Here is a 53,950-nt window from a genome sequence, read left to right on the forward strand (position 1 = left end):
TCTGGCGCGCTGAGCGCCCATCCTGACACAACACAGAGATTCTTAGTGGGGGAGTAACAGGGGGAGAACACTTTTGGATTTTCTGATATTTCTGAAATGAGCAAAACCTTTGCAAAAAAGTGAAAGACACATTCACAGGCCTTAGATCATGGGGGTCTGCTCTTGTGTCTGCCAGCAGCAGCAAATCATTGGTTTAGCTGGATCAACGCAATCCCAGAGTTTAGACAGGCAAACCCACTATATGCCCCAGTGCAACTTAATCTGGTTCAAAGCAGAAATAAACAGCATCAGTGGAAATCACAGCTTACAACTGCTTTGCCTGTCCACACTGCGGGTTTGCAGCAGCACAGCTATCCTGGTGGTTAAACCCCAGTGTAGATAAGGTCTTACCAACTGTAGACGCTCTAACCAGAGGTCTGGAAGACAGGGAGGGGGTATGATAGGTGTACAGTGTCATCTAACCTTGTTAGACAGCATGGTGATAAAAAGCCAAAGCAGTACTGTAGCTATACTAGAGCGCCACCTGGTGTACTACCCCTGGAACTGCATGATTACTAGAGTATATGTAGGGCTGAGAGACTGTCCCAGCTTCTCAGCAATAAGAACCAGGAATACATAACAGGCAGGCCCGGTGCAACCATTTAGGCAACTGCCTAGGATTTGGGAGGCGCCATTTTCTTCGGCAACGACCACGACGGCCGGATCTTCGGCCGCTCCGATCGCCGCCGGCATTTAGGCAGAGGGAGCTGGGGCAATGGAGCTCGGGGAGGGGCGCCTGCAGCAAGGGGGAGGGGGGGCGGCACACAGAGGAACTCCCCGCCCCAGCTCACCCCTGCCCCGCCTCCTCCCCGAGCATGCCCTGGCTGCTTCACTGTTCCCACCTCCCAGGCTTGCGGCGCCCAAGCTGATTGGCACCTGGCGCAAGGTGGAAGTTTCGCCTAGGGCGAGAAGCATCCTTCCACCGGCCCTGATAACAGGGACTTACCAGCTGGAAGAGCAGAAGATACAGCAAACAGCATTTAATTACAAAATGGCCCCTCTAAGATTGCAGCTGTCTGGCTCCGCTCAGTTTAAAAGAACAGCCCCAGAAAGCCATGCTGGGGGGCAAGGGAGAAACGTCCCTTCAAGAAGGGAACCCTGGGCTGGTGAAAGTTATGTGGGACCAGGGTGTCACTTAGAAAGAAGCTCCTGGAGATAGGGCCCAGTATTGCTATCACCGTTGTATTCCAGGGGCCAGGTGTATACAAGAGTGAGGAAACAAAGGATGCTGTGTCAAAAGTCTTGGTGACAGTCCTTTCAAAACAACCAGGCTAGCCCTGTAGCTTTGTAGTGAATATCCAAAGCCACCATGCAAAAAAACAAATCTTATCCTTGGGCCCAGTGTCTGACTTTCCAGATGATCGGGGCTGGGAGCGTTGTGAAAACAGTTCTCACCCGCCCCAGTAGCTCCAGGGCTACCGACTGTACCCAGCACTGAAATCACTTGTAGGCATTACTTGCCACAACTTCAGGTGGGGGTGGAAAGGTGTTTTGATACAGCGTTTTTGGTATTACATTCCAACATAATCACACTGCCTCAGGAGCCTGCCCTTTTAGCTCCAAGGGTCCCCAGTTCAAATCCTGCTGCGGTGGCCATCCCAGCTAGGACATTGCACAACCTTCCCCACCCGCTCCTATAATAGACCCATGTTCTAATCCTTGCTCTGACTCCTGGTGACCTGGTACTAGTGTTGTGCATGTGGTGCCTGGCTCAGAGAGGATAAGGGCCCTATTACTAGTGTCAAGTGAAGGAAAATGTCTTTACCTCAGGTGGTTGAGGCCTATAGCATGGGAGCTAGAAGATCAAGGTTCCAGTCTCAGCTCCCTAACTGAGCGAGTGTTGGTTGCGTCTCCTCTCTGAGGCCTACTTTCCCCATCTGTTCTTGGCAATCCCAGCCCTCACAGCTGTGAGAGGTTGATGCTCGGAGTGTGGGGAATGTGCGCAAGTTTGAACTGGGTAAGGTGCTTTGGGAGACCATTTGTATAAAAGACTCTATAGAAAGTGAAGCTGTATTCAGTGTGTCACATCCTTGTTCACTGGTTCTGTCTGAGGAGATGAAGCTCATTTTGGGCCTAGAAATTAGGTGGCTGGGTGCTGAAAGTTGAGCACCTACCACTGCATTCAGGCACCTAAGAGCTAAATTAGTGCTGATTAAAGTGAGTGGGAATTGAGGGCACTCAGAAGCTTCCAAGATCTGGTCATAAGAGAGATGGGAACTGCCCCAGTCATCTCAGTGGGCACAATTAACTGTAAAGTCTTATGAAAACATTGTTAACCATTTTATTACTGATGTCTTCAGCAGAAACAACCAGCAACCATGGGATTGTGGGCCATCTGAGCAGAGAATCCGCGACCTAACCCTTGCTTTTGGTGCTAATTTGCTAACTGTTATTATTTTCCTTTGGTCCATCATTTGTGAGCTTGGTTCCTGATTGTGATCTGCATTTGTATCCAAGTAAGGAGAGGGATGGGGTCTGCACTAACAATACAGAGAAAGCCACCACAGAGATGCAGCTCAAAGTCTAAACCTAAATGTAGGACAGGAATGCTCCAATCCCAGCTGCGGGGGAAGAATGTCTTCAATTGCGAGAGTCTTGGCCTCAGATCTTTGACCCAAACAACCAAAATGTTGCTGACTCGACCAAGTGCACTCGCTTCATGCGATGGGAATCGAAAGTTTGGGCAGCATAATTAGGTTAAACTGTTTTCTTGATAGTACCGTATTTGCATATTGCACAGCCGAGCTTCAGATTTTATCTGTAAATAGGCCCAATTTGGGGCCTCTAGCCATGCAAATCAATAGGAGGAGGGACTGTCTAGGCAGACTTGGGTGTCAGGTGGATAATTGCCCAGTGACAGGCCCTAGAAATAAAGGCCGCCAACTGGATCTCATAGCAGCTATGCCAAGAAAAGGGCAAACATGGTCTTTCATTGAATAGCAAGAATGTTATCCCGGCGCTCAGGAAACATAGTGATGTTAAGATATAGCTGTACATTTCACTCATCTACTTTTTGCCACCATGATTATTTGCATCTGGGGAAACACAGAGTGATTACAGCTGGGTGGGAATTTTGCAAACAAATTGTCTTTTATCGGAGAGGCAAAAAAAAAGACTTTTTTTTCAGAAATGAAACATTTTGCGAAGCCAGATAGTTTTCTTGTGGCAATGCTTAACTTTTCAAAAGTTCTTAATAGAAACTGCAATTAAAAAAAAAAAATAAACTAGCCTATTGGGCTTTTGGCCTTCATTTTTCAATTATTAATTGTTATTATTTTATTAATGAATATTATTATTTGCACTACAGTAGCACTTTGGAGCACCAGCCAGGGACCAGGAACCCACTGTGTTAGGCACTATACAAACACAATACAAAAAGACAGTCACAATCTTTCAGTTCTTGCTCTTCTTCTCCTTGTACATTTAGGCTTCCCACACAGTTGTCTTCTTTGGGCTTTGTGTTCTAACATCCTTATGTTCCGCCGTCATTGAACCTTAGTGTTTTGTGTTTGGCTGTTCTTATTATACCTCCCTTCTTTTTTTTGTGTAATTGTGTGTTCAGACATTAAGCCTTCTTTGTGTTCGGTCATCAACGTTGCTGGTTTGGTTTTGCTGCCTTGCTGATTTTGATTGGACAGCTCAGCCAGCCGGGGGGATTTTTTTTTTTTGTTTTTCAAAATCAAACAGAATGCCTTTTTGAAAATCTTCAATTTCAAACTAAAAAAAAAAATCATACCTGTGACATGGTGTATCTACCTCCCACTGGTCCCGCAGGGGTTAATGTGCATTGTGGGCTGAGGAAGCCACACCCCTCTGTCCCTGCTGGGCATGCTCAGTCTGGAGACAGAGTATAAAGAGAAGCAGCCCTGCTCGTTTGGGCTGGACCGCCAAGGAGGAAGGATGTGTATTGCAAGCTCCCTCCAGAGAGCTGCGGGAGCCCTGGTTGACACTGACCAGGCACGCCAAACCCCAGACGGACCCCGGACTGCCTGCGGAGACCTGGGAGAGAACTGAACCTGTTGGAGATCTCGCCAGCTGAAGACCCCAGGGACCAAAGGACCAGCGGACTGCTGCACTGAAAGACAGGATAGGAAGTGGCCCAGGGGAAATAGACACTGGCCCAGCCATAGGACCGTGAAACTTGTCAGCGTGTTGTGGTGGGATCCCCACTGACCCAGTGGCGGAACCAACCGCCACTGTTTGGGCCCTGGGCTGGGACCCAGTGGAGTAGGGTGGGCCTGGGTCCCCCTACCCTCTACTACCAACCCCATCCCTGGGGTGGCAGCCTCCCCACATTAGGCCTGTGTTTCTCTGCTGTCTGCCAGAGCTAGGACAGCAGGCTGTTTGCTGCTCCACCCTGCCTGAGGGCCTGAGCACCCCAGACTGCATGTTTGTTACTCTACCCTGTCTGAAACCCTAAGACTGAGCCGGTTTGGTGCTCCACCTGGCTTGAAGGTCTGAGACCCTGCGTAGTGGCCCCAAAGAACTCTGCACTGAGAGAAAGGGTAGCCCAAAGAACTCTTACCACTAGGCCACACTGTCCCATTTTTGTCGGTTAGACCATCAGAGCGACTCTAGTAGCTGGGGACTAAAGCCCCCCGCCAACCGTACAGCCCTGGGAGTATCTACCCCGCGACAATGTGCAATAAAAATTATGCAGAAAATGTCAAACAATAAATCCATTCTATTTTGAAAACTAACAGGATGAACTAACAGGGGGATTTTCAACCAAGGTAACAATCTAATTATGTGGGTATAGATAAAAGGGCATGTGGAGGGGGAGAACCTAGTGTGGATGCAAATATACTGATATAAAAAGTGTGTATGAGGATATAGCTTATTCTGCTTTGGTGTAATTGTATCTATTCTAGGGTTTTTACCAGTATGGATATGTTGTAAAAAATTACATCCCCTACCCAATATAGTGACACCAGTAGAACTTCTATGTGCCGTCCAGGCCTAAATAACAAAGAAGTGAAATCCAGGGAAGGTGAAAATGCAAGTTAGTGCTACTGCTGAGACTACAGTAAAGATTTAGGTCTAAATTGTGCTTGAGTAGTTAGTTACATCCACAACCCCACAACGTCTAACTGAAGCCAATAGGTCTATTTGTGTGAGTAATTGCATCAAAGTGTGTAAGGAGTCCATAATTACACTGGCTTACCTCCTGGATCGAGGCAAAATGTGTTACACTTGCTTGTTCTCTGCACCAAAAATAGCAGGATGGGATCAAAATGTTTTCCATCAGGGACAGCCAATCTTTTTACAAAGCCTGGGACTCAAAAGTTGCTTTATGACAGATTTCTTTCACCCTACTCCAACTGCCTGGAAAAGTGAAGAATTAGGCTAGTTCTACCATACACCCTTTCCCCTTCACATTTTCCTATGTATAGAAAAGAGTTTAAAGTAGAATTGGCTGAAAAGCAAATACTAAATCATTTTTAGAAATTTCAGCTGGTTGGAAAACGGAGGAAAAAATAGACAATTTTTCATTGCAATAGTTGAGCGATTCATCAAAAAAATCAACATACAAAAAAAGTAAGACTGATCGGTGACATGAAGCCTATCAAAGAAGGGTCAGAAAAACTTGGACAGAACCATTTTCCATTGGAGAATGCAGTTCTATCTAAATCAAAAAGCTTCAGAAAATTGTGTAGATTTGCTGACATTTTGTTTTGGAGGGGGAAAAGTTCTGCTAATATTGAAACATCCTATTTGGCCATTTGGGGAATGAAACATTTTAATTTTTTTAAATTTTTTAAATTGTATTAAATGTTTTAATTGACCTGAAACAAAAAAAGTTACCGGAATTTTCTTTCACAGAGAATTTTGAAATTTTCGGGTTTCATCATGTATTTCAAACAAATTTCAAAACCTCGGCCTCCTGTGCTGAATGGAATGTCTATTCTCGCCACAGCTCTACAGGTCACCTGTGACCCTTGTGTGTGAAAGGCAGAGCTGGTCAAAAAAAGTAGGAAAAAAAAAATCATGAAAATATTCAAACATCTTTACTGTTTTAAATATCAATTTTTTTATTTTTATTTTTGAAAATTGAAACATTTTGATCAGCTGGGGAGGAACGGGGGTGTTTGTCCAAATTTGAATTTTCAACAAAAAATGTCTTCAAAAAATCCAAATCAGAAAAATTTCAACCAGCTCGAATGAAAGGAATTTGGCTGTCTCAGTCCAGTTCCTGGTGGGCAGATGCCCACATCCCCAAAACCACAGCCATGATTGGCGCTAACTAGGAAAGATTAAACAGATATAGGCCCTGTCAATACTAGGCCCGTGTCTACACTAGAAGCATTTTACTGGTATAGGAATACCAGTTTACTACACTAGCACTCCTAATGTGGAAAGAGTTATACTGGCTGTGCCTTTACCAGTATAGCTTATTCCACCACCACCATGAGCAAAACAAGCTGCCTTGGTCAAAGTGTGATTTTGGTGGTACGACTGCCTCTATGCTAGGGGCTTTTGGACAGAAAACTCTGTTGGTCAGATATCAGACTAGCATAGCTAAGCTGGCAGAAATCTGCAGCGTAGACATAATCTAAGGGCATTCACAGAAGCACAATTTTCTACTATCCCTCTGTTCCGTTGCTAGACGAGCAGCCTTTTCTACAGCTGTTGTAGCAAGACCATTTAACAGCTCTCAGCAACAGTCTGGCAATCCCTTGCCTTTGTGATCTGGATTAAGAGTGAGCATGGGCAAAAGGGGGAATAAATGGTTTATGGAGATATCTGGGTCTCTGGTGTGAATGTAGTCCAGGCTGACAGGGACCATCAGGCTCTTTGGCTTAGATGAAGTCAGTTGGGGATGGTGTGGTCTCTCAGTTTCTACTGGATCAGTGTCCACCTCAGCAAAGTCACTGCCACTGCCGGCCACTTGCTGGCAGTCTCAGCAGAGAATAATGGAAAGGATGCAGACAGGGCCCTTGAGACGCTGATAGAGAACAGTGCGGGGAAAGCGGTGCCTGTGCTGGAGACCGCGTATGTCAATCTGCAGCACCGCGAATGTGGCACCATTCTCAAATACTACGAGCCCTGAAAGAGAGAGAAGTGCGCCCTTCTCTGCTGATTTATCTTCCGAAGTCCCACCCCCAGGATTTTACACCAAATACTGACTCCAGTCCTGTCTTGCTGTCAATCAGCAATTAAGCCCACATCTGCTGACTCTGAATCACTGACAACCCCTGTACAGACCTCTGGTCTAAACCCATCAGACTGCAGGCTAGACGAAGAATGTCTGGCAGATTGAGAATGGGTCCCCCTCCCCTCAAAATAGCAGCCAGCGTACAATACAGCAAAGGGTCTCCATACAACTGCATACCCAAGACTCAAAATGAGTTCCTTTTCTCTGGCATGCAATGGTAAGCAATATGAGATACTGGAGATCAGCCACTCATCAGTCTGTACAGCTGCGTCTAGGAAACTGCAGGCATCTGTTTAATGGTTAACATGAATTTACAGTCAGAGGAGCAGTGATTAGTGACACTATGGGTCTGTCTAGATTAGAGGTTATAGTTCTGTTCTAACTCAGATTTATCAGCTATTGTAAATTCTCACAGAGACACATCACAAATGTTTGTACTTTACCCGAGGCTGAGTCCTGGGATAAACCACAGATATTTGCATTCTGGAACAAACATCTGCAGCAGAGGTGACACATGGGGGGGAGGGTGCTTGTGAGGTCATGTGCCCCCCCAGATTTCTTGGGATGCCTCTCACTGGGAAACCTAGAGCAAAAAAGCAGCAACGCCCCCGATGGCAGCACTCACCGTGGGTCCATCAGTGAGGGGAGGAGGAAGCAACAGGGCACCTGGCTGAGCTCCCCTTGCTACGTGGGGCTGCTTCTCCTTCCCTGATGCTGGAGTCCCAATGCTGCCTGCTTTGCAGACCCCCCACCCCATCAGAACCTTTCAAATGTGCCCACCCACCCCCATCCAAATGCCGCCTCTGGGGTGGCAGTTACCGTTATGTTAGTTAACCTGAGTTAACTGGGAATCAGTTCCACCAATAGCCACACACACGAGTCCAGACCTACCTGGTAGGATTCCACATTCTCTCTCGCTCAGTGACACCTGGCTCTAGTTTGCTCCCTTCATCAAAGATATTTCCTGACTGCCAGCAGCACAATCTGCAGCCTCTCTCCTGTCTCTATTGGCTCTGCATGGTGAGCAGTAGCAAACATCTGGGTGACAGTTCAGTAAGCAAAGATGTCTCAAAGAAAACCAAAAGCAGACACAATCCCTGCCCCACTAAAATCACCTCTGCTGTCAATGTCAGTGAGGCCAGGATTTCACCCTGGAAATTGGAACTGAGCAAGTATTGCCTTCAAATGCCGAATGACTGTTCTATTTGTGCCTGTGACAGAGGCATATGTGTGGTTCACCACTTTATCAGCAGCTCTTATCAGGCCCAACAAACTCACTACATCTCACGCACTTGTCATAATCTGTGTCTAAAAGGTGGCACGTAAGATGTTCCTTGGAAAATTAATAACTCACTGATCATTAATATTCTTGCATGATGTATGCAGCGGGTGTGTACAAAGACTTATAAATATGTGCTAGGTATATTCTAAAAATGTCTTTGGCAAGCAATGCACAAGCCCTGTCTGCCGTAGACAACAGAATGTGTATTTGCTTTTCTGACCAACCTAGTCTTCAGGCAGAGACAATGAAAGTCTATTTACTGATCAGGTAAACAAAGCTAACAAGTGGGGGAAGAGACTATACCCCAGCCGGACAGAGAAACTTGGGACATGTTTACATGTTCAGCACTCCAGCTGCGCTGCTGCAGCGTGTCTGGTGAAGATGCTCTATGCCGACAGGAGAGAGCTCTCCTAGCGGCATAATGAAATCACCTCTGCAAGCGGCAGAAGCTACATCAGCAGAAGAAGCACTCCTGTCAACATAAGCACTGGTGTGGACAGCGGTATGTCGGTGTAACTGGTGTTGCTCAGGGGTGTGATTTATTCACACCCCTACTGCGACACAAGTTCTGCTGACAAACTGTAGTGTGGCTATAGCCTTGGTCTGGGTTTTACTTTTCAAAGGTTTACTGGCCTATAATGACAGGGGGTCTGAACCTCAAAAGATAAGTAATTGAATCAAATGATTGTATACAATACTACTGTATTTAAAAGTGTATCAAGTAAGTTCTTTTAAAGCTAATGACACACTGGTGATTAATATCATTGTGAAATGTCTGTATTAACACTGTGAGGAAATATAGATACTTAATGATATTATGCTTTCAAGTCTGATCAAACACAGGGAGAAACCGGTTCCCTCCGAGACAGGAGGGAAGGCAGCTATCTACCTGTTGGCAATTAAAATAAGGAAGGCGTGATCAAAAGCAATGGAAGTCTTATTTACATAGAAATCACCAGGGAGATGTGAAGTTCATAGGAAAGGAAGAACAGCATGAGGTCATCCTGAGCTAGGGACAAACCAGTGAGCTTGGCAAGAGATAAGGGGAGAGGAGAAGCCATCTTGGCATCTATCACTGGACAGACAAGGGGCCATACCTCATGCAAGTTGAGAAAGATGTGTCCTTCAACCAAGGAGGAGTTGAAGTCTCTGAGAACTGAATATAAGAGGAGAACCTACTGCGGCAAGATCTTTCACCTAGAAAAACAAGAGAAGCCAGCAGCTTGTACTTCTGTGGAAAGTCCTGACTGAGGGAAAGTCAGACATGGCTGGAAAGAAGAAAGATTGGTAAGAAATGTTGAACAAAGCCTGTAGGTTGCTAGATTACGGTTTAGACTGTTAAAAGTGAAAATGCCATCTACTTGCTTGTAACCGTCTCTACTTTTATTTCTTGTACTTGGCACCACTTAACCTATGTCCTTTTCTTAATAAACTTGTTTTATTTTTACAATAAACCAACTCAGGGAAAGGGTGTTTCTCCCGTTTACATTAATAAACTGTGATATGCTTTTGTCTCTTTCAAGGAACAAACAAACCTTAATCTCTCTCTAAATGGTCCAGGAGTGGGCTTTGCTTGCAGAGCACAGAGTTTTGGGAAAATTCAGGATGGTGCATGCTTTGGAGTCACCTTGCCAAGTTGTTAACCAAGGTCTGGTGGAGACCAGTGGAAGTCTGTGGTATTGCAGGCAACCTCCTGGATACAAAGTGTGAGACCAGGGCTGCCCAACAAAGACATAAAATGCATGCTTGTTGTTGACGGCAGGCATCCCAAGCACAGAGCTATTGTAGCAAAGTTTTAAGGCACTTATGTGGTACAGGGTAAGAGGTGACAACTCCACCAGTTTGGATGCACCCCTGAACATGACAATGCCCCTAGTATTCATTTGCACAATACTAGGAGCACAAATAGAACAATCATTTGGAATTTGAATGAATTTGAACATAGCACTTGGTCAGCTCTACCAGCTGGGTGAGATCCTGACCTCACTGAAGTTAATGGCAAAGATCCCAGCAAACAGGCTTTCCCTTTGCCCAGATGTTTGGTCTGATTTTATTTGTTACTGTTTATGATGGATTAATGCTGCTAGCTCGCTGTTGTTTGTTACCAATATATTTGCTGTGTCAGGAGCCTAGAACTTTTCCTGTGGGCTTTATTTTAACCTATTGTTTAAATCTAAATAAATACCAATTAAAGGTACTAGCTAGCATAAGGCTGACTGAATCTGGCCCACAGAGAACAACTGAACTACTCCCATAAGGCATAATATAGTGTCATTCATGTACCAAATGCCATACGTAGTGCTTTGTTAGTCAGTTTTCAAAAGGGATTGGACAGAGTAACACTTTTGAGCCTAGAGGAGCCATCTCTAAGTGAAGCCGTCTCAATAGTTATTTGTAGTTAGGCACTGTGCCTAAAATATACCCATCCCAAAACATTTAATAGTTGCTGATCTCATTGGCATCAGTGCAAAAGCTGACAAGCCCCTGCTGCAAGCACATCTGCTTTGAAAGCCCATGAAGCACCACTTTCTAAGCCACCCCTCAAGAAAAAGGGTCTGTCCGTGTGTGCAGAAGCTAGCGTGTTGGGTGCAGAGCTTCCAAACACAGCCAAGTTACATGCCCTCTGCTGAGCAGAGTCCAACCCCACAGAATATCCGCATCGTAAGGCACACCACTGGAGAGACACGACCTTGACATTTTATTATTTGGATAAGTATTGTGGCATCCACTGAACACAAGGCTAAGACAACAGTTAGACAAAGGAAAAAAGCAGTATCAGCTGTACAGAGAGTGAAATACCAAGGACCACTTTCAAAAGCCACTCCTGCTGAGAGCCCTTTACAGAGAGAGTTACTAATACAATTCTGATAAACCTTGCACCAACACTGCTAGGCATAATTCTGGGCATATGGTTTTGGAGCTTTCTAGGAATAGATAATCATCTCTTTGTGTATAAGCCTATTACACCATATAATACAGAAGCCCAAATCTTCAGTCTTACAAATCACTGGCCAAAAGGGAGTTCGTAACACTTTACATCCTTCTCTGCTTGTCCCTGGAGAGCAGTGATAGAAGCAAGCACTAATTCAGCTGACAGTGCTTATGGAGTCGCTGGGTAAAGTTTTCATAAGTGCCTGAGTCTTGTTAACTTTCAGAGGGACTTGGTGCTTAAATCCCTTTGAAAATGAATGGGACCTAGGCTCAAAAGCACCTAAAACAATTTACGGAACCTTTACTTTGTTTCCAGTATTAGGCATGGCTTTCAATGTATCATGTGTCTTGTTCTACTCATTCTAAAGGCATAACTGTTATTGATGTGGATGAGAACTCTGGACAGATCTGGAATCACATGTATCCCTTAGAAACTCTGCAGCCTTAAATGCCTTGATATGTAGAACCCTAGTTGGTATTGAAACATGTTACCAACTTGGTAACCTTTCCAAACCCTGTCACCAATCTGGCTTTGAAATTCCAGATAGGGCTGTGAGATTCATTCATCCTTGGCTTCCCTCACCTACTACCAAGTCTAACATTGCATAGCAAGAAGAGCCTTTGAATCACATCTGCCAAGTCAAACCTGCCTACTCCTGGGAGTGTCAATTAAGATCCATTGCAGAATCATTGTTCAAAATGGTCCGAATATCACAGCTCAGGTTGAGTTTGCAGCATAAGTATTCAGGAAAAAGGACAAATTATCTTGACTCGTAAACTAAGCAGATTCAGGTCTTGAATCACTAGAGATTATGGAACCCAATGTCATTTTGACGGTCATTTTCCTAAGTGCATATTAATATCCCATTTAAAAACTGTAAAGTATGAGAATTTATAAAACTGTCGCCACCAAATGGTGAATTTGTGCATTGCCACTGTAAAAAGTAAAAGTAACACTTTAGGCAAACATTTAAAAAATGGAAGTGGGGTTTAAAAGGACCACTTCGGAATGAGAAATCTGTGCTATGTGAAAGTGTATAGCAAGAACTTGTATCCTGAGCTCTCCACACAGAGATAAAAATCCCAAATCAATCTCAACTATTGTGTCCTGAATGAAGCTCATTAGCAGTTGCATACAGCTGAGACTCACCTAAAGCACATTTAGAAGACAAGTAATTTGTACGCAAGGGCTTTTTGCTACTCAAAACCAAAAACATTCCAATGGTTTTGGAATCAAACTAACCAAAACAGACTTTGGATCCCCAGGCCTTCAAGAACCAGCTTCTTTATTCCTTCTCAAGCTCCATGGAGGCAGTACAGCTGCAGAGTTCGCCAATTCCAGCTTGGGCTACAAGTGGCAGAAAGTTCAGTTCTGCCAAGTAAAGCATTCAGGATGGGTCTGAGGACTCAGAGGAGAAGAGTTTCCAATGCCAATTCATGAGAATTTGGCATCTCCCACCCCGAAGCTCAGATTAAGAAAATAATGTCATCAGACATCATGATCTGGTTATCGTCTTGCATGCGCTCCAATGCCACCTTGACTTCAGCTGCCGAGAAGGGGTCAGGGTTGTCCCGGTTGATGGACTCCATCAGGCTCTTCAGACCCACAGACTGCGCATGGGCAGCTCTGAACACCTCCAAGAGGCCAGCCTTGAAAGCTTTCAGCCTAGCCAAGCAGGAGGAAAGGCAATTAGAACCAGAAGCTAGACTCAAATCATTCTTCATTCCCAGCCATTAGTTCTTCCCCAGAGAGAGAGTCAGCTCCCAGCACGAGACCAAAGATTGAGGACTCTAGCACTTGCAACCTATCTTGGGAATTTTTAAGGAGGCTTATCACCTTAGTGCCTTACCTGCCAGCCACGTGAGTCAGGGTCAATGGTAACTGCTATCTGACAGAGTGCCTTCCAAGCAGCAGGATTTCAAAGTGCTTTACAAACTAGATAGAATTCCCGCACCTGACCCGGAAATGCTGTTCAGGACAGGAAGCAAATAATACTCCAACTGAACTGCAGGTGGTATTTTACCCAATTCGGAATCTGGTCAGCTCATAGGAGTTAAAGTCCCCTAAATCTTGTGACAGCTATTGCAACCCCATGCCATATTAAATGTATGAATGGTTTATGCAGGATTGTGTTCTACTCCACGGGGGAAAGGTCACCACAGCTCCATCAAGAACTAAAAACAGTGGGGTGATTAAGTCAAGTCACTAAGACTGTAAAACTTCCCCAGAGAAGGACCCTCTTCTGGGGTGGTTTTGTTCAAACTGGGTTTGCCAAAGCCCAAGCAAGAAAGAACGTGGGATACATAAACAGACCCAAGGCTTCAGCAAACAGACAGTGACAACTCTCATGGAAGGGTTGGAAAGGACGTTGGCCTATCAGACTCCCCATGTGGGAGACAGGTGAATTCTGACTGGGTTAGTAACCATGTATGACCTGACATTCGATATGTTTTCTCTGTAATGCTTTTACTCAAAGAATAAAAGTACTTTGCTTTGGAAGAGCTGGGTCGTGACCTGTAACAGTCTTTGGAGACAATGCAAAGCCCAGGTGCTGGCCTTAAGGCAGACTGGCTGGCTGGAGCTATCACAGTGTAAGGCAAGGAGCTGGGCTGCCACCAGTTAGAAGGGAGTGGGACGTGGGACCCTGCCCAGAGACACGGGAGGGCTGGAGACCTGAGAACACAGGGGTTACAGACACCGAACCGTCACAGAGTGCCATGTGACCAGAAGCCCTGACCATATCCTACATCTGCCCTAAGTGGCAGCAAGCACGTCAAACAACACAGTCCCCCCGCTTAGCACCATGTGGGGCAAGGGCTTGGCACTTAATCAGAGGTGCTCACTGGGTCACCCATACCACTTCCTGTGAATTCACCAGAGGTTTCCCATTCAAATACTGCTCTAGCCCGACCCTGCTGAGTTTATAAGGCTTAAGGAGATTTAAGCCAAGATGGGGCTATGGATGCATAATATAGTAATTAACTTCCACCTCAGGCAGACTTAGTGCCCAGAAAAAACACTGCACTCTGGGTGTATCTGAGCGCAAGATACCACTGGAGCACACGCATTTCCCTGGCACTTGGAACCACAGGCTCAGGTGAGACTTGCAAGTCCAGAGCTGGTCTCCTTATTCTCTTACTCTAAGGGATAGAAGTCTTCCAACACCCAGTCTTCTCCCCCAGCTGGAGTTAAATCCCATGAAGATGGAGTACATTATCCTAATTTCTGTCTGCAATGTAAGCCCCTACCGCACCCACCTCACAAGAAAGACTCAATATATTGCTAGCAGGGCAAAGAACCTGTTACCCTACAGGGGACTGGCTCAAAGCCACCCAAGCCAGTAATGACCAGGATTGCTACCATCCAGATGCTATCTGAAGTGATTCAGGGGGCTAGTTAAGTATCCTCATCAAAGGCAGCCTTTCTATACACACTCAGCAGGAAGGGGAAGGTCTGGACTATACCTCTTTTTCCCCCAAGCAGGGAGAGAGGCCACACACGGTGGGTCAACTCACACTGCGCCTGATCGGACTACACCTGTTTTGTGACCATCAATCAGTATTTTATTTAAAAGGAAGAGTGGTGAATCCCCCAGGATTTCCATCTTGGTTTCTGGATAAGAGTTTATTTGATGCTAAGCCACAGAGCTGACCCCTTTGAGATCCAATGACATAACTCCCCAGGGCTTCTTTAGCCCACCACTCACCTTGAGTCAGCCAACTCGGTCTTTTTGCTCCCTCCAGTCTCCGCAGGTTCAGGGGTCTTTGGGGTATGTGCCTGGACTGGAAGCAGAAAGCGAAGATGAGACAGCTGGCAAATCGGAGCTACACGTCATCCCCCCCAATGCCTGCGTGCACACAAGATATAGTAGCATATGCTGCAGCAACCAGGAGATTACTACCATCTTTTAGCCTGGATCTGTACAGCATCTTGTAGAGCGTGGCTGCTGCTAACTTCTTTCCAGAGCAAGGATATTATTCCTTCCATGTAGTTTTATAGTGGCTAATTAGTCTTGCTGTTAATTCAGTGTCTAGCACACCGGGACCCTGGGATGCTACTATAGTAATTAATAGCCACTCTCACAAAATCCATGCAAGGAATAATGCCGTTGGTACACACTGGTGATATCTGAAATAGCCGTATCTGATTTCTGTAGTGGTGGCGTTTAGACATTTGGGGAAATGGGAACATGACGATGACACAGCATTGCTCCCCTATGACATACCACCCTGGTACTCGGTTTGGATTTCAGAGGTCTCTAGCACTCAGATGCCCATCATGGCCAAGAAACTGTTCCACAGCCCAAGAGATCTCCTTCCCAGGAAGACTTGCCCTATGCACACTCTTTGAGATGGGTGCAGGGTGTTCATCCATGGTTGGACGGTGCCTAAAAACAACAGCCCCTTGACAGTGGGCCCTTGTAAAGCACAACGTGAATTTAGAGTGCAACAACAACGTGTACTGACAATGGTAAACTTTTGCTAACAGCAAGGGCTGCAATATCCTGGACCAGTCTCCCAAGCAAAGTGGTGGAAGCCCACTTTCTACAACAACTGGACAGAGGCTGTAGGAAACAATCCTGCACTGGCCCCAGGGGTTGGAGCTGATCACCCAAGGTGTCTCGCTCCCAACTTCCAGTGTGTGAGAGAAGCTCAGTTCATTTGTTGCCCAGAAAGCTGTGTCTGCGTGCAGCTTGAAATACAGCATGCCATCCAGGGGACTCTTCCATGGCATGCCCAAGTCCAGCACCAGTGCCCTTCTCCATCATCATCAGGCAGGAGACAGCAACATACAGCCCCTTGTGCACACAGGATCCAGCAAGAGAGGGAAAGAAAACTACTCACCTTCTGGCATTTCCTCTTCTGTGTCACTGAAGTCATAGGGGTCATAAGACTCCCCCTCCTTGGCTTCCTGATCCCCAGGGCGTGCCTTCTTCCTCCTGCAGAGCAACAGAAGGTTACTGCCACTCCTCACCACTCTAGGCAACAGCCTCCAATGCCACAAGGGAGGCACTTCACACCTCTAACCCCGGGGAGGGGATATAGCTAGGCCACCTGCAGATTGCTAGTGAACTCAGTGCATGTCTTCAAACACTGAAGACACCTGGGCTGGTTCTGGTAACAAACGAGGCGCAGCCCTGAGGCTGGCCAAAGCATTTGGAAGTTTATAAACAGATTCAGATTTCCACCCCCCCAAAAGACATGACATTTTCTAAAGCTTTCCCCTCTGCCCTCAAGTCCCAGACAGAGGTTCCAAGCCTAGAGCCAGCTGGTGAAATACCCTCTAGCCAACAGCCTCTAGGGAGTTAGCTTTGTTAAATGCAGTCTGACCTCCCCAAGAAAATCCATTCCTGGGGTTGTTTCTGCACACAGATGTGGCTGGTCAATTTCACAGTCTCTCCCACCCAGTTGGTTTGGCCAGTCCCAGCTAGTGCTCCCTCCCAACATGCATCTCCAGCCCTCCCCAACACACCTCTTTTTCCTTCTCTCGCCACCCTCTGGTTCCTCTTCCTCTTCAGTCTCTGTATCATCCTCTGCCTGCTTCTTGCGTTTCTTTTCTTTCTCCAGCACCTGCAAAAGGGAGCCAAACAACCCAAGCCAAGCAGATTAACGGGGGAGTCAACCCCTCAGGCGTTTGATACATGCTGAGTCTCCAACAGAGAAGTCACAGCAGTGGTCTGGGAACAGAAGGTATTTTACGGAGCAGTGGAGATCTCAGAGAGTTGTGTATCTTAATTAAGCCTCAGCACCCCAAGATGTAGCTAATCATGCCCGTTTCACACAGGGAAACATGCACAGAGGTGGATTCAGCAGCCCACAGTCAGCAGCATAACCGGAAATAGAACCCAGGAGTCCTGACACCCAGTATTCCAAAATGACTACAATACTTACTCCTATGGAACCTCCTGCTGCAGTCTCCAAGCACCAGGACACAGGATTAAGTCAACTTGCCACGAAAAAGAGCAAAGCTCCGAACCCCTCCCAGACTAAGACTGCCAAGAGCAGCCGCAGTTGCTTGCTTCCTAGATCACGCAGCGAGGAGCCTATCACAGCTGGTGTCTTGGAAGGTGGCTCGCAGCAGGGAGTCTCCAACCCTGTGCTGCAGCTGCCAAACCCCAACACTCAGCCTGGACTCCACCAACGGCCAGCTCCACAGCTGAGAGCCAGATTCTGGAAGTTCCAACAGGGGGTTTGCCTCTTTAATTTAACCCTTTGGCACCCGGAGCCCTGGATGGTTCCCATGACCTGCAGGCACCCTGCCTACACTCTCACCTTTTTGAAGTAGGCGAACTGCACCAGCTCTACAGCAGCTTCCGCGTCCTGCAGGTCAATTGTTTTGTTCATCCTGGCTTTCGCGTGGGCCGTGGAAAGTCTGATCAGCGTCTCCAGCGTACGGGCTGTGACAGGGGAGGTCTGGGAGGGGAGAGCAGAAGACAGTCCAGCGACTGAGGGATCAGACAATGGCTCCATGTTGCGGCAATGCCCACACATTTATTATGGTCCATGCTGGACAGCTGCAGCCGGAGTCCCAGCACAGATCAAGCAAGGTCACACCCCCAAAGCCTTGGTCACGTGCATCTTTGCTGAAGTCTACATATGTCTTAGGATGCAAAGGAAGCCTATGGAAGACACGCCCCTCAAAGAGTTCAGGGACAGTGCCAATCATGGAACAGGAATACTATGGATATGGTATGCTGTGGGCTATAGCCTCACGTGATCCGTAGCATCCCAGCGTACTAGGCTGGGAGTGAGCCTTCACCTGAGGCTCAGCATGCATCTTTGGAGAAAGGACCATGTAAAACTAAGTGCATACGATTTCCTCCTCTGCCCCCACCCCATCTCGGGGAATCAGCATCGGAAATGTGCTGCTCTGGAAGCCACTAGCAGGCTCCAGACTGCAAATCAATGGAAGAGATACTGCTTGAAAGCCAACTTTGGGGCACGGGAAATAGGCCGACATTTTCCCCCCCCAGAGAATTATTAGCAAAAGCCTGGGAGAACGAGAGGAGTTCACCTCTCTGGAGCATCACCCCCTCAGTGGACGTCTCACAGAGAGAACATCTCAGGGCTGGATGCGTGACTGTTTCCTTGGCCCATGGGAAAAGGAGGGAGTTGACCCATTCTGGTCTCTTTCCTTGTCTGCTCCCATCTCCCCAACCCCGGAAAGATTTGCTCACCCTGGCGATGTCGGAGCTCATCTGGTCCTGGCTGCGGAGGCGGGAGTACTCCTCCGCTATGTAATTCGCTGACTCTTGGGTCAACACCGGCTTGATGATCTTGGCCACGTGGATGTATTTTCTCATGAACTCCATGCTAACTATCTTCTCTCTGGCAGAGACACACAAACATATACACGAGTTATGGAACGGGACCAGGAGACTCCATTTTTACCATGCCCAGGGGCAGCTCCAGGCACCAACACAGCAAGCGCATGCCTGGGGTGGCAAGTTGCAGGGGTTGGCATGCCGGTCGGCCTTTGGCAGCATGCCTACGGGAGGCCTGCCGGTCCCACGGCTTTGGCGGCGGGAACGCCAAAGGCGCGGGACCAGCAGATCACCCACAGAAACGCCGCCTAATGCGCGTGACCAACAGACCACCCGCAGGCATGCCGCTGAAGGCTGCCTGATTGCTGTGCTTGGGGCAGCAAAAAACAGAGCCGCCCCTGACTGTGCCACTCCCTTCCAAAAGGAAGCCCCCACCCCCAATATGAGCAACACACAAAGAACAGGAACACTCAGGGCTGTACATGGAACGTACATGTGCATGGGATGCTCAGCCACATACAATGTTCTCCATGATCCTTTTACAGATTTGTGGTATGGGCCAGGTGCAGAACGGCTGCCGTGTTCCACCCCAGGGCTGGGCACCTGTCAGTAGTGGGCTAGTGATCCTTCCACACAAAGGGCACTATATAAAGGCAAGGTACTGCTGCTGCAGGCGACGTTTCTCCCACTCACTTGGCAAGCCCACAAAGGAGCTTAGACGGTTGTGCCAAAGCCCCAGCAGTTTACAACCAGTCGTACCGTGAACCTCCTTGAAGATAAAAGCCAGGAGCAGAGCGGCAGGCCCCAGGCTCAGCCCTCTAAATTGAGAGCAACATGGCAGCCTGCTCGCGACTGAATCGCTACAGGGATGGGGCCGACAGGGACACACTCACTTGTGCCTCTTGGGACCATGCAGAAGGTTGTCGTGTTTCTCATACACTTGTAGCTCCTGGTCCTCCTCCTGCACCACATTAGGATCATCCGTAGCCAGGATCTCTATTGCGCTGCCCAGGGGCATGGCTGGGAGACAAATTAAGAGAGCAGCATTTACACATCATCCAGGCCCGAACCCTTAAGAGGCTAGTACGTAGCTTGGCTAAACCACAGATATCACCCCAGAAACCTCTACAGCTGGCTGGCACCAAGGCAAGAGAGACAAGGTTTAGGGTGGTAACGGGGCATGTGTAACTAGGCAAAATGGGATGCAACTGAACAAAGGAAATTGTAGGCCAAATATCAGGGAAAGCTGATTTCCTGCGAGATCTGAGTATCTTCCAGGGGGAGTGGAGGAAACGCCCAACTGGACAGGACACTCCAGTGGAGAATGTGCTGCAGGCAACAGTCTTGCACTGGTCCTACTCCAGGGATGGACTAGATCTAATAGGATTTTCCTCTCATTTAAGACTCTGGGAAAGGGGAAGCCCCCAGGAGTTGTGTATATCACTCAGCTGAGCTCACCCTGTCACCAAATCAACCAAGACACAGAACAATGCAGGAAAGCCCTTGAGATTCGTATGGCTCTGCCTGAGTCAAACACCTCAGCCATTCCTGGTAGCCCAGCCTGCTGTTCATTCTGCTGCTGGCTCCCTTGCACCACACTGCCATGACTGTTCAGATAACCAGACATGCAGCAAGTTACTGGAGGGCGAGAACTAGACTACTTAATGGCCAATGCACTGCAATGTGGAAGATCAGAATCCAGCCCCTCAGGGCACAGGAATGAAGAGAAGCTTCCAACCGACCGACCATGGGTCCCCAGATGGCTGGTGCAACATGAAGCCTGGAGGAATTTGTGGATGGGAGGGGGTGGGGGAATCCCAAGGTCTTGGGCAAGGGAGAAGAAACACGGTCAGTAGGTCTGGGTCAGACCAAAGGTCCATCTAGCCCAGTATCCTGTCTTCGGACAGTGGCCAATGCCAGATGCTTCACAGGGAATGAACAGAACAGGGCAGTTATCAAGTGATCCATCCCCTGTTGTCAAGTCCCAGCTTCTGGCCGTCAGAGGACTAGGGACACTCAGCATGAGGTTGCATCCTTGACCTTCTTGGCTAATAATCAGGGATGGACCTATCCTCCATGAACATATCCAACTCTTTTTTGAACCCAGTTATACTTCTGGCCTTCACAGCATCCCCTGGCAATGAGTTCTGCAGGCTGACTGTGCGTTGTGTGAAAAAAATACTTCCTTGTGTTTGTTTTAAACCTGCTGCCTAATAATTATATTGGGTGACCATTGGTTCCTGTGTTATGTGAAAGGATAAACACTTCCTTATTCATTTTCTTCACATCAGTCATGATTTTATACACCTCTATCATATCACCCCTTAGTTGTCTTTTTTCTAAGCTGAAAAATCCCAGTCTTTTTAACCTCTCCTCATCCGGAAGCTGTTCCATACCCCTAATCATTTTTGCTGCCTGTCTCTGTACTTTCTCCAATTCTAATATATCTGTTTTGAGCTGGAGCGACCAGAACTGCACACAGTATTCAAGACGTGGCCATACCACGGATTTATATAGTGGCATTATGATTTTCTGTCTTATTATCTATCCCTTTCCTAATGATTCATGATATTGTTAGCTTTTCTGACTGCCACTGCACATTGAGCAATGTTTTCACAAAGGATTGGGGAGTCAGGGTGAAAGGGGGTTGGGGGAAGAGAGAAGACTGAACTCACCATCCCCATCCTGCTCGCCAGGTCCTCGGTACCGGTGCATTCGCAGGACGTGGTCTGAGATCTCCCTGTCATGCTCTGGGTCCATTTGATCCAAGACGATGAAGAGCAGATCGAATCGGGACAGCAAGGAGTCTTGAAGGCCGATGTTCTCCATGGGAGTTTTGTACTGATCGTACTGCAAAGAGCAAGGAGATGAGTTATAGGAGACCCTGAAACTATCAGAAGTGCTGGGACATCGTGGCTTTTCGAGGGGCTGGGCGAACCCTCCATCACAGGATTTAAGAAGGTGCTAACACACCATCCCGGTCTGAACACTGCCCCAGGAAACCAAATCCAGCAGCAACACCCCGCTCCACCGTGCATTGCTGCCCCATTTACAAAGGGGGCTGGTACATTTTACATTCTGCCTCCCCCAGAGTTGACCCCAAGACAGGCGCTTTCCAGATCAGAGCTGAAAACCACGTGTTGCTTTAATTGCTGTTTAACAGCTCTTGGGCTGAGCTCCAGAGAACGGGCTAGAGGCCACGTTGAGTCTCCAGCTGATTGATTTCAAGATGGGGGTGCACGGGATGTGAAGACAGAGTCTGGGCCCAGTGTGGACATTAGGATATGCCTTTGGCATCCACAGCTGCACAGAGACCTACACAGGACCCTGTTATTTGAATCAAGGGTTTTTACCATCCAACAGATGATCCTCTCCTGGAAGGTGGTTCGGGTCACCTCCAGGTCTCAGTAGCTACTAGGAGAAGAGCTGATCCGAGAGAGCCCTCGCCCCCCTCCCAGCGCTCGCCCCAACTCACCCTGCCGTAGACAGGATTGGCTGCAGCCAGCACGCTGCAGCGGGCATTGAGTCTGGCATGGATGCCTGCCTTGGCAATGGTCACGCGGCCCTGCTCCATCACCTCATGAATGGCCGTGCGGTCGATGTCAGACATCTTGTCGAACTCATCAATGCAGACCACGCCCCGGTCAGCCAGGACCATGGCTCCCGCTTCCAAGCGGCGTTCACCTGGGGGGTGGAGTGAGGAGCAGTCCAGGGTTATGTATGGGCCATCAATTCCCAAGCCCTCCCCTTCCCTCTGAAATTCGCAGAGATCTGACAGGTCCCTGGCATCTGGGGTTCAAATCCACAAAAGCTCAGGTGCCTAAGGAGTATGTGAAATCCTGGCTTCAGAGACAGCTCTCCACAGCGGAAAGGAGAGTGGTGGGGATAACCTAGGGAAAGTCAAGTGAGATAGATCTTTAAGATAGACAGGGATGGCAGGACCAGGGTGTGGGATGGTACCTTGGGTGGAAAGTAACCAGATCCTATTCAAAGAACTCTGTATGTGTGTATACAAATAGTATACACTATACATATAGTAAGGAGATTTTATATAATCTCCTTACTATATATTCCATTCTGTGCATCTGATGAAGTGGGCTGTATCCCACGAAAGCTTATGCTCAAATAAATTTGTTAGTCTCTAAGGTGCCACAAATACTCCTGTTCTTTTTAAGTACCATTAGTTCTCTCTCAGATATTTCCAGCAGCAGGAAGACCAAGAACATCTGTGCAGTGATTTAGGGACATGGCACAACCAGCTCCTACTGCCTACTGGGATCCCACACAGGATATGGGAGAGCTGAGAGCCATCTACCTAGCTGCCCGTGCAGGCGCTGCTCAGAGACATGCAGCATGAGAAGATGCAAGAAGCTGCAACCCAGGAGACATCCACCAATAATGCTCTGGCATCGGAGAAGAGGTTCCCATCATGTAAAAGCTTCCAGCAAGAGCAACTAATGGTTCTGTGATAGCTGACAGATGTTACAGCAGCCTCACATCTTAAAGAGCCATTCCCTTTACTTCCTTCCTCCCAGCATCCTCTGCCAGCAGAGCGCTTCAACGATAACCTTACCGGTTTCTTGGTCCGTGGTGACGGCAGCAGTCAGACCAACCCCGGAGGAGCCCCTGCCGGTGGTCGGGATGGCCCGGGGGGCTGTGGAGAGCACATAACGCAGCAGCTGAGACTTGGCGACCGAAGGGTCTCCTGGAAAGGATGAGTCCAAGCGATTATGAAGCGTCCCATCACACAGGTTTTGCCCTCCCGTCATCATAGCATCCCAATGCCGCTCCCCTCCGCCCTACCTATCAGCAGGATGTTGATGTCTCCTCGGATGCGGCTCCCATTCTCCAGGACCTTCTCCACTCCTCCGAGCAGCATGCAGAGAATCGCCTTCTTGATATACTCATGCCCGTGGATACTGGGGGCCAGAGACCTCGACAGCTGGTCAAAGACATCCTAAGGCAGAGGAAATGAGGTGCATCACATAAAAAAATCCAACTAACTAACGAGAGTGGCTTCCCCTTAAAGGGACATGATCAGGTAGTTCACGCTTTGCTAGTCTAACGAGTGGGCTTAAAATCAACAGGAAAGGAAGGGGCTTTTCATTGGCAACTGTTACATGTCAGGCACATTCCCCGGCAGGACAGGAGCCCCCGACAGCACAGGGCTAAGTCAGGAGAACTAGAAAGGGAGACACTGATTTGACTAGTCCACTGTACCTCAACCAGCTGAGAAAAAAGGTAAACAGCAACTGAGAGTTTAAAAAGGGTGTTTTAAATCCCTTCAGCAGTGACCTAAGGGGAAGAATTTTTACAATATGATTTTAACCTGGGTGTGCCTCTGCGAGACAAAAAAAGGAGTTTTTTTCTTTTTTGTTAATATTGGGCCAGACCGTACATTGGTGTTATTTACAAGGGAAAAAGATTCTGAGCTTCCTTTAACATTCCTGCCCATAGCTCAAGTTCTCTCCCTCATGGTAAAGCAGCGATCCCTTTAAGGGCAAGGCAGGCTGGGAAATCTCTCCAGGACAAGGTTCTGAAGGGGAGGTCTGTCTGAGGGCACTCTCTGGTTAAGAAAAGACCTGCAGGTTCTGCAGTAAGGGAGGAAGGGTATGGTATGGATTAGGGCTGATTTGTTTCTCTCATAGGTAAGTGCAGGATTTGACTTTGTATCCTTTGGGTCTTGGCAATGCTCAAGCTTTGATCAGCTAAGAAGAAGGGGAGGGTCTGAGGGTGAGAAAACCTAAGACTTCTGCGCAGAGCAGACATGACTGGATTCCAGTTTGATCAGCGCACGCTCAAGAAAGATGTCTGGTCAGATGGATGCTGAACTAGTAACTGAAGATCATCAACATGAAGCAAGGGAATTGTTTATGCTGGGCCTAAGTGATGAGAAGAAACTAAGCAAATGATACTGGGATGACCGAGTAAGAGCCCCCACCCCCACACAGGATAAGTGGGGGAAGCTATATCTTTAGAGCCATTTAAAGATGGACAAACTACTAGAAAACATTCAGAGCAATCCTGCCTTGTGCCATGGAAATGGGTTAGCTGACCAGTGTTCATGTTCCCATCTCTAATATACAATTTTCTACGGGGTGTGTTTGAAAATAAAGCTTAATACCTTTGAGCGACTTTTGCTAAATCTCTTGATCTTGGCTACATCAGAGGCAGAGTAGAGAGGCCGAACTTCTTTGCTCATCTGCTTCACATGGCAGGCGATCAAAATGGTTCTGGAAAGGAAAGGGAGCTTGGTCAAGTCTAGAACACAAAAACCCTGCAGACAGCCCAACTATCCAAGGACCCACAGATTACAGCAATCATCCACAGCGTCCTTCCATAAGGGTCAACTCCTCAAGCTGAGTCTTGGAGACCCTGGAAAGCTCAGAAAAAGATGTATCCTGATGCCATTGTGTCTACTTAATTAACTGAGCAATAAGACCATTCTTAAGGCTTGCATTACCCTTCATCTGTGTCTGCGGTACCATATCCCTATCGTTTTTTTGGTCCTGGCCATCCATAGTCACTAGAGAGAGAATGGGACCTTCCAAAAGATTCAGGGTGTTTGACCCAGTGTTCTGGCCTAATTACAACACCGTGCTGCTGCTCAACAGCTATTACATCCCACCCCAGAGCTGGCTGCATCTCAGTGGCAAGTGAAGTGATCCTCCTATAAAAGCTACAGAGCATTCTGGGATCTTTCAGGATGAAAGCAGCAATATGAAGGGAAGGTGATTATACTGTGTCCCTCACCTGAATGTCCCTGATGTGTAGCCCCCCTTCTTCCCGGGCAGACAGCGGTAAGTCCCAACAACCTGGATTCGGTCCCCAGGCTTCACCCTATCCACCAGGTCATCATCCAGAACAATGTCCACAGAGCGAGGAAGCTGACCAGCTGGGGCCTTCTCAGGCATCTCCTGGATGGTGATGGTTTGATGGTCCTTGTAGACAGAGAGGCCAAACTCCGTTTCCAGGGGATTGTTCTCTTCATCCTGGATGAGTGACACAGTAATGAGACTCCTCATTCACAGGAGCATGGCAAAGGAGTCTCCGGGGGCAGATGGGGTCACCCAAACAGGGCAGCGGGAAGGGAGGCTGGAGTGTCCCTTGTGGTAGCAGTGAGACAGGACTGTGCTGCAAGGGGCTTCTTTATGGAGGCTGCCAGACACAGAGACCTTGTGGCTCACCCAGGCTCTCCAGCTCCCAGACTCACAGCCTGTACTACCTAGCGTGAGCCCCTTCGGCCTATCCAAGCACTAGCGTGTACTAAGCAGTCACGGAGAGGCCTGCTGGCTACACCAGACAGGCAGTCACAGATCACCTGTGCAAGAGAAGTTACATGAGCAAGACCTTCAGGTGAGAAGAGTGTTATTTGGTCACTGACAGCCCAATTACCCACTATGCTCTCCAAAGACTGAGTGATCACTCTGCCTAACAGACCACTCAGTCCAGTCTGATTAACAGATGCTTCCATCTGAGCAGGAGCCTAGGTTTGAACTCCATCAAATCCAGCACAGACTACAAAACAATTCATAAGCTGCCTCCTTTATGCTGCTGCCTTCAGGACTGAAACAGGTGTTAGCCGATGCTGATGTCTGTTTCGTGGGAGGGCATTCGACTGGCCACTAGGAGAGGCTCCAAATACATCAGCACCTCTGCCACAGCAGAGCCTATACATTACTGCTGTTTAATCAACATGCATGCCCCACAGATGAAGCCAGAGGGAGGTAACTCACTCCCAATAGCTATATGAGACGACTGCAGTGAGATCCACTGGACTGGGACTCGGAAGACCTGGAATCTATACCCAGCTCTGCCATTGGCCTACTATATGGCCTTGGGCAAGTCACTTCCCTCCCCGGGCCTCTGGCGAACATTTAAAACTGCCTCCATTTGCTCACCTTAGTGGGGTAGACAGAGCTGGATGGAAAAGCTTCAAGAGTCGTCATGTCCGTGTATCGGCGTTCAATGGTCTTCTTGGTAGCAGCGCAGTAATGGACACTGCGGACGATCTTTGGACGTACCAGAGAGCCTGCATTTAGATTTGTTTGATGGGAGGAAAGTTAGGAGGGAAAAAAAACCTTGTAGACCTTGCCTACTCCTGTTCACCATGTCTCCAGCAATGGGGTTTCTACCTGTTCCATTGGGAGATCATCCCACAGCGTAACAGCTCTCGGGTTCCCTGAAAAGAAGCCTAAACTTCTCAGCTACCTTTCACTCCATGACACCTAGTTATACTCTAGATCATCCTAACCATCCCTGACATTTCCCACCCTTCTTGTGTCTACAGATAGTTATCACTCTCAAGTTCCCACATGTGCATTCAGAGGGCCCATCTCAGCCCCCCAGGCCGTACTCACATTTTGTGACAATGCCCTCCACGCAGACCATGCAGCCCAGAAAACAGGATGTCAGTGTCCGGGGCGTCACGTGTTTGGAACCAAAGCTGCCCTCGAGCCCGATGTAGAACTCCTCATACTGCTTAGCGTACGTGGCGTCAATGGAGGCAACAAAGTCCTTCAGGGCGCGCTGAAAGGCGACCAGCTCCTCGAAGGCATTGCTCAGGAGCCTGGAGCAAAGGGCAGCAGGACTCTGGTCAGTTCAGCTGCTAAGAGCGGACCTTGCCAGCACATCCGCAGCAGGAAGAACCTTCCTTCACACAGTGGCAATTCCTAGTGCCTTGACAGATCAATAGCAGAGCTGGGCAAACACCAACAGATGTTTCCCCACCACCCACATGAGAATTCACTTCAGTCAAGAAGTCCCTAAGCAGGTTAGGCACCTAACCCCCCCCACTGCAAGTCTATGGGATTTAGGAACCAAAGTGACTAAGGCACTTTTGAAAGTCTCACTAGGTGCCTATCTGTAGGTGCTGAAATATTTGTGCAAGTCTGGCCCTAAACCCCATTAGATTCCTAAATTACTTGGGTGCTTTTGAAAGTGTTCCCATCCCCTATATTCACTTTCTGCAAACATCTCACCAACCAGGCTGTCTTATCACAAATGCACATGTGGGGGGCAGGATAGCTCAGTGGTTTGAGCATTGTCCTGCTAAACCCAGGATTGTGAGTTCAATCCTTGAGGGGACCACTTAGGGATGTGGGGCAAAATCAGCACTTGGTCCTGCTAGTGAAGGCAGGGGGCTGGACTCGATGACCTTTCGGGGTCCCTTCCAGCTCTATGAGATAGGATAGGAGCTAGAATGCTACACGGGGAGAAGGCAAGTCCCAGGTTTTCAACTGCATAAAGATTGAATGTCCTTTAGAATAGGAAACTGGACTCTGCCTAGGCAGACTCCATCCTTCAGTACCATCCAATAACAGATTCTCAGCAGAATATGCACTGGAGAATCACACCAACCAATACACACAGAATGGAGTTTGCATTTCAGGGGCCTGAACCTCACAAGAAGAAGAAAAAAAAAAAAAAAAAAATCAACCTTTAACTATGAGGCCTCTATAAATATTGGTAGGGAAGCCTCAAGTGTATTGAAATGCCTTATTATATTTTGATTGGCAGGAGGAATTCAGAGTGATCTTAAAGGGTTCTGCATTTATTACTCATTTTAGAAGTTAATACTTAAGGAAGAGTCACTTCACTCCACTGACTGTCCATATACACCTCAACCCTGATATAACGAATTCGGATATAATGCGGCAAAGCAGTGCGCGCGGGGGGGGGCTGCGCACTCCGGCAGATCAAAGCAAGTTCGATATAACAGTTTCACCTATAACGCAGTAAGATTTTTTGGCTCCCAAGGACAGCGTTATATCGGCGTAGAGGTGTACATGGTACTACATAAAGTCAGTCAACCTGAATGCATTTGTTAGGGCAACCAGAGGGCGCCTGCGTAAGTGTCCTAGATATGAGAAGATTTTGATGCTCAGCATCTGGTTAAGGCCCCCATTCATTGACAGAACAGGAACAACACTGGCATCAGATTCAGCAGGGGAAGTTTCCACCAATCTGCCCCACTCCTGATCTGTATCCTGATCTGGTGCATCTGTCTTCACTGCCCAAAAAAGGTGTATTTTTATAGCACATTAGCTTTCTTGTGATGAAATCCTACTGGAGTGAAGGCTCTAATTTCTACCACAATGTAGCTAGTCAAGGTCAAACCCTGGTGGGGAATATAGTGTTGACATCATCTAACTACATCAAGATAAAAGCTACCTATGCCTCATCTCCTGTGATTTTACATCAAGAGGCTTAATGCACGGTAGTAATCTTCTGTAAAAAAAAAAAAAAAAAAAAAGACTAAACCCCCCTCCCCCCCCAGTCTATTCGTGTGGGGGAAAAAAATGGGGGGGGGGAGGGCACCATTTTAATATGGCCTATTTTAAGTGCTTTGGCTGATACATATTTTGCTCAGGGACCCGCTATAAGGTATAGTGGCAAAAGCACTTTAGATGTCGGTGTAAGCTGCGTCTACATTAGGAGGGTTTGCTGGTACAAGTACATAGACAAACCTTTTCTAGTGCAGACTGGGCTTTAGAGAGAAAGTAATAGCTTAACCCATTGGCCCGCCTACAAAGTTTGCCAACAGGGCAACAACTGTAATGGCTCTCCTCTCATGCCATCACAAAACCTAAGGACATTCAGAAGATTTATAGGGGGAAGGATAGCTTAGTGGTTTGAGCATTGGCCTGCTAAATCCAAGGTTGTGAGTTCAGTCCTTGAGGGGACCACTTAGGGATCTGGGGCAAAATCAGTACTTTGTCCTGCTAGTGAAGGCAGGGGGCTGGACTCAATGACCTTTTGGGGTCCCTTCCAGTTCTATGAGATAGGTATAGTGCCGTATATTAAGGTTACATGCTGTGCAGCAGCTGAATGGGAAATATACTGTTAACCACTCTTATCCAGTTCCTTCAGGGGCCACTCTTACCGGTTGGCTCTCTTCTCATTCTTCCGCCGCAGGTCATTGATGCTGACAATCAGACGATACTGATTGTCACTGATCACATCCCGGACTTTGCTCTGGTAAATCCCCTGATCCTCCTGCAACACACCATGGGAAAAGAGTTCCATTTTACAAAGTTGAAGCCAGTGAGATGCAGCCCCTATGATTTGATTCCAGAGGAATGTCTTTAGTGGCTAAGAAAGTCCACAACTGTTATTGACACCAGATTATCTTTGTTGCAAGGAAAGGCCACATAGACGGATGCACTCTCAATCCCCTCCCCACCCTGGGGTGTGTCTGCACTTTGAGTTAGAGGTGCAGTTACCAGCTTGTGGAGACATACTCACACTACCTCTGATGGAGCTGGCTCACTAAATATAGAGCGTAGCCATGCCAGTGTGAGCCGTGGGAAGGGCTAACCACCCAAAGCATGTACCCGTCTGAGACCACAGGAACATACTTGGGGTGGCTAGTACCCTCCCACCAGGGCCGGCTCCAGGCACCAGTCTAACAAGCAGGTGCTTGGGGCGGCCAAGGGAGAGGGGCGGCACCTGCGGCAATTTGGGAGCAGCAGGTCCCTCACTCCCTCTAGGAGGGGAGGACCCGTCGCGGATCTCGGCTTTTTTTTTTTTTTTTTTTTGGCTTGGGGCAGCAGAAATGCTGGAGCCGGCCCTGCCTCCCACAGCCAGAGTTACAATCTATTTTTAGCACATTAACTCAATCAGAGATAGCCCAAGAATGTCTCCTCCAGCTGGGAATGGCAGCATAGGAGCAGTTTGTAATGGGGGGCAGGGATCTCCACCCAATAGAGGCCAGGGTGAGAAATGGGCAGGGTGGGGGGGGAGCTAAGAACCCACAGCTCACTCTGTGGGGCTGGAGAAGGAAACAGGAAACCCAGGAACAGCCCTCCTCTCCCCCCCCCGCACCCCTCGGCCTTCCTCCATACCGCCTCCTCCTCTAAGCACACACCCCCACATCCCCTCTTCAGCCTCCCCCTACTCTCCCCTCAGCCTTCCTCCATACCGCCCCCTCCCCCAAGCACCCCTCAGCCTTCCTCCATACCGCCCCCTCCCCCAAGCACCCCTCAGCCTTCCTCCATACCGCCCCCTCCCCCAAGCACCCCTCAGCCTTCCTCCATACCGCCTCCTCCCCAAGCACACACCCCCACATCCCCTCTTCAGCCTCCCCCTCCTTTCCCCCCAGCCTTCCTCCATACCATCCCCTTCCTTCCCACATCCCCTCTTCAGCCTCTCCCTCCTCTCCCCCAAGCCCCCCTCAGCCTTCCTCCATACCGCCCCCTTCCCCCAAGCACTTCTCCCCTCCCACATCCACTCTTCAGCTTCCCCCTCCGCTCCCTCAGCACCCCTTGGCCTTCCTACATACCACCCCCTCCCTTAGGCACCCCTCCCCCACGCACATCCCTTCGCTTTTCCTTCATACCACACATCCAAGCATCCTCCCCGGGTTCCCTTTCCAGCCTCCCTCATCCCCCCTGCAGCCTCCCCCTCGGCTCCCCCCCATCACCGCTCGCCCCCCCAGTTCCCTTTCCAGCCCCCCACATCCCCCCTGCAGCCTCCCCCTTGGCTCCCCCCAGCACCCCTCGCCCCCCCGGGTTCCCTTTCCAGCCTCCCTCATCCCCCCTGCAGCCTCCCCCTCGGCTCCCCCCCAGCACCCCTCGCCCCCCCGGGTTCCCTTTCCAGCCTCCCTCATACCCCCTGCAGCCTCCCCCTCGGCTCCCCCCCAGCACCGCTCGCCCCCCCAGTTCCCTTTCCAGCCCCCCACATCCCCCCTGCAGCCTCCCCCTCGGCTCCCCCCAGCACCCCTCGCCCCCCCCAGTCCCCTTTCCAGCCCCCCACATCCCCCCTGCAGCCTCCCCCTTGGCTCCCCCCAGCACCCCTCGCCCCCCCAGTTCCCTTTCCAGCCCCCCACATCCCCCCTGCAGCCTCCCCCTCGGCTCCCCCCCAGCACCGCTCGCCCCCCCCAGTTCCCTTTCCAGCCCCCCACATCCCCCCTGCAGCCTCCCCCTCGGCTCCCCCCCAGCACCGCTCGCCCCCCCCAGTTCCCTTTCCAGCCCCCCACATCCCCCCTGCAGCCTCCCCCTCGGCTCCCCCCCAGCACCCCTCGCCCCCCCCAGTCCCCTTTCCAGCCCCCCACATCCCCCCTGCAGCCTCCCCCTCGGCTCCCCCCCAGCACCCCTCGCCCCCCCCGGGTTCCCTTTCCAGCCCCCCACATCCCCCCTGCAGCCTCCCCCTCGGCTCCCCCCCAGCACCCCTCGCCCCCCCCGGGTTCCCTTTCCAGCCCCCCACATCCCCCTACAGCCTCCCCAGCAGCGGCTAGAGGCGCTCTTGGCCCAGCCTGGAGCAGCGACACTCGGGGTTCCCTCTCCCCGCAGCAGGGCCGGGAGCTCGGGGATTCCCCCCGCCGCCCCCCAGCCTCACCTCATCGTCCAGGAAGTCGAGGTAGTCGCGCTGCGCCTCCCGCAACTCCGCGTCCTCCAGCCCCACCGGGGCGGCCGCCATGCTGCCTGCGCTGGGGAGCGGACCCTGCCCGGGGTCCCTGCGCTCGGGGCCGGGGGGCAGACGCTGCTCAGCGCCGGACGGGGGGGCGCGAACCCGCGGGGCAGAGGCTGGAGGGGCGCAGATCGGGTCCGCCGCACTCACTCTCGCGCTGGCTCCGCCCCTGGCGCCAAAACGCGATACATTTTCCCGCCAACGAAAAGGTCACACAGGTTCCCGCCCTGGCCTTCTCCCATTGGCCAGCCTCTGACGGCACCGGCTAGCGGCCAGCCAGTAGTACAGCGTGGGAGGAGGAGCCCAACCGGAAGGACGGGAATGGGTCCCAGCTCCAGCCAATGACCGGGGAGGGTGTGTGACACGTGGGGGCGTGGTAAATCGCGTGGGAGGGGTAGCGAGTGAGAGGGCTCCGCCGTGCACTCGCTAGTCCGCCCTAGGGCATGCTGGGATATGTAGTTTCTTTGAACATTGCATGCTGGGAGGTGTATTCCTGCCAGAGGCATGCTGGGATATGTAGTCCATCAGGGTTGTCTGGTTTGGGATCCGTTCTGATTCTCTGAAGCATAGCAAGTCAGGCACCTAGAACGTTGCTAACCCAGCCCCTACCACTCAAAAGCCATGAGTGAGGCCCCCAAACTCATGAGAGACTTTGTGCTATTTGCCTTCTGGTTGTTCAGCCTTTAGGGTGAACTGGGGGGGGGGGTGTCACATTTTCATGCTTTTCTCCACCCCACTGTTAGAGCAAAGGTCAACTACTCGCCTATTATCCCAGCTGTTCCCCATGGCCATAGCCCGTTTCCCGGATATATGTATAGCAAGACAATCAATCAAGGAAGTCGGACATATGCATCCTGAAGACCCCCAGAAGAATAATCAATCAAGGAGGTCCAACAGATGTATCCTATTTACCCCTAGAAAGGAATTTAAAAATTCCATAGGTTAGCAGAATGTATGCACGCTAAGTTGTTTGTTACTGGGTATAAAAAGGCCTGCTTTGCGCTTGTAAGGTGTGTCTCTCTTTCTGGCACTAGCCGAGGGGAGCACCCACTCAGCTGACTGATCAATAAAGAACTTGAAGCCGTCTTCTAGACTCCCGTGCCTCCTTGGGGTAATTGGGCAGCTCCAGGGGGAAACGAGCCCATTTGGCTAACAATGGCACCCCAGATGGGACTTCTCTCCCTGTAGAGGGCACTGACCGACGGCCGAGGGCGATTCCGAGGAGTGGCCACCTCGAGCTGTTGGTTTGCTCGGGCCTCAGATCGTCACAATCGGCCGGGGCGGCTGCGTCCTCTCTGAAGAGAACTCTGAAGGACACGGAAGCAAGACGGCTTCAGAAGGAGGGGAAGTCTGACTGCCAGACGCGGCCACTTCGGGCGGTAAGTGCGTTTACCTCCTGGGTTTAAGGAATAACGTCCCCGAGGTGTGGGTTGGACGGTGGAAATCCCCTAGGCAGCCCGTATAAGGGAAGGTATATTAACATTGTTGTAGCATTATAAGTGTATTGTCGTCGTGTTTTTGGTTAAAGTGGAAGCAACCAACGGCCGATGAATAACATCACTAACTCCACCAGTTCATGGGCCGTTCTTAACAATTATTGGGACTTGGAGCAGCCTTAGGGATTACTCTTGTTTGTGGGAGGGGTAATCTTGTTTCTCCTCTTAATGGTGTGTTGGAAACCAAGATTGTAACTGATTAAGGGATCTGTGTAAAAGATGAGTGAGTGCCGCTGACAGGTCTGAGGCTTAAGCTGACTTCAGCCGCCCAAGACTCCTGCGAGGGGACTTCTGCAGTGTGGGTGGATCAGGGAAGGCACGTCCCCATACAACACTCCGATAATGGGAGTGCCTAAGCCTAATGGGCAGTATCGGTTGGTCCAGGACCTGAGACAGGTTAACAAGCTAATAGAAGCCCCCTATCCAGTCGGCCCGAATCCCCATACTATTCTGGGCCGAGTTCCCAAAGATCACAGTTGGTTCTCTGTAATAGACTTAAAAGATGCCTTCTTTTCCATCTCCCTTGATTTGGAATCTCAGAAACTGTTTGCCTTCGAGTGGGAGGACCCAGATACGCACTACAAAGCCCAATACCTCTGGACCGTGGTCCCACAAGGACTTACCTGTGCACCCGAGATTTTTGGCAGCCAGTTAAGAAGGGACCTTGCCCCATTCCTGGATAGACACCCCTCATATAACATAGTCCAGTATTGCGATGATTTGCTCTTAAGTACTGGAACAGAGGCAGCCTGTAAAGAACAGACTGTAAAGCTCCTTAATTACCTTGGGGCACAGGGGTATAAGGTTTCAAAGGAAAAAGCACAACTGGTTAGGCGACAGGTCACTTTTCTTGGGTATCATTTGTGCCAGGGAAGTCGTAGTCTGGGTAAAGAAAGAATCCAGGTTATACTCAATAACCCTCGACCTCGAAGCCCCCGAGAGTTAAGGGCTTTCCTGGGATTGACTGGGTTTTGTCGGCTCTGGATCCCTGACTACGGGGGAAGAGCCAAACCATTATATGAATCCTTAACTAAAGAAGGTCTGCTCCATTGGACGTGGACCAAAGAGATGGAAAAAGCATTTCGAGAGCTAAAAGAAGCCTTGGTTCAGCCTCCCGCTCTAGCCCTCCCCGACCCTCGGAGGCCGTTCACTCTATACGTTCATGAGAGGGGAGGGGTGGCTGCTGGAGTTCTATACCAAAGGTCGGGACCAACCTGGCGACCCATTGGATACTACTCAAAGGTGTTGGACCCTGTCGCCAAGGGGTGGCCTGCCCGTTTACGGGCCGTTGCAGCAACCGCTCTCCTTGTACAGGAGGCTGAAAAATTGACCCTGGGAGGGGACACTGAGGTTGTGGTTCCCCACGGGGTGCCTCAAATACTGGGGACAGGCGCTGGGGAAAAGCATTTAAATCCCAGCTGACATACCAGATATGAAGTAGGGCTCTTGCTAGCCCCTAACCTAACCTTTAGGACAGTTAGCTCCATAAACCCAGCTACCCTATTGCCCGACCCTCGGGTTTCCCATGAGACCAGCCCCACTCATGACTGTATTGAGGTCTTGCAACAGGAAACCAAACCCCGCCCTGATCTCTCAGACTTGCCATGGTCCAACCCTGAAATTGAAGGGTACGTTGACGGGTCCAGCTATGTGATAGATGGCAAGCGGTTTACCGGAGCAGCAGTAGTAATTAAGGACAAAGGAATATACAAGTTTAAACTCAGCCCCAATTTGTCCGCCCAAGCGGCGGAGCTAGTGGCTCTTATCAAGGCTCTCCGGTTGGGAACTGGAAAAATTATTAACCTGTATACTGATAGCCGCTATGCCTATATGGTGGTACATGCTCACGGGGCCCTGTGGAGAGAGAGAGGATTTATCACAGCGTCAGGCCAAAGAATTGCACATGGGAGTCTCATCAAAACACTCCTTGAGGCCTTGATGCTTCCCCTCCGGGTTGCCATAATACATGTGCGTGCCCATGGAAGGGCCCCGGAGGCTGAACAACGTAGATATAATCAATTGGCTGATCAGGATGCAAAGGAGGCCGCACAGGAAGGGGCCTCATGGCTCCTCTTGGTTCAAGATACAGAAGCTAAAAACCCCCCTCCCCGATATACAGCTGAGGAGGCGTGTCACGCGCAGGCTGCAGGGGCCCGGCAGGTTCCCCCGGGATGGTGGAAATTACCAGGGGGGGAGATTTTTGTCCCCCGGCCAGTACTTCAGGAAATTCTCCGGCACATGCATAAAGAAGGACATATGGGGTCGGGGCAATGGTTGATTTGGCCACCCGATCCCTTAAGGGGCTGGGCATGCACATGGAGGCCCAGAGAATAGTTAGTAATTGCCCTGTCTGCCAACGAACTAACCAAAAGGGGTGTGGCCCTCCCGCCGCAATGGGAGGCCGGCCCTGGGCCACGTACCCTTTTCAGAGATGGCAGGTTGACTTTGCAGAAATGCCCCCTTGCAGGGGCTATAAATACCTGCTCGTATTTGTGGATCAGCTTACGGGATGGGTAGAGTGTTACCCCACCCGGCATTGTCAGGCCCGGGCTGTTACTAAGGCCCTGTTGCATGAAATACTTCCCCGATTCCACCTCCCCGAAATGATTGAATCTGATCAGGGAAGCCACTTTACCTCACAGGTGGTCCAACAGGTGTCCCAGGCACTCAGTATACAATGGAAGTTGCATACCCCCTGGAGGCCGCAGAGCTCGGGTCAGGTGGAAAGAATTAATAGAACTCTCAAGGATACCCTCACTAAACTATGCACAGAGTCTAGTTTAAAGTGGCTTGATGCATTACCACTCGCCCTTACCCGCATTCGAAGGGCCCCACGTAAGGGTCTTAAGCTTTCACCATTTGAACTGGTCTTTGGGTTCCCTCCCCGAATCCTTATCCTGGGGTTCCGGGAAGATGTAAACTGGGAAATGGGGAAGGACTCCTTATGGAAACAGGTCTCTGGGTTGCAATCTGTTTTGTTACAGCTGCATCGATACACGGTGCCTTTTCAGGCCCTTCCCTTGGACCAGCCCGTGCACCCGTTCCAGATCGGTGATCAGGTCCTTGTCAAGAAGTGGAAGCGTGACCCCCTTACACCACGGTGGGATGGCCTGCACACGTCTTGCTCATCAGCCAAGCTGCAGTCAAAGTTCTTGGGAGTGACAAATGGACACACCATACGCGGGTAAAGCGGTTTCTGAACCCTAACCTGGAGACTGAACTAGCAGAAGAGGACACCAGCCCTCTGCCCGCCCCGGCTCCGGACGCCCGGGGTGGCACAGGTGAAGACTCCACCTGGGAGTATCAGTACTTGGACGGACTAAAGGGACTGTTTAGAAAAAGATAATGAAATTATTGTTAATATCTTTGTTTATGTGCTTCCACCACTATTATGGTTGGGAAAATAGGTTTTTACAGCTGGGGGAGACAATAGCAAAATCCTTTAACCTCAGTAACTGTTGGGTATGCGGAGGCCCAGGGGAATTAAATGAATGGCCTTGGGTAGCCCAGCCGGTACAGCCCAAATGGTGGCTCAGCAATTTGAGTATAGTCCACGATGGAACGGGGGTTTGGACTGAGGATAGTAGCCCCTGGCGACTGTATTCTTCTGGAATGGGTATTCTCTGCCTTAATCGGACAAGGCGGGAGGGAGTGTACTTGGGAGAAAGCAAGTGTGATTGGACTCTATCCCCAGGGTTTGATTGCTGGGACCCTTATTGTCGTCCGTATGACTGTTCTAAATATCAGGGGCGATGGAACCAGACCCATGTGAGGCTCACCAATAATAGTTGGGTGAAGTGCTCCAAACAATACTACCCTGCGGCCGAAGGTTGTAGGGCGGTAGGACAGGATGGGTTATTATAGCTCTATTAATGCTAGCTTGCTTTGCTCCCTGCATAGTTGCATTGACCCGACGAATGACTAATCAAATCGTACACCAACAAATGATGGCACTATACCAGCCGGTAAAAGCTGAGGACTGGGGGCCATAAAGCTCTCAAAATGTTTTTAAGGGGGGGGAACCTTGTTAGAGCAAAGGTCAACTACTGCCTATTATCCCCGCTGTTCCCCATGGCCATAGCCTGTTTCCCGGATATATGTATAGCAAGACAATCAATCAAGGAAGTCGGACATATGCATCCTGAAGACCCCCAGAAGAATAATCAATCAAGGAGGTCCAACAGATGTATCCAATTTACCCCTAGAAAGGAATTTAAAAATTCCATAGGTTAGCAGAATGTATGCACGCTAAGTTGTTTGTTACTGGGTATAAAAAGGCCTGCTTTGCGCTTGTAAGGTGTGTCTCTCTCTCTGGCACTAGCCGAGGGGAGCACCCACTCAGCTGACTGATCAATAAAGAACTTGAAGCCGTCTTCTAGACTCCCGTGCCTCCTTGGGGTAATTGGGCAGCTCCAGGGGGAAACGAGCCCATTTGGCTAACACCACCCTACCCCTATGGGCTAGAAACTTACGAGTTATTTCAATGGAAACAGAGATTCTTACATATTCACCAAGATTCTTATAACTCCAGGTGCTAGGACTTTCAGAAAATCACCAGTTATCACAAGCGAGGCTCACAATAAAGTCACAAGTGTTGGCAACACTGCTGACTTAGGCCCTGATTTTGAGAGGTTCCATGTGCTGACATCAATTGCAGCAGCCCAGCACCTCTCAACAGCAGGCCACTAGTTTTTCCACAATGAATTTCCTTGAGCTAAGTTTATAAGCTGCCCATTGGAATCTCTTTTTTAAAAACAGGCTTGTTTCACTGCAATTAAAATGCCATACAAAAGGGAAAAAAAGATAGAAAGACTGTCTTTTAATTGTGTGTGTATTGAACCTAGCACAGAGAGTCCCCAATACTTAATTGGGGCTTCTAGGCACCACTATAATAGAAAATGGTGGTGGTGGCTACGATGATTATAAATGCCCATCTACGATAGTGGCGAGACAAGGTGGGTGAAGTTATGTCTTTTATTATTTTTAATATCTTGTTAACTCACTCACCTTGTATCTCTGAAATCCTGAGACCAGTATGGCTACAACAACACTGCAAATACTGCAACAGGTTGTTTGCAATATTTAGCACAGATACTCTGCTTCCCCAGACCTGAAGAAGAGCTCTATGTAGCTTGAAAGCTTGTACATTCCACCACAGAAGCTGGTCCAATAAAAAATATTACCTTACCCCCCTTGTCTCTCTCACAGTCAGCATATTATCAGCTATGTAAAATGCTACAGCAAAATCGTCATTCATTCCTATCCAGTCCCACTAGGGGCAGCAGCTTCAAATCAAACACAGCTAACTGTTGTCTGTGTTTACAAATTAGAGTAGATAACCAGTAGGTGTCCTGTTTCCTCTTCATTTGGTTAAGTATCTGGATCAGCTCCACCTAGACATCTGAAATCTGCTAAATAGCTCTTGTTACTGAATTAGAATGATACCCAATCCTCAAGTATAATCACCCCACTCCAGTAGTCCTTTTACTGGTTCAACAACTGAAACTGCACAGCTCTGCCCTTTCCTTGCTTCTCTTCGGTCCAATTCCTCTCTCCTCTCCTCTTGGAATAACTCAGTTTAATTCAATACAGCTTCACTAGTGTAAAATTGGTGTGAGTGGAGAATCAGGCCTCTCCTGCAATTCCACTCAGATGCTGCGTTCCATCAATTCTGCTTCTGTTCATGACCATTTTGCTATCTCCTGTGCTGTCCCCCTACAATAGCCTGCCTGATCCCATGTTCTCTGCAGCCTCCTGGTCCTTCAAATGTATCTCTTTCCACAAACTCTCTTAGAATGAGCTAAATTCTCCTCTTAGTTGTAGTGACTTCAATGGGGCTGTATAACTGAAGGGGAGGATTTGGGCCTAATGTCATACACCTCCAAGCTAACCTTTGGCATCCTAGGCAAATGTAAATGTAAATTCTAAACTAATGCAATGTAACATGACACTTGTAATGCAAGCAAATGCATAACCATATTGCATGTCCCGTGCTTCCCCCTCTGTCATGTCTCCCTCCAGCATTTCATCCTGTGTCTAACCTAGGTTGAAAGATGTTTGGAGCAGTGACTCTGGACCTGATATTCCACAAAGTAGGTACAAAACGCTACCCGGTCAGGATGGTAACTCACTGCAAATGACTACACAGCATGCAGGGTAGTGGAGAATTAGGTCTTATTGACCAGGTTCTGGTCCCTGCTCTGGCTGCTTTGTGTCTTTCTGATGGCGTGAAGTAGCTAGAAAGCATCCCTAATGAAGCTGGAGATTCCCCTCAGAGAAGGGAATCTCTGGGTGACATAAACCCAGCGTAGCTGACTCTATACCACCTGCCCTTGGCTCCACTGACAAGGAAGCATGTTGGAGGCAGAAGGAAGTGTGGCCAAAGCACAATGCACTCCAGGGATCTGGGTTAGCAGAACAGCCCCAGAAGGCCATTCCAGCTGGTACCAGCTAGAGCACCTTTGGGGGTGAGCTGCTCCAATTCGTGCTTGGGGTCAAACTAGCTCTTGGCAGCCTCCAAAATCAGAGGTGATGGAAAGGTGGTAAAAAGCCACCTATGCTCCCTGCTGGGGAGCACCAATCAGGGCTCAGGTTCACATGAGGATTTGGCCCCATGTCTTTATTTTCTCTGTAAAGCACCATGCACATCTATAGTCCTGTTTAACCATGGTGAAGAAAAGCAGCAGTACCAGAATTAGAAAGGAATAAGGACCTGCTCCTGCTCCCAGAGAAGCTTTTAGGAGTTTTGCCATTGAGAGCAAAGAGAACAGGATCAAGCCTTATATTTTTATAGTTGAGAAACTGAAAAGAGCTTGTTGGGTTTTGTGCAGGATGGAAACATCCAGGAATATGCTGGCTAATGTGGGTGTAAATAAAACTCCAGCCACTGGAATGAACCGATGTGTGCAGTAAATACAGGTGACAGGCATTGGCTAGAATGGGGCAGGAGCAGACAAACCATACGCCTGCAATTTGGCTGGCAGATTCAGCTATCATAACAAATCACCAGAGGACATTTGGAGCTGTTTATAAATGTTATCAGGACATGACATTAAATATCAGTTCTGGGGCAACTTTCCTCTCTTTGAAATGCACGGTATGTATTCTCCACTCTCTGTAATAGACAGCATAGACTGAGTATCCTACCTTACATGGTCACTGGAGGGAAAGTTCTTTTACTATCAACAGAAAAGATATGAGCGTTTGATGGAGTAGGAGGAGATCTAGCCGCATATTTGTTTCAGTAGAAGCCAGTTCTCAGTGCACCTGTGGATCTGCTTACAAAACAAGCCATGAACACCAATAAAGACAGTAGCGACTCGTCGTAAATTGCCAGCCTGTAATGTATTTATAATATATGTCATCAGGGAGGTTATTGGCCTCTCTCTACACTGCTTTGCCCCTTATGTGTAGTTATTTACATCTGTGCACAGTGTAAACTATCACCAATGTAAGAGAGAGGAGGGGGCTGATTTTTTAGTATACATTCTGATTAGGCACCACTGCCCCTTAGTGGGATGATGTAGAACTGCTCTATTGAGCATCATAAGCCCTATACGGCTGAGGGAAAGTCTCCTCTGGCTTAAATGGTGGGGTCCTGTGCTTTTAGAGTAGTAGGGTCTGAGTTCTATCCTTGTTGTCACAGCGAAGCTCATAAAGGTTGTGGCGTGAAGCAGGGGGAACCTATAAATCCCTTAGTGGCTATGATTTTGTTCTGATATTAAGAACAAATACTAACACCTTTCCTCACCCTGCCACACAAGAGGGGGGAGGGATAGCTCAGTGGTTTGAGCATTGGCCTGCTAAACCCAGGGTTGTGAGTTCAATCCTTGAGGAGACCGTTTGGGGATTTAGTTGGGGATTGGCCCTGCTTTGAGCAGGGGATTAGACTAGATAACCTTCTGATTCTATGAGATAGAGCACCTGAGAAGTCAGAAGGGACTATGGCTGAAGCCTCAAAATAACAAGAGTTAGGGCTAAAAATAGCAGCCAACTGTTACCCATGGCAGCTGCTCATGTACTGTAACAGTTGTATTAATAATTTATTTGAGCAATTCAGTCCCTAGGAATGAAAAGAGACAGAGAGAGAGAGCAGGGAGAATGGAATTGACTCCTATTACTTTGTTCTCCAATCCCAAAGCAGGTTCAGAGATCACCATAGTACCATACAAACTAAACTATCCAGTCAAATAATAATAATAATAATTAGTAATGCTTTACCTTTATATAGCATTGATCATCCATAGATTTGAAGCACTTTATACATGATAATGAAGCTTCACAAAACCCCCTTGAGTGGCACAGTTTGTCTGTGGAACCCATTGCCACATGATGTTTTGAGACCAAGAGCTTAGCAGGATTTTTTAAAATGGACATTTATACAGATACCAAGAAAACCCAGAGTTATAGTCAATAATAAAAATAAAGAGTTTGGGTAGGGTTATAAGCCCTTATGCTTCAGGGTTTGGGCCAATCTCTAAATTTTGGGAGTCAGGAGGAAATTTTCCATGCAGACAGGTTATCTGACAACTACTTCCTTCAGGGTTCCTTGCACCTTCAGCTCATTTTGGCCATTGTTGGAGATGGTAAGAACAGCACAATCTGCCCCAGTGAAATTAAGCGACTCACCGGAAAGCACAAAAAGTCTGTGCCAGAAGTAGAAACGGGCCTTCTGACTGAGCACAATGATTGGTGCTATGCCCAAACGTGTGCTAGGCACTGCACAGAACAAACAGGCATTCCTACCCTGAAGTACTTACTGCAGGGATTGGCAACCTTTGGCACGCGGCCCATCAGGGAAATCCACTGGCGGGCCGGGATGGTTTGTTTACCTGCAGCGTCTGCAGGTTCGGCTGATCGCAGCGCCCACTGGCCGTGATTTGCCGTTCCAGGCCAATGGGAGCTGCGGGAAGCGGAGGCCAGCCGATCCCTCTGCCCGCGCCGCTTCACGCAGCCCCCATCGGCTGAACCTGTGGACACTGCAGGTAAACAAACCGTCCCGGCCCGCCAGCGGATTTCCCTGATGGGCCACAGGCCAAAGGTTTCCGATCTCTGACTTACAGTATAGGATTATAAATCATAAAATATCTGGAAAAGGAGGTAATCAGTCAGGTGGCAAAATTTGCAAATGATAAAAAATTACTCAAGAGAGTTAAGCCCAAAGCTGACTGTAAAGAGTTACAAAGAGATGTCACTAAAGTGGGTGGTTGGGAACAAAATGGCGGATGAAATTCAATGTTGATAAATGCAAAGTAATGCACATTAGAAAACATAATCCCAACTAGACATACAAAATGATGGGGTATAAATTAGCTGTTATCACTCAAGAAAGAGATCTTGGAGTCATCATGGCTAGTTCTTTGAAAACATCTGCTCAGTGTCCAGTGGCAGTCAAAAAATGCTAACAGAATGTTAGGAGCCATTAGGAAAGAAAGAGAAAATATCATAATGCCATTATATAAATCTATGGTATGCCTACACCTTGAATACTGCATGCAGTTCTGGTCACCCTTGTCTCAAAAAAAGATGTATTAGAACTGGAAAAGGTACAGAGAAGAGCAACAAAAATTAATAGTATGGAACAGCTTCTGTATGAGGAGAGGTTAAAAAGACTGGGACATTCCAACTTAGAAAAGAAGAAATAGGAGGGAATATGATAGAGGTGTATAAAATCATGAGTAGTGTGGGGAAAGTGAATAGGGAAGTGTTATTTGCCCCGTCACATAACACAAGAACTAAGGATCGCCTGATGAAATTAATATGCAGCAGGTTTAAAACAAACACAAAGAAGTACTTCACACAACTCACAGCCATCCTGTGGAACTTGTTGCGGGGGGATGTTGTGACAGACAAAAGTATAACTGGATTCAAAAAAGAATTAGATATGTTCAAGATCCATCAGTGGCTAATAGCCAAGTTGGTCAGGGACACACCCCCATGTTTTGGGTGTCCCTACACCTCTGACTGCCAGAAGCTGGGACAGGACAATAAGGGATGGATCATTTGAAATTGCCGTTTTGTTTATTCCCTCTGAAGCACCTGGTACCAGCCACTGTCTGAAGAAAGGCTACTGGGCTAGATGGACCACTGGTCTGACCCACCGTAGCCTTGTGTTCTAGGAGTTAGACATGACCCAGCCAGTGAGGGCGAGATCAAAGAAGACGGGAGGAGAGGGGGAGTTGAATGGGACTGCAGCAATAAGATCATGCAGTGGTGACTCGGTTAGGTCAGGAACCCTTCCCTTTTTGTTTTCATTGTTTCACTTCCCATAGGCATTGCAGCGGAAGTGAGTTTTAAGGAGGGGTCTGGACGGTGGGGGAGGTGGAGCTTGGCAAAATAGTGGTGGGAGAGTGTTCCATCCCTTGGGGCAGCATGGAAAAGGGGTTTTGTTTCTACAGACTCACGTAGGCTGCTACCCCAGGAGTGCTGACCCTCGCTGACTAAATTAAGCTCTTGAGTAAACATAAACAGTGGCCTTCCAGTGAGCAGAACCTTTGTTGGAAAAAGCTGATGGTGTGTGGTTTGTCCTCTAGAGCTGTTAATAATTAATATGGAGGCTTAAAGAGCAATAAAAGGGGCCTGGGAGGCTAGGCAAAGAGTTTCCACTGAGAAATAAAAATGTGTCCATCCAAGTACACCTCTACCTCGATATAGCGCTGTCCTCGGGAGCCAAAAAATCTTACCACATTATAGGTGAAACCGCATTATATCGAACTTGCTTTGATCCACCAGAGTGCGCACCCCCCCCCCCCCCCGGAGCGCTGCTTTATCGCGTTATATCCGAATTCATGTTATATCAGGTCGCGTTATATCGGGGTAGAGGTGTATGTGCAGAACAGAAGGGCCAAATGGTCACCATGCAGCAGGTGAACCTGATTTACAGCACTGAACCTGGCAGCTTTCAAACAGACGATCTCCAGACATGCAATACTGAGAATGCTCCCAGAGAGCGATCCAGCAAGCCTTGGACACACAGAAAAGCAGAACCCTGGGCGCAGGTGGATTAATGTAAACAAGAGAAGAATTCGATGCATCGTTCCTAGTATTGCTAACATTTTTGGTTTGAATTAGTCTAGATCACCCTGTTGAAAAGTGCGGGCTGATTTGATGTTAGTTAACAAAACAGCCAGTGGAGAGGTTGAAAAGTACTTGCCCGCCAGCCCTGGAGAACAAAGTTATTAGCATAGATGCAGCACTGGTACACTGCAGGCAGCAGGTGCAGAAGCTTCCCCTATGCAGCTGCATCCAATGTGCCTCAATCCTGATCTACGGTGGGACAGTTTCTTTGAGTCCTAAATGGGTGTTTATTTCTTCAATGTATGTAGCCATATAACTGTTAAGATTTTTTTTTTATGTGCTATGCCTTTAAATGTATAGACGTCACCTGGAGACATCTGCCATTTTGTGCTGGGTTCAGATGCAGCCTGTTATGAAGGAGACACATCCACACCAAGGACTATCCTGGAGTTTACCTGTGTTCTTTCTTGTTTGATTGGCTTCCCTTCATCTTTCTTGTTTGATTGGCTTCCCTTCATCTACAGTAAAGATCAATTGGACAAAAAGGAAAGAGCTACTCTGGGTCATGTTCACTCCCATCCTCATTGCTGGTTGTCTTTGCTGAATCTTCCATACTCAGAGCAACTTCCCATGGTAGCCATGTTCCACGTACACAACAGAACTGTACACCGATGTTGGGGGCGGCTCATGAGTGCAGGAAGCGCAGGAACTGGACTCAGACTATGGAACACGCTCCTGCAAGAGAGAAGAATGATCACAGACTTGACTGTGCAAAACTCGTTCAACAGATTTTAAAGCCAGAAGAGTCCATTATGACTAACTAGGCCAGAGGTTCTCAAACTGGGGGTCGGGACCCCTCAGGGGGTTGCGAGCTGTCAGCCTCCACCCCAAACCCCGCACCCCGCTTTGCCTCCAGCATTTATAATGGTGTTAAATATATTTAAAAACATTTTTAATTGATGGGGGGGGGGTCGCACTCAGAGGCTCGCTATGTGAAAGGGGTCAGCAGTAAAAAAAGTTTGAGAATCACTGAACTAGGCTGACCTCCTACGTAACGCAGGCCAGGGAATTCCACCCAGTGATTCCTACATCCAGTTCAGGCATCTTTGACTTTGCTTTCCCTCAATACTGGCTTCACACACACACTACACCCATTCTCCCTCTTAGGCTTTGTCTACACTATGCACCTTTTAGCGACACAGCTCTGCCACTACAGCTGTACCGCTAAAAGACACGCAGTGTACAGGGCCGGCTTTATGAACTGCGGGGCCCGATTCGAATACCTAGCGGCGGTCCGGGGCTTCGGCGGCACTTCGGCGGCGGGGGGTCCACTCCGGATCTTCCGCGGCACTCAAGGACACCCCCCCCCCCGCCGCTGAAATGGCGCTGAAGACCCGGACACCCCTCCACGGGAGCTGAGATGAGTAAAGAAAAAAAAATTAAAAAGGCACTTAAGGCACGGGCGTGGGGCCCTCTTAGGTGCAGGGCTCGATTCCCAGGAATCGGGGGAATCGGCTTAAAGCTGGCCCTGGCAGTGTAGCCACTGTTTGTCGGCAGGAGAGAGCTCTCCTAATGACAAAATACTTCCACCCCCAACAAGCGGCAGTAGCTTTGTCAGCAGGAGAGTTCTCCTGCCGACAAGCGCTGTTCACACCAGCACTTTTCGTCGTTTGGGGTGGTGGGGGGGGGGTTCACATCTCTGAACGTCATTCAGGTTCCAGTGTAGACAAAGCCTTAGTCTCTAGCTATTTTCTCTACAGACTGGGAAAAAAATAAAACACCATCAGGAGACTGCTATTGGTATTTCTGTATTGAAATGCTCGAGGAAGTGCACAGATACTACAATGCTATCCTATATCCTGGCCTGTTCTGATTCGAAGCCTGCTGTTAATGCATGGGTGGACATGCTACGTCCAGATGCTGCTGTGGGGTGTATGTGTTGGGGTTGTTGCTTTTTTGTTTCCATGTTGTCTGGGACAACGAATAAAACAGATCGCGATTCCTAGCAATAAAAAAAATGTCACCGCCATGGCAAACAGAAACTGAGGAGTGGTTGGATCAACAAAACTCCCAATAGCATAGATGACAGGGTGTGTGTACGTGATAGTGGGGACACGTAATTAAGAATGTATGTATCACCTTTCACCTCTATGCGCTGAAGGCTGATCCCCTGCCAGGATTCACTTCTGTATATGGAGCCTCTGAGGTTTTAAGTAGCTATTTTTATTTTCTTTTGGCTAATTCTCAAAATCAACAGCTCATCTTTAAGAGTAAAAGATGTTTAAAGCATGATTTTCTTTAAGTTATCTCAAAAACTGCCCCCCGCTTCGGCTACAGCACCCTCCAGGATCAGCTCCCAGCCGGCATGGAAAATCTGTTGGGGGAGGGAAATTTCCCAGGACACTTCCAGGAGCTATTTTCAGCACTGGGAAAATAGTAAATGTCAGAAACATGTCTGAGTAATTTTTTAAGTCATAATAATAATTGTAGAGTAACAATAATGATTTGATGTCTAGTAGTCAGCATCAACAGAAGTTAGCATGCAAAACAAACGGACTGTCCCGACTCAGGAGAGCAATTAGCACTGCAGTGCAGTGAGCTGTGATAAGGTTACTCAAAGATTATTCACAGGTGTGTTTTAAGGTAAATAGGGAAAAGCAATCTATATCACAAACCATACAAGAGGGAAAGCAAGGGCAAACCTGATATAGGCTTTACAAATCAGGTCCTCTAGCAGGATGGCCAAGCCCAGTCTACCTTCTCTCATAGATCTGTTTATGGTACTTTTTCCTACAGATTCATTCTGGCCTCAATCTGCCAGTTAAGCAGATACTCCTTAATTTGACATCTGCAAAGTGCTACCATTTGGGAAGCTGTAGACTATAATAACACGTCACCCTTACACAATATTTTTCATCAGATCTCAAAGCTCTTTACATTAATCCCATTTTACAGATAGGGAAACTGAGGCACGGCATGACATGACTTACCCAAAGTCACCCAGAAGGCCAACAGCCTAGCCAGAAATAGAAGCCAGGTCTCCTGAGTTCCATTCCAGTGTTCTGTCCACTAAACCGCACTACTTGATTGTTCAGCTATTCCTTTCTAGCCCTTTAGTTATGTCTACCCAGCCCACAGCAGTGAACCTCCCAGCCCAGCTTGACAGACTTGGGTGCACAAGGCTTGTGCTACGTCGCTAAAAATAGCTACATAGATGTTGCAGCTGGGGCTCTGATGCCCAGGGTGGCGGGTGGGCTCCAGCCCAAGCCGCACCTTCAAAGTGCTGTCTACCCAGCTATTTTTAGAGCGCTAGCGCGAACCCCACAAACCAGAGCCTGTAAGCCTGGGCTGGGAGGCTCGCTGCTGTGGGCTGCGTAGATGCGCCCTTTGGTGCCTGCATTGCAGATAAAGCATAGGAGCCAACTCATCCTGGCCACCCTACTGTGAGGAAAGGAAAAGTAAGTTCCATCCAGAGCCTATATGTCCTTGAAGGGAAACTCACAAGGATCTTGCTTGGTCCCGTGTGCCACTAGCAGGCATTTCCAGCCTTCGACTCTTTCGAGTCTTTCCATTGACTTCAGTGGGCTACGAATGGCCATTTAGCAAGGATTATTGCCATGGTTATAATGTTACTGACAGCCAGTCAAGGAGATCTGTTCCTCTGGTCCCCTTCACCCTGGGCTCTGAGTTCTTACCCAATTGTGGCTCGCAGGCTAAAACCATGTCACTGTAGTGGGTCATAATTGCGACCTACTGTTAATTCACAGACTGCTGGCAGCTTCCAGCTGACCAGAAACATGGATGCTTAGGAAGACGGGCTGAAGCCTCCAGAGGGCCAGAGGGGTGTTTGCAAGGTTGGTAGGCTCAAAATGGGGCCATCTTTTCTTCCTCATATTTTTGCATATAATTCTTTATATGTGGCTCCCCCTCTCTCCCAGAATAATTTTTTTGTATTACTGTAGCGCCTAGGAGCCCCAGTCACGGACCAGGACCCCATTGTGCTAGGCATCATGAGCAACCCTACATAAACAAACCAAGATGCATTTAGACTGGAAGGGGGGAGGGGGAACAACAGGGATTAAACTTGTGCAAAAGGTTATTTCATTGCCTTTTTAAATGCCTTGATTTTACCATCTTAGCAGTGATACATAACCGTAATTACCGTTATAAGAGAAGTTACGTTATAAATAAAACATCATAGAAATCAGAGCTGGAAAAGACCAGTTAGGTTACCTAGTCCACAGCCACTGCTTCTGTAGCTCGGTCCCTGTGCTGTGGTCTGCGTAGTGCAATCATGTAACTCAACGACTCAGGCCACGGGGGTTCCACCACTTTCCCAACAATCTAATAGACCTTGTTTTCAGGATTTTTTTCCCTAATTTTCAGCCTCAGTTTCCCCTGCTCAATTTCTTTCTATTCCTCCTAGTGATATACCTCTTTGGATCGCACAATCTGTGGCTGCACAGTCCCAAGTGGCTCTTGGATGCTGATGTGATTGTGATCCAATCCTAATGCACATGAAGTACCATTGAGCTAGTGGGACTGGAGTGGCCAGGATCCCTGCAAGCAGACAGGAATGAGGCGGTAAGAAGGGTGAATAATTATGAGACCAAAACACAGGAGTTTATCAATCAGACTAGAAACACCTACTGAATTCTGTTTGCAGTGCTGTTGTGGCCATGTTGGTCCCAGGATATTAGAGAGACATGGTAGGAGAGGTAATATCTTCTGTTGGACCAACGTCTGTTGGTGAAAGAGACCAGCTTTTGAGCTTCCACAGAGCTTTCCTTCAGGTCTGGGAAAGGTACTCAGAGTGTCACGGCTAAATGCAAGGTGGAACACGTTGTTTAAGCATGAGGCGTTAACACGTACTGAATTTTGTTTCATGTCTACTTTTAGGCATGCACTTTACAAGCTCTATGCTACTCTTGACCCACATGAGAAATTTTCCTGATGTCAATGGGGGCTGCAGCCATGGATTGAGGGCATGCTATGGCCCTGTCTGTGTCACAGCATCACTGTAAAGACCAAATGCTGGATTTAGCACAGTTTATGTTACCAACTAGCACCTGGAATGAATACATCTTCCTGCTCAAAAAGAATCATTAACTATACATGGGTCCACTTCTGGGGAGGAGACCAGCCTACAGAACACTGAACAAGAGAGCGGGAGGGAAAATTTTGGTTAAAGACATCAGGGCATAGCCCCACTGCTTGTCCACCGAGAGATCAAAGAGGAACTCATTATGAAGACACACACACAGGGCACTGAGTGGAACTCGGTTTATCATCTCCCTTGGGAAGATGAATGGATTTGAACCTGGGGTGCAAAAAAATGTTTGCCTTCCCAACTGTGGGCCTGACTCAGTGAAATGTTGAGCACTCAACTCCAGTGGGCAATGAGGGCAATAAGCACTTCTCAGGATCATGCCCCTGGTGCTTAGAATATTAGGTTATTCCTCTCCAGCATGGATAATACTCTAACCAGGTGTTCTCCCCCTTTTTCTTTCTTTCCCCCAACATGCTATAAAAACTCCACGGCCCACCTGTGCCACAACAACTGTTTTTCTGCATATAAAAGTATAGGTGCTGGAACTAGGGGTGCTGGGGGTGCAGCCACACCCCTTGGCTTGAAGTGGTTTCTGTCATATACAGGGTTGACAGTTTGGTTCAATGGTTCACAGCACCCCCATTATACAAATTGTTCCAGTGCCCCTGTATAAAAGCCAGGGCTGAATTAGGGGGTAGCGAGCAAGGCAATTGTCCGGGGCCCCCGCAAAGCTAAATTGCTCAGGCTTCGGCTTCACCCCCAGGTGGTAAAGCTCGGGGCAGAGGGGCTTCAGCTTTCTGCCCTGGGCTCCATATTGACCCTGCTTGGTGGACCCCCCTGAAACCTGCTCCCGGCCCCCAAGGGGGCCTCAGACCCCTGGTTGAGAACTGCTGCTCTAACCACTAAAGAGAGAAGAAACCAGTCATGTGTGAGTACAGTCATGATAGAAAACAGGGTTATTCGATACAATAAACTGTCTCCCTGTGTTGGAAATTACAAAACAGCAGCTCAGCGGAGGATGCAGAAAGGGGTTTAGTATAGAAGCAGCTGTGAAACTAGTTAACTTCCTAATTGATTGCATTTACATCAAAACGGTTGCAAACCAGTTCCCCTTTTAAGACAAAAGACTCTTCCCTCCCATACACTCTCAACAAAACCCCTGGGGTTGGGCAGGGCAGAATTTGGTCCATGGTGAGCAAAGAAAATTATTCAGGATCCAGACTATGTATATGTTGCAAGACTAGACCTGAGCTGAACAGGTTTCAATGACATGGTGAATAAAATGGCAGCAGCTGCTGGTACCTTGTCTACACTGGAACGCCTACTGCCAGTACCACTGGTGGAGCTGTATTGGAAGCATCAACAATGGCAAATTTTAGTGGGAAAAGCCTAGTATCAATACAGCTGTAGGCACTCATCCTCCAACTTCTTGCACACAGGTGGACTGAAGCACTTGTCTGGAGTTACACTGATTTCAATGGGACAGTCACTCCGGGCAGAAGCCCCACTGAAATCAATTCAGGGGCAGTAAGTCCATCCTCTTGCAAGTAGTTGCAGGACTGGAGCCTGAGTATCTGAATGGCTTCAGAGGGGCAAGACTTTTTTCTGGATTGCCATCTAGCCCCCTCAAAATTCACAGGAGAAGCCTGATTTTTTAGAGGCTATTCCATGCCCCATAAAACTACCGTTAGGATATTAACGCTTCATACATGTGTACTCTGAGCTGGGTGCTGGGCCAGAACACCGTGATTTGGGGCTTTTCACAGAAACGCCATTGTGATTTTGCAATATCATGGTGTGACTCAGATTCCGTCTCAGATAAAAATAACAAGGATCTTGTGAGTTCTTCCTATTCAGAAAATGGTGTGTTTCAATGTCACCTTTTTCATACATTGCCAGAACAGAATACACAGGTCTGGAAATATTACTGAAAATACAATCATCTAAAAGAGATCAAACCTTTGCATAGGGGATGTGAATAGGCTTTCTGCTGCTGGTATCTAGAGCTGAGGATTGCTGAATTTTGACAGTAACCGACAATAATGTAGATTAGTAAAGGAGGGAAGGCAGCAGGGATAAAGGTTTATAGAGTATTATATTGTGGTATTATACAGGAAGCACAGTTTAAAGTGGGGGTGGGGGAACAACAGCGATTAAACTTGTGCAAAAGGTTATTTCATTACATTTTTAAATGCCTTGATTTTAGCAGAACACCATGGTCAGTGCATGCCTGCCTGTATGTGACTGTGTGTGTGTGCAGGTGAATGTAACTGTGTGTCTGTCTTAACCCGTGTGTTTATGTGATTTGTGCATGTCTCCATGTGACAATGTGTGTATGTGAATGTGACTGTGTGTCTGTGTTAAAATGTGGGTTTTTATGTGATTTTTGTGTGTGCGCCTCTAGTAGGGTGACCAGATGTCCCTATTTTATAGGGACAGTCCCGATTTTTGGGTCTTTTTCTTATATAGGCTCCTATTACCCCCCACCCCCATCCCGATTTTTCACACTTGCTGTCTGGTCACCCTAGCCTCTAGGTAACATGGGTGGGTGTATGCACGTGAATGTGACCGTGTTAAATTGCGTGTGTTTATGTGACTGCGTATCAGGGTCTGTGTATGTGTGTGTTTTAAAGAGTGTATGGGAATGTGATTCCTGGGTGTCAAGGTATGGGGGGGAGGGTCAAAATGTGTGTTTTATGTGCATGTGTGTCAGAGTGTGTGTTGGGGGGGTCAATATATGTTTGTGTATATGAGGGGGGAGATTGGTATGTATGTCAGATCTGGCTGTGTGTGTATCAGGGTGTGTGAAAGGGTAACTGTGGGAGAGGGTTGGGCTGGGTGTGTATCAGGAGGCTCACTGTTTGTGTGTGGATCAGGCAGTGTGTGTATCGGGAGTGCTGAGGGGCACTGTGCGTATGTGTGCAAGATCAGGCTGTTTGTATCAAGGGGGCACTGTGTGGGCCAGAGACTGGGCTGTGTGTGTGTATCAGTGGGTGTGAAGGGGTCACTATGTTGCGGGGATCAGGCTGTGTGTATCAGAGGTGTGGAGGGGATCATTGTAGGGGGGATCGGGCTGTGCATGTATCAGGGTGTGTGCAGGGGTCACTATGTGGGGGGATCAGGCTGTGTGTGTATCAGGGGGTGTGGAGAGATCACTGTGTGTGTGGGAGATCAGGCTGTGTTTGTATCAAGGGTGTGGAGGGGTCACTGTGTGGGGGAGAGATTGGGCTATGTGTGTGTATCAGTGGGTGTGGAGAAGTCACTATGTTGAAGGGATTGGGCTGTGTGTGTACCAGGCCGCGTGAGGAGGTCACTGAGTGTGGACCAGGGGTAGGAGGACACTGTTGGAGGAGTCAGTGTGTGTGTACCAGGGGTAAGGAGGGCTCACTCTGGGGGGCATTGTACTGTGTGTGTACCAGGGTGTGGGGGGGAGGGAGTTAGTGTGCATACCAGGCAGTGTGTGGGGGTCAGTGTGTGTACCACGGTTTGTGTGTCAGGGGGAATCAGTGTCTGTACCAGGCAGTGGGAGAGGGTCAGTGTGTGTGGGATCAGTGTATACTAGGTATTGGAGGGGGGGTCTCACGGGGGTGGGGGTGGGGCTAGTATGTGTGTGAGATCAATGTGTACCAGGCAGTTGGGAAGTTTTACTGGGAGGAGATCAGTGTGTACTAGGCAGTGGGAGGTCTCACTGGGGGGTGGGGGGGATCAGTGTGTGTGTGTGTGGGGGGGGTCTGTGTGTACCAGGTGGGGGTGGTCTCACTAAAAGGGTCAGTGTGTGTGTGTGGGGGTGTGTGTGGCGGGGGGGGGGGGTCAGTGTGTATCTGGCGGTGGGAGGGGGTCACTGTGTACCAGGTGGTGGGGGGGGGGTCACTGGGGGTTAGTGGGGGATCAGTATTGATCGGGCAGTGAGGTTGGAGTTGGGGTCACTGTGTACCAGGCAATGGGGGACTCACTGGGCAGTCAGTGTGTGGGGGTCACTGTGTACCAGGCAGTGGGGGACTCACTGGGGGTTAGTGTGGGGTCACTGTGTACCAGGTGGTGGTGGGGGGTCACTGGGGGTTAGTGGGGGGTCAGTATGGATCGGGCAGTGAGGTTGGAGTTGGGGTCACTGTGTACCAGGCAATGGGGGACTCACTGGGCAGTCAGTGTGTGGGGGTCACTGTGTACCAGGTGGTGGTGGGGGGTCACTGGGAGTTAGGGGGGGGTCAGTATGGATCGGGCAGTGAGGTTGGAGTTGCGGGTCACTGTGTACCAGGCAATGGGGGGCTCACTGGGGAGTCAGTGTGTGGGGGTCACTGTGTACCA

At 48.7% G+C, this 53,950-nt stretch overlaps 1 protein-coding gene and 1 long non-coding RNA gene across 3 annotated transcripts; one reads left to right on the top strand and one right to left on the bottom strand.

Moving 5' to 3' along the window:
- Positions 1 to 11,156: 11,156 nt before the first annotated feature.
- On the bottom strand, positions 11,157 to 32,142 carry MCM3 (minichromosome maintenance complex component 3). The gene is made up of 17 exons (XM_054024220.1): positions 32,012 to 32,142; positions 29,559 to 29,671; positions 27,034 to 27,242; positions 26,575 to 26,705; positions 25,427 to 25,665; positions 24,798 to 24,906; positions 23,477 to 23,630; positions 23,247 to 23,378; positions 22,149 to 22,357; positions 21,349 to 21,523; positions 19,567 to 19,693; positions 18,587 to 18,737; positions 17,682 to 17,822; positions 16,882 to 16,979; positions 16,254 to 16,348; positions 15,116 to 15,191; positions 11,157 to 13,074 (listed from the first exon to the last, which is right to left on the bottom strand). Exons 1-17 carry the CDS (start codon positions 32,090 to 32,092, stop codon positions 12,876 to 12,878), a joined length of 2,439 nt encoding a protein of 812 aa, XP_053880195.1. The 5' UTR covers positions 32,093 to 32,142; the 3' UTR covers positions 11,157 to 12,875.
- A 987-nt stretch (positions 32,143 to 33,129) lies between these two features.
- LOC128834976 (uncharacterized) lies at positions 33,130 to 37,952 on the top strand. 2 transcript variants are annotated; one of them, XR_008444538.1, is made up of 2 exons: positions 33,130 to 33,462; positions 36,564 to 37,952. It is a non-coding gene; the product is annotated as an uncharacterized LOC128834976 (long non-coding RNA). The 2 variants fall into 2 exon arrangements; XR_008444539.1 differs by having other exon boundaries at positions 36,591 to 37,952.
- Positions 37,953 to 53,950: the final 15,998 nt, after the last annotated feature.

Source organism: Malaclemys terrapin, chromosome 3, assembly GCF_027887155.1.
Source record: "Malaclemys terrapin pileata isolate rMalTer1 chromosome 3, rMalTer1.hap1, whole genome shotgun sequence".
NCBI lineage: Eukaryota > Metazoa > Chordata > Testudines > Emydidae > Malaclemys > Malaclemys terrapin.

What these genes read in the sequence shown, in the direction of transcription:
- MCM3 (XM_054024220.1), bottom strand. Translation starts at nt 32,092, where the DNA reads ATGGCGGCCGCCCCGGTGGGGCTGGAGGACGCGGAGTTGCGGGAGGCG. An exon ending in TTAGCAAAAGTCGCTCAAAG is followed by an intron (nt 23,631 to 24,797) that starts GTATTAAGCTTT and finishes CCTCTGCCTTAG; the next exon opens with GATGTCTTTGACCAGCTGTC. An exon ending in CACCACGGACCAAGAAACCG is followed by an intron (nt 22,358 to 23,246) that starts GTAAGGTTATCG and finishes TCCACCCCCCAG; the next exon opens with GTGAACGCCGCTTGGAAGCG.